The sequence below is a fragment of the Phocoena sinus genome, chromosome 17, assembly GCF_008692025.1.
Source record: "Phocoena sinus isolate mPhoSin1 chromosome 17, mPhoSin1.pri, whole genome shotgun sequence".
NCBI lineage: Eukaryota > Metazoa > Chordata > Mammalia > Artiodactyla > Phocoenidae > Phocoena > Phocoena sinus.
Genome location: NC_045779.1, coordinates 5,254,018 through 5,326,106, shown reverse-complemented (window position 1 = coordinate 5,326,106; position 72,089 = coordinate 5,254,018). Strand labels below are relative to the sequence as shown.

The following is a 72,089-nucleotide window of genomic DNA, read 5'->3' as shown; positions in this document are numbered from 1 at the left end:
ACCTGTATAATTGAACCACTTTCCTGTACAGCAGTAATTAACACGACATTGTAAATCAACAGTAGATTATGCTTCCTTACAATGAAGTACAGTAATGACTGCTCAATTCTTAGAATTCCTGTCCTCATATTTTTCCTGAAGGAGAGCGTACAAAATACAAAAATGAGGAATAATGATGCATTTTTAATAAAACAACAAATAGATCTCTCTCCTAATTTGACTACTTAAAATTATAAATTGGATATTATATGTAATCACAAGAGAAAACGTATACTGCTTGGTGTTAGTTTCGTCATAGTTTATGACAAAATTTCATTGTCAGTTACTCACTTGGCATTTTGCCCTGACCAATTAAAGCCATCACTTCGTTAAAGAATATACTGTTAAAGAAACAAATGATAAGGGCAGGGTGGTCATTTTTCTGGTGTTTATTCTTGATTAAATCTACTAGTTTTACTGAATGAGCCACTTAAAATGACCAAAGGAGAGAGACAGTATTTATTTTACCAACTACTGGTAGATCATTTGAGTTTTAAAAGATACTCATTAAAAGGTGTATCTGGTGCGTGCGCATGTGTGTGCTCGTAGGTGGGTGTGCGTGTGTGTACGTGTGTTTGCATGTGTGTGTATACACAACTTGGGGGTAGTGTCTGATTAGTGGTTGCACTTCTAAATATAGGAAGCTCTCCTGGGACCCTTCTAGTCTCCACAGACAGAGAGATTGCTTACCACTTGGCCTAAACCAGGAATAAGAATGATTTGCTCTATAGTGGGCAAATGATCTGCAGTAAAGTAAAAATAACAGTATCGACTATTAAGACAGTTGTCATAGGTCGTGCTTTATATTTAGAAGTTAGTTCCTGGACACGTACTAATAGCAGTAATATTAGCTACTCACCCAGGGTGAACATATTTCAATAAACAGCAATGATGATAAGACAGTATCATAGTTATGTACAAGGAATGAATGGGTGAACAGGGCAGCTAAAATCCTGCACTCCTATTTGTTGTAAACTCTCTGAAGATAAGGAAAGGGTCGGTCTCAACTCAGGGCCAAGTCTCAACTCCTACCCAAAACTGAAGTACCAAAACATTTTGGTAGTAGTAGGAGATCGTTGGTTATCTTTAAGGAAATGTTAACTCCTTGCAAGATACAATTCCTTACAAGGTCTGAGAGCACATTCCAGAAGGCTATGATTGTGAGAGGATCTCTTTATGACCAAGACCACCTTAGCTGTCATCACAGCTCTTTCTGTGAAGGTCTGAGCGTGGGCCGTGTCTGGTGGTGGTCAAGCATTCTTGTGGGCTTTACTGAGCACGTAAGTCTCTCACACCATCTTCCTGCACTTGGCAATGAGAAAAGAACACCTCAAATGTCCTCTTCTGTCACAACTCTACTCACTGTTCTACGAACCGCCAAGAGGACGTGTAATTACCCAAGCTTAGCAGATGCTGACTGACGGCAAAAAGGACAGGAGCCCATCTCAGACAATGTTGGCTCAGCAGCTACTCTGCTACCTTATACCAGGAACACTTCAGAATTTTTTTCCCTGTCCTTCTCTTTGTTTGGGTAACCCAGTTTTGCTCTAACTCTTGTAACTTGACCAGAGCCAGGAAGAGAGCTACCGCAAAGACTACAACAGAACAGAAATGTGAGTGTTTCGGTCTTCATCCTAGAAAAAGAGTAACTGCACAGATTCACTTGTTGCCTCTACAGAGAAACGAGTTATTTCACTGCTATGAAATGTGAGTAACCGTAACTAACACAGTATTAACCTGGCTACTACAGAACTGCAGAACTGAAATGCAGAACTGCAGTTTAGGTGTGGTTTGTTATCCAGCAAAAGCTAATTGATAAAAGCAGTAGCATTTTCTTCAAGCAAAATGCTTGAAAGTAAATATACTTCCATATGCTAAATTATATTCTTCATAAACCGCTTAACTTCTCACTAATGTAACTCGTTCATAAATTTTAGTAATAAACTTCCCTGAGACTATAGAATATATATGCATGTTAAATGTGAAGAGGGTAGAAAATTGGGAATTCAGATGAGATACATTTTTGAAAGGCCAACATGATAAGATACATCCAACAAGTTGAAATTTATTAATGTAAAATATGATGTCCTATATCTTTGGCTATATTTACAGCACAGATATAACATGTCTTCTTGTGTCTTGACTGAAGCATTTGAGGATAAACATTTAGGCCAATTTTTCCCCTCAGTGCAGAGGAGATAAGGGAAAAACACAAGGACATGCCAAGGTCACCTTGAGGACACCATTGGATATTATATCAGTGAAAGCTGGCTAACTGGGCAAGGCTGGGAAGGTGAGCAGACTGACAGAGTGGCCCTCTTCCACACAATCCGTAGGGAATCCAGGCTGACGGAACTCTGTCATCCCCAGCATGTGGCACCGTTATCCCTTGCCCCTAACATCCAATTCAGTCCTACATCCCTTGTCTATTTCACTGGGCTAGAGGGGGAAGGAGCGTGAAGGATCTTGTGTAGGAGATACTCATGTAGCTTTGAAATAGCTCAGACAACAGCTTGTACTCGGTTACCTCGCCATCCAACTTTAAGGGAGGCTGGGAACTCTAGTCTGACTATGTGTTAGGAAGAAAGAAACGTGGAACTTGTCAAGTAGTCAGCCTTTCCCACCGCAGCATCTCATAGGTGTGCACACTTGCCCAGCACTCCTTCCCATCCTCATCTTCTGAGGACCCACTGCTTTTCCGGCTCCAATCTTTCACTTTATTTATTTTTTTTTTTGCGGCACGCGGGCCCCTCACCGCTGCGGCCCTCCCACCGCAGAGCACAGGCTCCGGACGCGCAGGCTCAGCGGCCACGGCTCACGGGCCCAGCCGCTCCGCGGCATGTGGGATCCTCCCGGACCGGGGCACGAACCCGCGTCCCCTGCATCGGCAGGCGGACCCTCAACCACTGCGCCACCAAGGAAGCCCCAATCTTTCACTTTGAGTGAGTCACTGCCATTAACGTGCAGGAGGCTGCATTACTCAGATGCAGAGAAAACTGTTGCAGAGAAGAAATTGTTCAGGTCCATTAACTCAGAGAGCTTTATTCAGTACAAATCAATAGTGGATATGACCGCAAACAAGCAAAAAAAAAAATCATTGATATCAACATGACATCCAGAATGAGAGAGATGTGACACTTGTTCTTCACCGATTATCTCAAACATAAAATATTTCATTCAGTTGTTTGTATCACACTTGCAAAAGGATAAGGTGGATCACAGAACAAAGCCATAAGAGAAGAGATAAAAGAACTGGAGTTATTCAGGTAGAAGAGCAAAGAAGGATTAAGGAAGAGGCTATCATTGCCTTTAAATGCATATTTTCAAAAATCAGCTTTTTCTGACTACAAAACTACCAAAGAGAGAAAAGAAACTTCATCCATATTCCCACCACCCCAAGACAAGCACTATTAACATTACTTTTTATATCAATCCTTCTGGACTATTTTCCATGCATAATCTCTTAAGATATTCTTGCATTTTATCTATTTCTCTAACTTTCGCATGCTTTGGTCAATTATATGGGCATAGCGTTTGCCCACGTTTTTAAAAAGTCTTCACAAACACGTTTTCTAAGAACACATACTGTTTCACTGTGAAGATATCTTATAGACACTCACTGCTGAAGACTTAGATTGCTTCCAAGTTTTCACTATTTTAAATATCACCTGGATGTATCTTTGTGTGCAGAAGCCTTTTTCCAATCCATTTAATCAAAGTACTGTCTACAAAGTCTCTTCCTACATATGCTACATTGTTTTTTAATATTTTTCTCCCACTGGTAAATGGGAGGCTAGGAATCCATGTTTCATCACACCTTCTCTAGCATTTGGTATCGTCTAAAAAGTATTTTCCGATGGAGAGAGAAAATTCATATCTTATTTTGTTTAATCTGCCTGGGTCCCTGCATCCCCTCCACAGCTTGATGAATGTTCGTGGGGCTGAGCATATGCTTGTAAACTTCCCCTAAAGAGCTCCCTTGTAACAGAGACTGTGCTGACTTCTTCTACTAACACTCCCTACCTGGTGCCCAGCGTGAGGCAAACACAGCTTGTCTTGGTTGTGGACCCTCCCAAGGTGGAGGAGGTGGGAGACATCCCCACTATGAGATGTACGTGGCCTGAAGTCCATAGACTGTGGAAACCCTGGTAAGGGATACAAAGTCCCCTGCAATTCTAACCCTTGACTCTCAGAGTTGGTAAATCCTTCTGAGCCCTAAGGATAAAAAGGAAGAGAAAAAAGAATTTCCATATCATTCCCAGGCAAACTTTGGAGTGGCTAGAACAGTCTAACCACTTAGACCTGAAGCCTTACGTTATGCAGTGTAACCCAAGGACCTTCTGCGGGAAAACAAGTATGAGTAGAGTGTGACAACACATAGAGAACTGCACTCCTCTGAGTGTATTCTACCCAGTACCTGGAGGAACTGAAGATAGTTCGTTTTAATGATGAAGTACTTAGATCAGTGCAGTTGATGGAGACCCCATATTAGAAAATAGGAGGTGATGAATGCAGGACCCTCAGTTGCTGAAAGAATTTTCTAAACTGACTAATAAAATAATTAGGGGCTCTGGGGAATCGTGTTCACATTATCAACCCGAGGATACTTCTCCAAGGGTTTAGGATAACAAACCTACAGAAATCCAATGGGTTTAGATTATAACATAGAAGGAATCTGTGTCATTCCTTCTATGTTGGGTTTAACACGCAAAGTTTGATCATTTGCAGTTCACTGGGAGCCCATTAACTCTTTAGGGAAGCTGCTTTTTAAGCAGTGACACAGGGATCCAGGCTGAGTTTACCTGAGGCTGTAGCTTCTCAACTGTTGCCAAGCCAATCAACATGGAAGGGAAAGTGGGAGATAGAGGAGGCACAGGGCTCTCTGACATTTAATGGCCAGGATGACATAGTTCACTTCCTCCCATTTCCCGCTTACCAGTATCAGCTCGTGGTACCATCCCAACTGCAAAGGAGACTAGGAAACGGAGGCCGGTCCTGAGTGTGTAATAAGCATTAAATATCTCTGCTGTAACATTTTTATAGGTTAGGAGGAGCGAGAAGAGATACTCTGCCATAAGAAAGTCAAATTTGGTAATGTTAGACTTGGTTACCTAACACCCATATTCTGTGCAACATTAATCCGGGATACAGAAGAAAAGAAGATAGAGCTGTGACCTAGAATTATGACCTTTTGATAGCTGCTCTCTAAGCTCAGTTACATCCATTTATATCTCTTATTGTAAATGACAAATTTTATTGGTTTTCCTAATCTCCTTTATTTTATGTAGAGAGCTTTAACAGTCATTAAGGCTGATTATAAATGTACTTGTTAATGTTTTCAATCCAATTCAAGCATGAAGTGGGGTTTATGATATTTCTACCACAAATCTCATTATTAAGTGATTGTTTCTTCCATCCAACATTCTTGTTTTCGCTGTTAGTTTTAATTAAAAACCCATTTGAACCACAACCATAGCCTGACTAATATAATACATCAAACGCCCTACGCTCCATGAGAAATGCAAGAATCAACTCTCCAGAGAGCCTTATGCTCCTGTCATAACACTGTGCTTTTTATGAGCAGTACTTAAGAAGTCAGGGAGAAGATTCACGGAGCTCATTCATCAATTCACATTGAATCGTATCGCTATAATTTTAGAAGTGTGCATGTGGTTCTTAAAGTGGGTGATGAACTTTCAGTGAAAATTATTTGGGCTACTTTCAAGACAAATTGTGAGTATAAGGCAATGACCCTTAAACAACACCCAACTGGCATGATAATAAATTAATATTATGTCAAGTAAATGATGCAATTAACTATTACTTGCCTTCTTTTCTCTGAGAAACTTTTCTCAAGTGTACTTGAAGAGCTTTTAGTTTGCTCAAATTTAAACAGAAGATTTCAACTCTTCATGAATAAGAGCATGTCTAACAACCTATCTGGGAACAGTTGTGAAGTACTCCATTATTGTTTATATATATTATATGCATGTGTATATAATGCCCCTCGAACTGGAAAGTCACATTTTGGTATCTGTAAGAAAAGCAATAGACTTAATATATTTAACCCAGTTGTAAGTCGCAGGGTCTTTCAAGGTCATGTAGTTGACCCTTCTACTCACTGTGTCATTCCTTCTATGTTGCCACCAGGTAGTGACCTGGCTTCTGCTGGACCGCCTTTAACCAACAGGGGTCCATGATGCCTCTAAGCTACACACTGTTAGAGATAATTGTTGGACAGAAGCTCACCTTCTTTTGAACAAAAACTTATCTTTATATAACTTCTTCCCAACTGATCTTAATTGTACTATAATATACTAGTAATATTATATTACATATATAATATTCTATAGTAATATAATATCTCTCCCCCTGACAGCTATGATGTCTGCCTTTAATCTTCATCTAGTCTGAAACCCGAATATAACTAAATGCCGCAAACATGAACATGAGATGGTCTGGCCACTCCCTCCTAAACAGACTCTCCTCTGCGTTAGTGACCCGCAGCTGGTGATGGGTATACACACCGGTTGGGGTGGAGAGAGGACTCAGGGTTGCCTGAGAGGTGAGGAGGGTTTTTTCCCCCGTGTGGTTCCCTCCCTCCAAGATTTATCCCTGAGGAGAAATGCCCTTTCTTCTGTCCAGGAATGACTGCTGAGTGAATCCCCGTAATTAATGGAGTTGGGGGAAAAGATTTACTTAAAATGTACTCTGCAACTTGTTAACACACTCTTCTAATATGATGCCCAGATTTTAGTACAGAACTCCAGGTGTAGTTTGATCATTACAAAATATAATAAAGCTACTCTCTCACACATTATTTTCTACCTGTAGTAATTTAGCCATGACCTGAGTTTTCTCAGGCCTTACAAACCTATACATATAAATGGTTTCTTATTCATAGTAAAAGTACACTGTACTCAATACTCTGTAATGACCTATATGGGAAAAGAATCTAAAAAAGAGGGAATATGTGTATATGTATAGCTGATTCACTTTGCTGTACAGCAGAAACTAACACAACATTGTAAATCAACTATACTCCAATAAAAATTTTTTAAAAATAAAATGGGGCTTCCCTGGTGGCACAGTGGTTTAGAGTCCACCTGCCGATGCAGGGGACACGGGTTCGTGCCCCGGTCCGGGAGGATCCCACATGCCGCGGAGCGGCTGGGCCCGTGAGCCATGGCCGCTGAGCCTGCACGTCCGGAGCCTGTGCTCCGCAGCGGGAGAGGCCACGGCAGTGAGAGGCCCGCGTACCGCAAAAAAAAACCCTCCAAGACAGTGAGAAAACTTATGTCTCACCTCCTGTTGCATGTGGTCAATGCCCCCTCTTTTTTTCCAGGCACCAGGCATCATGTCATCAACTGACAATCACTGTTGATCTGGCCAGGTCTGGGCCAGGTCTTGAGGATGTTACAAAGGAAGATGAGGTTACAAGCCTTTGAGAACTAACTGTCAGCTGAAAAAAAAAAAAAAACAATGCACAACCTAAAAGTTGAGAGCTACGTTTTACTCACAGGACATTCTGAGGACTTCAAGTCCCTGACACAGCATCTCAGATAACTCTGAAAGACTCCTCAGAAGAGGCAAGGTGGTGGGGGGACGGTGAAGCCAAGAGATATAGGAGTTTTTGCAACAAAGACCAGGTAGTTGGAACATCTAAAGATTACTGTTAATTAAGGAAAACCAGATATCTCAAGTTAAGGAACTTAGCGCTTTTCTGTGTATGAGAGGATGCAAAGTCTGGGCTCACGGAAATTGTTCCTTTGACGTGCACCTCAGCTCTCTGGGGCCAGTGTCCTGTGCTTTCTCAACCTGAGTTTCCGCAGGACTCACCTAGGGAGTGGCTGCAGTCTGATGGCTGCTAGATGGCAGGTATTCTTTCCTTCCTGCGTTCCCTCAGGACTCACCTTTGGGGTGGCTGTAATGTGACGGCTTGATGGCTGCAACATCCTTTGTTTCCGGATATGGCAGGCAACATTTTTCATTCACATAATCATCCCCCAAAATAAAACAAATGGCTATTAAGTTAAAACACATTTAGTCAACAGCAGCCCTATGCCAGCTGGTACAGCCCGATTAGGCTGTCAGACCAGACACAGGAAAGCAGGGCTGAGGAGCTGCCTTTGAGGCCAGAGCCCCTGGAGGGGATTTGGTGGGAGCTGATGTCAACCCCTCCTGAGTCTTCCTCAGCAGCCACAGGACAGTGGCCTAAGGCCAGAGTCTTGGAAAGGGAGAGGGCATGGGCAGCTGACCCTGTCCCACAGGGGAGCCTGGAGAGTGCAAACACAGGGGCCTTCCTGTGTCAGCCAGTTCAGGAGCCAGGGGGGGCCCAGCTGCCCCACCCAGGATTCCCAGTCCACAGAGAAGGGACTTCGTTAGCCAGAAACAGCCCAGGAAGTCGATGTCGGCCAAGCGCCTGTAGCAAGTGGAAGGAAGAAGAGTCAAACGTGCTCTTCACAGTGTTGAGAAATGCAGGTAACGAATGAGAATCCTTGGTGGCCAGAGTGTGTTTCTTTGATTGCGTGAGACTGGATCATGTTGGTGGAGAGTTATGAATATTACGCATAATTAGGAAGACAACGCAGTTCTAAAGTGAGCGGTAAAGGGGAGGCACACCATAGAGAATGGGCTGACGGAGGAGGCTGGAGGGGGATGAGGGTCACCTGTATGGGGCCGGGGGGGCTGCTGGGACTTGGGGCACAGCGGAAGGGAAAGTAGCTTCAGCAACTGAAAGAAACACCCCCTGTAACAATCTCATCCTCTTATTCCACAGAAACAAAACACTGCTTTTCTTTTGCATCTTTGTTTCCTCTAGTCTCAGCCCAGGAGCTCTTTCCCGGACATCGCAGCTCTGGCTGAAGTCACCTTAAGCACTCAGTGAGGATGCCAGAGGAGCCCCTTTCCCAATTCTGGAGTGAGCATTTGTCCCCTCCTTCTATGTGGCCATAGCCTTGCTGTGATTAATGTAGACAGTTGGCTTCACTTTTAAATGATGCCCTAGTTTTTCTTATCCAGGTTCATCTTTGTAGGACGCCAAGTCACAAATCCACCAGATGGGGGGACATTATCACCCGCATGATTGATACTCATTTGCCATGTCCTCCTTCGAAAGGAATACGGGGTGACCCATTCCCCAGTCATCTGCGTTCTAAGTTGGCTAAAGGAAGGGCTGTCTTTTCTCTCTCGATTCTTCTGCGTTTATTTCGACCTTCATAAGTCAGTGGGGAGAATGAGCTAGCAGATTGTGCAAGACAGGAATTGAAGACATTTCTTGCCCTCTTAAAACATTCCACCAGAGCAGTCTTGTTGGGACATGCAGTATGGCATGCCCATGACCATAGCAGAAATGCCGATGTCAGCTCTACCCCCGCCCTACTTTGTCTCGAAAGGATTACATTGGCATGATACGCACCATCTGTTTCTTGACTTGGCCTGTTGGTCCTTCCTTCCTTCTCCCCTCCCTCCCTCCTTCCTTTCTCGCAAAAAATCAGTTTTATAATGTATAATTTATATACCATAAAATTCATTAATTTTAAGAGTTTGATTTGCTGAATTTTAACAAATGTATAGAATCAGGTAACCACTCCCACAATTAGAGAACACTTCTGTCACCTAGGGGTCTCTTGCAGTCAACTTCCTCCTGCTAACCCGCCCCCTGGATGTGGGCAGTATAAAAAGAGCATGGCGCCATAAGGTCCCCTAGGGGCTTCCTATTCTTTATCTACAGTAATCGCATTTTGCCGGTCATTTCCTAATTGGTATCCCGGAGAATCAGGAATCCTGAAAATCTGTCTACCTTTCGCCCACTTCTTCAGAGGCACCCGCTGAACCCACCACTTTCATTGACTAGCCCCATGTGTATCAGAGATAAGTTTGCTCCATGTTTCCAAAGGTATGTCGCTCTAACTGACATCACTTCAGAGGCTGAAAGAGAGCAGTCTGAGCTTAAAGAGAAAGAGTTGCACATCTGAAATTAAATCAAGTAGACTCTACCTCCTCCCTTGCTTGCTATTACCCTTTGACCTGATTTGGATAAGGTTTTATATCTGAGAGATGGTTACCCCTATTCTACTAACCTACGGGAAGAGGAACAGATAAGAGTTGAGAACAAGGCCCAGGGAAGAATCGGGGGACAGGCAACGGCCGTGTAAATGTTGGCATGGGGAGGTGAACAAAACACGTAATAAATTCTTTGTTGAGTATGCGTTAAGCGCAGTGCTGGGTTCTGGGACACCAACCCAGAATAGGCTGTGGGTCTTGCCCACAAGGAGCTTACAGTCCGGGAAGGGAGGCAGCCAGGTCACCAGGCAGTGATGATACGACGAAATGCACGAAATGACAGAGGCACCCCGTTTGCTATAGGAGCAAGTGCACAGAGCATGAAGTCCAGGGACGCCTCCTGGGCACCGTGTTAGCTAAGACCAGGCTTGAAGAACATGCAGAGGATAAAACCCAAGAATTTGTTTTTCAGGGCTGTTCATGGTAGTAAGCGACTCATAGTGTAGAAATTGGAAAATATTTAAAATTAAGTTGTATCATTCAGAACCGCTCAAGAAGTGAGAAAAAATTTTAAGTACGATCTGAATCAGATTATATGCAAATCTAAAGTGATTTAATTTAAATTCTAAAAGACATGGCGGGTGGGGCAGAAGGAGATCGTGCCCTGTAATGGAGCAGGCACTGCGGTAGGGGCTGAGAAGCCAGGCTCTGCATTTGAGGGGCCGATGGTTTTGCTGCCTTCCCAAGGAGGGAAGAACTTGTAACTTTGTACTGACGTATGAGGATGTTAAAATGTTACTTGAGGGACTGTAGTAGATGGGTCATGATGGCTATAGCTGTCCATGGCCCTCTGCAAAGGGAGGCATCGGGCCATTGTTCTTCAAGTAACTATGGCTTTTATCAAGTGTGGGGATGTCAAATGAAAATAATCTTGCTACCTTGGCTAAAATGACTCAACTAGCGCCAAGTACACCCACGTAGAGGCATTACAGAACTACACCATGAGAAATAACTTGGCATGAAACACTGCTAGTATGAGTGACTCCTTCAGGCTGGTGTGAACGTGAGGCAGGCAAGAAAAAGTGGATCACTGGAGCTGCCTTTGTATTCTACAGGACTGTGAGTCATCCTTGAAGTACTCTGTGATCCGCTGAATATGCCAGTTTCAGAAGTACTGAGACACAGAATGACTCTAAGTTGCTGCAAGGGTCCTGGGGTTCCTCATGACTGCAGATATTCTTACATAAACCCTTATCACCGAGAGCAACCTGGGTGTGTCTCACCTTTTCTAACTACAAAAGCCTTGAGGACAGGCAGGGTGAATGGGGCTCTAGGGTAAAGACAGATGAGCGAGAGACTTAGTTCTGCTAATACGATAGGTGATTCTGGAAGACACTTTGTAGCAGAATATAGTATCATTAGTAAGTTCGCGCTGCAGAAAAATGCCTTTTCTATTTGCTTTGGGATTTAGATGAAGAAATCAAGTTGTGAAAATTGGCTTTATGACTTAATTGACGATGTGGGGATATCGACTGTCAAAAGAGGGGAAGGGTCTGAGATTTCACCCTACTGGCAGTTAGTAAGTTAGCCTGCCAGTTTCATGGAAGCTGGCGGAGAACACGAGACTCCTGGCTCAGAGACAAAACAATTGCGGCGTTCAGAGTGTCAGCATTCCCACTTGTTTCTCAAGCCCCAATTCCCACGGGGTGACACTTAGAGGGTCAAGACTCCTGCACGCATGCATAGTGGCTTGCCTAACAGGAGAGGAAGTTTGAACTTAGGGACCCTGAATCTTTTATAATTGGTAGTAAGCGTGCCTGCCATTATTTTTGTAGAGGAAACAAATAATAATGTACAGGAAACAAATGTGTCCTTCTCCCTGGAGGGAGATTCCATCTCTGTCTTTCCAAGCTCTTTGCTGTACAATCATCCTTGCAGAGATAAATCCTTGAAAAGGGAGTCAGTGCCTCTGCTGGAAAGACAAACAGAAAACACAGAGACTCACAGAGAACGGTTTCCCAACAGTGACCCATGAATAGAATCATGAAATTGATTCAGAGGGTTTAAAATCACAGAAGGACACTTCAGGTCATAGGGTAAGCACTGTTTAGTGAAGCTCTCTTTTGTTATAGCTATAAAGTGAAAAAAAATTTTTTTAACTTTTTTTTCATTGGCAAAAAGTTTGAGACACATAGGCTAAGACATTAAATTATAGAGTTCTTACATTCTGGGTGACATGACTTGGCTTGAATTATACTAAATCTGTGCAACAGCAATGTGTGTTACATTGGAGTTCTTCTGTAATATAAATTTTGAACACAGTTCCATAGACTATATATTCTAATCATATTTGATAAACACATTCAAATACTATCTTTTGCAAATCAGAACCTTCCAGATACTAAATATTTTTTTAACTAGATGGGTTGGTTTTTTGTTTTAGAGTTTTTTGATGTGGACCATTTTTAAAGTCTTTATTGAATTTCTTACAATATTGCTTCCTTTTATGTTTTGCGTTTTTGGCCACGAGGCAGGTGGGATCTTAGCTTCCCGACTAGGGATCGAACCCACACCCCCTGCATTGGAAGGTGAAGTCTTAAGCACTGGACCGCCAGGGGAGTCCCAACTAAATGGAGTTTTAAGAAGATAACTTTACCTTATTTCGGTTTTGGGTTGATAATGGGCAAAATGTGTAGTATGAGCTCAGACTACCTACAGAAGAAAATATAACGTTGGACATTTTACGTTATGAACTGAACCGATGCTTTGCCAGCACTGGATTTAATAAAGAACACACACAAAAATTAACAAATATCTGACTTCTCAACAGCTCCAAAGCTAATATTTATTTCAGCTTACTTGTATCCTTGTGAAACGGATGTTTTGAAAAGACAAAATGAATGTTGGGTCTTTAATGTATCTGCTAAATTCAATATTCGAAAAAAAACACTTTACACGATAGACGAAATTTTGTTAAAAATCCAGTTTCATAAATATTTACTGAGTTCATGCATGCAAAAGATCTGAGTTAGGTCAACAGATATAAAGATATGTAAGATACCTACCTGGCTTCAGGTTGATCATATGGACTATAATTTCAAAAGGTAGAAATCATACCCAGTTTTCTATTGTACATACGTACAACATTGCCGCTATTTTAAATAAGTTTTAACTATTATTATTGCTAAGATCAGGGCTGCAGTAAGGGTTATAATGCTAACATATTACTTTATACGAAGTGAAAAACTTACTCATTTAGTTGAGTATTTCTAAATCTTGGGGGAAATCAGTTTTAAGAATGGACATAAATCATGTTTCAGAAACTGACCATCCACAATCTTAACATATGCAAGACACTGTCCCAAGAATAGTATGATTTACCAAAGAGAGAACTTTAGTGGCAGAAGCAAACACCATATCACTGGATCTACTAGAAAACAGAATTATTGATTTTATAGGATTGAATCATTTAAAGGAAGAATATATAAATAATACTCTTTTTGGAAGTTTAATACTTAAACGTGAAGAAATGCCATCAGTTTGTTGTTTTGTTTTGCTTTCTCAGAAAAGTAGTAAAACCACTGTTACCTAGAGTTCACCTGGCCTGAACTTTTAAGTAATTTAATTGTCCCCATAAAATGCACTTTTATACAAAAAAAGAAAAATACAAGGAAACTAACTGGCGGAGACTTACCACAAACACGCTAAGTTTCTCCAAGGTAAATGTGGGGGTCAGGAGTCATTCAGACAAACCAAAATATGCCCATCATTTAAGACGTTAATAATGTTTCATAAACGGGTCTGACTTATTTCACACACAATGCAGAGCAGAAGGCGAGGTGGTACTTGTAGGAAGAAGGTAGTAACAACACCCAGGCGTTCAGGAGAGCTCCTTGTCTGACGTCCTCAGGACTGTAGCAACTCGGTTAACTGAGAAAACTCAAAGTGGGGAATTATAGAACAGATTAGATATCTTAGGCGCTTAGAAGATGTAAATATATCATCATTTGTTGATCTTTTAGTATAAGGCAGGGCTTTCTTTCCTGGCCCTTGTTGCAATGTCAACTATATGGGTGATGCATCGTCCACAGGATGACCAGATTGGTTTCTTTAAGTCCAGCAATCTGATTTCCGCATCAGTTTGAACTTCCACAATTCTTGTTCTTCACAATCAGTTTTTGCTCCAACACCTAATTTGATGGAAATTTTTGTTTTTGGTGACTCGCCTTAATCAAGATATTTAACGCTTTCAGCTTTATATTTATACTCATGTTTGATTCTCTTATATTGTATTTAATTTACGTGTAATTATAATAATAACCACAATGGCAAAATGGGGTTGAAATAAACAAAACTAACTCTTACGGTATATATAAAGTTTTACTAGTGGGAGTGAAAGGGGGCAGGTGCCCCAAAAGCACATACCCTTACTAGGTGTGAGCACATAGAGAGGAGTATGTGTGAAGCCAGTTAAGTGGAAGGTGGTTAAAGAAGTTTCTGCTCTAAGTCAATGCTCGTTGCCATCAGCACTTATACAGAAGAAATATTAGTTAGTCCTCATAGTTTTCGACTCCTAGAGAAAAGATTATTTTTGAAAGATCAGTTTGCCTCAGTTCACAAACCTATTATCTTACATTTACTTTCATATAATTTTCATTAGTATGTATGCAGTTTTTCAAGCTTCTAGCAACCTGTTACCGAAACCACAAGTTTCTTTCAATCAAATTCCTATGAAGTTTCAACAGAGGAATGGCTAAAGAAGATGTGGTACAGGGCTTCCCTGGTGGCGCAGTGGTTGAGAGTCTGCGTGCTAATGCAGGGGACATGGGTTCGTGCCCCGGTCCGGGAGGATCCCACGTGCCGCGGAGCGGCTGGGCCCGTGAGCCATGGCTGCTGAGCCTGTGCGTCTGGAGAGACCACAGCAGTAAGAGGCCCGCGTACCGCAAAAAAAAAAAAAAAAAAAAAAAAAAAAAAAAAAAAAAGAAGATGTGGTACATATATATAATGGAATATTACTCAGCCATAAAAAAGAATGAAATAATGCCATTTGCAGCAACATGGATGGACCTAGAGATTACCATACTAAGTGAAGAAAGCCAGACAGAGAATGACAAATACCATATGATACCGCTTAATTGTGGAATCTAAAAAAAAAGATACAAATGAAGTTATTTACAAAACAGAAGAGACTCAACAGACACAGAAAACAAACTTAAGGTTACCAAAGGGGAAAAGGGAGGGGGGGATAAATTAGGAGTTTGGGATTAGCAGATACAAACTACTATATATAAAATAGATAATAAGGACCTACTGTATAGCACAGGGAACTCTACTCAATACTCTGTAATGACCTATATGGGAAAAGAATCTAAAAAAGAGTGGATATAATGTATGTGTATAACTGATTCACTTTGCTGTACACCGGAAACTAACACAACATTGTAGATCAACTATACTCCAATAAAAATGTTTTTTTAAATTCCTATGAAGGTTCTAAGACAATATCGCCGTCCCGCATGTAAATTGTTCTTCTTGTCATAAAGTTTCTCTTAAGGATTACATGCTGTCTTTTATCAATATCTATTAGCTATTATCAGTTGTTACCTGAATACTAAAGCACTTGGAACTACGATCTTTAAACTCACTTTCACTCTTTGCATGTGCCTTGTCATCTTCTCTCTCAAGTCTTAATCCCTTTCCTGCAGTATAAATGCCTCAGAACTTTTAACATCTCTCTCTGTGTCTCACGAAGGCTTTGTATAGTGCCGCAGTGAGCATAGGCCGGTATTCCTTTCCACTAGCCTTGGAATATACTATTGATTATTTTCACAAACCTCAGCCAGACTTTCCAATAATGCTTTTAATATTTTCATAACTACTATGCAACTCACATCTTTTGCTGATCTCATGGTGCAGTTTGAGGTGATTCGGTTGAGCTGAATGAAGCCTTCACTTCAACCCCGGTTTTTATATTTATCCCTAGATTTGGGAACCATAATTACCCTGTGTGACCTTCACTTTCAGATTTCTTTGGAAAGCAGCATTGCTTCGTTGTGAAGTTGCTCCCCAAAGCTGACAAAGACAGTGCCAGTTCCTTACGATTCGGTGCCGTCCACACTCCAGGAACTGTTCCTACATTGATTTGTATTTGTACGTGACTTTGTGCTGTGATTATAAGCGAGGAAACCAAGCAATCAGTAGTCTTTGTTTATTTTATCTGTATAACCACAAGCAAATTCTACAGGTGCTCTGAACTCAAAGGAAGTGGTAAGAGTCAGCCGTCTCTAACAACTTGCTCAGCAATGGATGTTCATAATCCATTCTGTATACCTAAAGTTTTTAAGGTCGTTAATATTAAAGCTCATTTAAAACCAATGACATTTGGCTGTGAACAGTAAAACCGGCTGCATTTTAAGTTGATTTTGTGTAAATATTCTAACACTTAAAATGATACTGCTCACCTTAATATTCACTTTCAAGATGGAGGATAAACTTACGCTTATTATAATACTTCTTAAAATTTAGTAAGCACTCATATTATTGCTAAAATCAGTGGCATAGTAGAAGGCAGTTACTTTTGTTAAATGCTTCTGCAAGTACATTTGAAGGGCCTACATTGACCCAGAGATTACATACTCTAGATTGACGGGCCACCCTGAGACAACCTTTATATTGCAGGCCATTCCTCTGCCCCCTCAGCCTCTGCAAGGTACTGTATGGGTAAGGTGGATGTGGCAGTGAGGCAAGCCCGGAGTGTTTTCTCACATCGTGAGAGCCCAGAATCGAGGTAAGTTCTTCACCTGCCTACAGGATGGTTTATTCTGGGGGGTGAAGGTAAAGGGAAAAATCTATGCAGACAGACAGATATAAATGCATAAACGTTTAGACTGGGGTGCCGAAAGAATACAAAGCCAAGTAAAACTCCTCCCATCCCCGCCCAACTCCCGCTCCGCCTGGAAGAGCGCCGAGACGCGATTTAAAGCTGCAGGCTCTGCCTACACAAGCGCCGACGACGGAAAAAAAGCATAAGTTTCTCTTAAAATGGATTGCAACGTCCTCCGTTCCTCAATAATCAGAGTGACGGGACGTCTAGACTGGCCCTATGGCTCCATTTCAGATATACGCTGTCGTTCAAAGAGAGATTTAATTTAAATTTCCACACGGCACTCAGCATCCTTCCGTGCCCGGGAAGTAGCTCCGCCATATCCCGGAGTGACCTGAAAACCCAACCAAACACAGCCGTCCGACCGGAATAACTGCGGCGCCGCCGACCAACACGACCCGGAGGTACCGGCCGGCCGCCCCGCCTCCGGTCGCCCCGCCCAGGGGGTTGGGGCTGGCTCACCCCGCCCCTCACCAGCGCCCCGCCCCCTTGCGTAACCCGGATACACACCCACGCTCCCCTTTCACCTCACGGCAGTTGGCTAACGTGTAAGCCAGGCGCGCGGGCCGGCTGAGTAACTGGGAGCGCGCCGCCCCGGGAATCGGGCGTGCGGAAAGGCGGCGAGGGGATTCTTGGCGCGGCTCGGCCTTTCCCGGGAGCGAGCGATGGGGCGCGCGGGCGCCGGGGAGCGGGCGCCGGTGTAGTCCGCGCGCTGCCCGACCCGGGAGCGCGGGCAGGCCTGTGAGGGCTGCCGCCCCGAGGGCCCGGCCTCCCGCCATGGCCCCCATGGGCATCCGCCTGTCCCCGCTGGGGGTGGCCGTGTTCTGCCTGCTGGGGCTCGGCGTGCTCTACCACCTCTACTCGGGCTTCCTGGCCGGCCGCTTCAGCCTTTTCGGCCTGGGCGGCGAGCCGAGCGGCGGGGCGGCGGGGCCCGCGGCCTCGGCCGACGGGGGCACGGTGGATCTGCGCGAGATGCTGGCCGTGTCGGTGCTGGCGGCCGTGCGCGGCGGCGACGAAGTGCGGCGCGTCCGCGAGAGCAACGTCCTCCACGAGAAGTCCAAGGGGAAGACGCGCGAGGGGGCCGACGACAAGATGACCAGCGGGGACGTGCTGTCCAACCGCAAGATGTTCTACCTGCTCAAGACCGCCTTCCCCAACGTGCAGGTGGGCGTCGCGAGCCGGCGCTGGGGCGGAGGGCGGAGCGGGGGCCTGGGCGCGGGTCCCGGCGCGTCGACTCCTGCAGCAGCCCCAGGCGTTCCGGCGCTGGCTCCGATTTTGCAGATCCGGAGACGGAGACGCCAAGGTTTAGGTGCTCAAGGTCATAACAGAGAGTTCTTGGAAGAGCTGGGTGAGGTCGCGGGGCGTCCGACTCGGGGCGCGTGACCTTCTGGCCCCTCCCCAGGTGTGCGCGCCCGCTTGGCACCTGGGATCTGGAGCTTTGGCTTCTGGGTGGGCCCTGCTCTCCAAAGGCAGAGAAAGTTAACTTCGCTCCCTGCCGCAGGCCCTTTTGTCGAATGAAAGGGTTGGACTAGCACCCCCAAGGCCCTCTAGCCTCCTTTCTTCTAATTGCTGGAAGGGTCGTGACTATAAAATACATGTTTTCTGGCGGACCTGCCAGGAACCAGCTGAAGGCCACGGCAGACGTCTTGCTGCAGAGCTCTGGGTGTGCAGGACATTTGTGGCTGGTGCGCCCACGATTTACTTTAGCTGTGGTCTCATCAGGACGCTCTTCCTGGCATATATTTGGGGGGCCCTTCAAGGAAGTGTTTCGAAGTATATTTCCCAGCAACTTCAGCCTTCTATCCCTTATTTACTCCAAAGAGTAAGGATTGAAGAACGTTTCTGGGGAAGGAATGGACATTTTCTTAGGGAGATCCAGACACTTTGGATTTGTTATTAATACTTTAAACTTCATCATTTCAGCGCAGCTGCTGTTGAATGAATAAAGCTTTTGAAAATGTGTTACAATCCAGAGGAAGAGCTCCCATAGTGTGGCGGTACTTCCTAAGTTTTAGCTCACCTAACAGTAGATTTTGGCGACGGGGAAGAAAAATTGTTTCCAGTGGAATTTTATTGATTAGATAAACAGTGAAACGTAAACCCCAGCTTCTTTGGAAGGTATCTGACCTTTTACTGTTGTTCTTGTAAGACTTAGGAGTATTGTCATTGTAGAGTTACATATCTTGTTGAACCCTCTCTCCAGTCTGTTGTATTACTGCTTTTTCTTTTTTTTTTTGGTCTTTTTTTCTTACTTTTTTTTTTTTTTTTTTTGTCTTTTTAAAAATTTTTTTGCGGTGGGAAGGAACTCTGGCTCTCCTATCACGAGCTGCTGGATACCTGATGTAATTGACATGATCGTTCTCAAACAAAACATAGAACACTTCAGGTTTTTCTTTTGCCCTACTGCGCTTTATCATCACAAATAATACTTATCTTGTGTTGGCTTCTGGATGTAAGATGTGCTTGTAAAATTTCTTTTTCACTTCTCCGAAGCACATGGTGTTCCCTGAGAGTTTGTGGAAAAAAACGGGAATTTCAGAGAAGTTGATATATGCTAGTTATAAACAATAGTGATAGTAACCACTTATTGAGTGTATTTTAGGTGTCCAGATCCTGGCTACATAGGACTTGGCTTGATCCTCACAGCAACTTCAAGAAGTAAATTTTATTTTCCCACTTTCCACGTGGGAGACCTGAGACTCATGAAACTCCTCTCCACAGTTTATATGAACTACCTTTAGGAGGCTACTTAAAACTTGTAGTATGATTTTCTGGGGAAAATTTAAAATTGTAGAAGCTTAAAGGCAATAATAGTGAAACATAGCAGAGAGTTGACTTTTTAAAAAAGGCCAGTACAAAAATATTCTCAAATATTGGATGTGTATATCCATATGTACATGTGTGTTCAAATGTGAACTGCACCCCACTGCACATCTATCAAAACTTTTGCCTTGGGTAACTTCCACAGGATTCTGCATTTGTTTTCTCCCTTCTTAACAAACGCTGGGGGAATAGCTGCCAAGGGTGATGAGCTGCATTTTGTTAAAACACAAAAACTAAGCTTTTTACAGATGTTGAAGTCTGCTTTTATGTAAAATAACTTTTTGTTTTCTTGTGACTGAATGTTTGCATGTACGTCTTCTGCGTGTCTTTTTGTGTTCGTTGTTGGATGGTGATTAGTGGAATAGAGGAGGTTATGTTCACTTACACAATGTCACAGTAGGATGGTGTCATGATGAGCTGTCTCCTTTTGTCAGTAAGTTGTTAGACTAGAGGCCAGATGTTACTGCCAGCTAGGTAGTGACTCAGCCCTACATTCTTTCCTGTCTCCTTCCCTTCCTCCAACACCTAGAAGTACAGTCTTAAATGTCTAGTTGTTTTTGAAGCTGCACCTGAAATGTTTTGGTGAGGATCTTAAGTCGAATCCCACTCAGTTTATGTCCCCATGGAAAACTAGCATTGAGAAACCACAGATCCTCTCCTTTTATCCTGGTGCCCTAAGCAAATGGAGAGAGGTCCCTTTCTCCCATGACTTCCCTGTCTGGAGTCAGAGGCTTGAGCGCACCTCTCTTAATTGTTCACTCCTTAGTAAGAGGATATTGCAGGTGTCCCTCACTCTCAACTGGACAATTTTGTCCCCAGGGGACAGTTGGCAATGTCTGGAGATTTTTGGTTGTCACAACTGGGGGCAGAATGCTATTGGCATCTAGTAGGTAGAGGATAAACATCCCATAATGCACAGGACAGTCCCCCTTAATGAAGAATTATCTGGCCTAATTTTTCAATTGGTGCCGAGGTTGAGAAGCCCTGCTCTAAAGCAGTGCATGTTGGACTTCAATGGTGTTCCAGTGGTTGAGACTCCCCTCTTCCGGCGCTTCTACTGCAGGGAACCCAGCTTTGACCCCAGGTGGTGAACTAATATCCCACATGCTGCCCGGCATGGCCAAAAAAAAAAAAAAGGTGCATATGCTGTCCTAAGAAAACTCAAGTTTGGCCTAGGATCTCTGGATTCCCTTTTGCCTTCGGTCTTTCTCACGTTTGGGATCTTGGGAGAGGTCTCAGGGCAGCCTTTCTCCTCTTCCTAAACACATCGGCAATGCTTGATTTCATGGTGTGAAAATAATAGTGACTGCAGCCATTTGTATGCCACTGTCTCATTGTGTGCTTGTGGGTAATGATGAAAATGGAGGCTGAGGATAGTTTTCTGGAGTGGATTTGCACTACAGAACACATTTAGATTTATAGTTGTGGTTTAATGTACAGGGAACTCTCTTTTTAAGGGGCTCCCGTCCTCAATTTGTTACAAGTTTTTGACAGTGATTTATTTGAAGATAAAGCATGATACTTCAAGCTGGTAGGAGTCTTGGGTCTGTGCCTTTCTTGACCCTCAGGGATGAGAGACTCTTCTCTCTCAACAGGAGTACTCACCGGAAAAGTTTGAGAAGCGCTAATATAGTGCAAAGAACACTCGCCTTAGCGTCTTGTCCTGTCACCAGGCTAGGTGATCCTGGCCAGTCATTTAACTTTCTTTGGGCTACAGTTTCCTCTTCTATAAAATTGAGATAACTAGTAATTTGATAATTAGTACAGACATAAGCATCACAGACAGAGAAAAACCAAGTTCAAAGGAGCAGGCGGTATAGAGGTGGTAGTGTAGTAAATTCAAGTAGCCTGATGAACTTGAAACAGATGCACATGGAAGACTTACTGTGGAAGAAACTAGGAAGGTAGGCAGGGGCTAGATCCTATGCTAATCTCAAAGAAGTTTGAACCTGATCTTTAGTTTAATCCTAGAGTACTAAAAGAAGGCCAGACTTACCTGACTTTTCTTGAAGCCTACATGATGCCATACTTTGTTTGGGCTTTGGGCATTGAGAGGTGAGTGAGACCAGTTAGGAGACTGTTTAACTAGACTTTGTGAGAGATGAGGACCCAAACTCAGGCAATGGGAAAGCTATACTCAGCTTGTTTTACCAACCAACATTTATTTAGTCCTCGGTAAGTGGCAAGCCCCGAATTAAGCTTTTTCTTACCATTATTAATTTACTCTTGACAACAACGTAGGAGATTAAGTGCTATTACCTCCATTTTGCAGGTAAATAAATTGAGGCTTGGAGGGGTAAATAATTTGGCAAAGGTTACACAGGTAGAAAATCATCTTAGGCTCACAGAGATTCACTTAATGGTCTGGGAATTATCTCAGGTCTGTATAATTTTGTATATAAGGCAGCATAGGAGTAGCAAATAAAGTGTACTCTTAACTACGGTTTTTTAAAGGTTGGAAGAGCTCATGGCGTAGATGCTTAGAGAATGGTTTGGAGGGGGTAGACCAGTTAGGAGGCTTTCTCAAGTGAGAGATGATGCATTTTGAATTGGGGGGTCATGGTTGTAGAGAGGAGGATATATGTGGAAGGATATGAGAGAATTTCTAGGGATGTGTGTCAAAAATGACTTCTGTTTCTGGCTTTCACAGTTGGCGTTTTGCTGGTGGTGAAGGGCAGTGGAGGATGACAAGTGCAATAGGGCACATTACGAATGCCGTCTTAGGCTTGTTAAGTTAGAGGTGCCTTTGCAAGGTCCAAGGGGACTTGTTAAAGTGGTAGTTGAATATATGGGTCTTAAGCTCTGAAGAGACATTTGAATTAGAAATATAAATTTGTGAGTCATCAATGTTGTAATATTAATTGAAACCAGTTTTGGACAGGGGTGCTTCGGGAGAGAATATAGTGTGAAAGGGAAGATCAGGGCCTAGGACCAAGAATAACGAAAACTGAAAATCATCATTTAGTAAGAAGACTAGCAGCCAGCTTTTATGAAGTGCTTACTCTGTGTTAAGCCCTGTACTGTTTGTTGGTTTTGCCTATTGTATGTCATTGATCCACCCGAAGAACCCTATAGGGAGGTGTATGTATCACCCACTTTTAGCAATAAGGTAACTGCAGCGCAGAAAGATTAAGTGACTAGCCTAGGTAAGTCACATACCCAGTAAAATGAGGAGCTAGAATGTAACTCAGGCAATCTGATGTAGAACACATACTCTTTGTAATGGCTCTGTGTGCAGGTCATTGGTAAATTTTGTGGGAGTTCTCTTGGTGTCTTGATGAGAAGGAAGCAAAATTTTAAAAGATGGGAAGTAAGGAAAAGGAGACATTAAGTAAGACAAGTCTTTCAAGAAATTGGGCTCTAAGGAGCTTGGCTAGGGTATTATGTGGGACTAAGAGAAGGTTCTGCGGATTTTTTGATTCATGTGTTTGTTTTTAAAGTGTGAGACACCAGAGCATGTTTATTTATAGGGGTATATTTGAGAGGTAATAGCTGGCAGTAAAAGGCTTCTGTAGGTAAAAGGAGAAGAAGACAGCTAGAGAGCTATATATATCCATTTAGAAAATAGTTATCGAATGCCTACTGAAAGCACAGTGTGAAGCATTATATCTAAAAACTTATTAGGATACAGTGATTTAGGGAGAAATGCAGTAAATGCTACCTTCTTAAGGCATTAACCAAAAGTTTCGTTGACCCCAGAGTAACTGAACTGTCATATGAATGGCACTAATTGTATTTTAGGGTCTTGATTCCTTATTCTTCAATTCCTTGGTGAGGACTGAGACAGATAGGCAGTAGTGATGAGAGCAGATTGAGTGGAAGGTCTTACAGGGAAGAAATGAAACTGCATCGATGAAGAATAACGTTGTCAATCAAGAAGTATTTATGTAGCACCTACTGTGCCAGGCCCTGGTTTGGGCACTGGGGATAGAGCTATAGTAATGAAGGAAACTGTGTCCTTGAGCTCACAGAACTTACGTACTCGTGAGTCAAGATAGATAGTAAACATATGAACACATACGTCAGATACTAATGAGGGCTTTGAAGAGAATAAGATTGTGTGGGGAGAGGGGTGGGGTGGGGTGGGGCCCTGCTCTGGCCATGGTGGTCAGGGAAGGCCACTCTGGGGCCCTGTTTAGGGGCTGAGAACTGAATGACGAGAAGCAGGCAGACCATCATGCAGAGGTTTGGGGAGAGTGTAGATGAACAGAAGAGTACAGGTGCAAAGGCCCTGAGGCCAGAGGATCAGACGAGGGCAAGTGAGTCTGGAGTGTAGTAAATAAGGGCGCAAATAGAGAAAGGTTACTGGAGCCAGATCATCCCAGACTTAACCTTGTAGGTGATGGTAAGAAGTCTGGATTTTATCTCAATGTAATGAATGAGAAACCATTGGAAGGTTTTAAGCAGGGAGTGACATGATGTGATTTAGGAAGATGTCAGGTTGCTGGGTTGAGAAGTGAAGCTTCAGAAAGGCAGTAATTGATCTCTTTTGTTCACTATTATATTCCCTTGCCCAAAGCAGTTTAGAATATGTAGTCATTAAATTGTTGTTGAATGAATGAATGAATCAGTGAATGCACGATTGGAGGCAGAGCAATCAAAGGCTATTTTTGGAATCCAAGTGAGAGACAGAGGGTGGTTCAAACTAGGATATATTTCTTGGTATACATAGTGACAGATATTTAGAATCGAGAGCTAGAATTTCCAGGGCTTACTGGCTGGTGGAATGTGGAAAATAATTGAGGAAGACTTACTGGTTTTGACTGTAACAACTGTTGGTAAGGCTGTTTACAATGGTGGGAGTGTTTATTAAATTTGTAGGTGTGACATGGTAGTAGCAGGTAACAAATAGCTGTTGTGCAAAAACAGATCAGGTAATTGTGCTGATGTTCTTATTCTCTTACTCTGTTTGTTTCTCCCTTACCTGACTCTCAGTGAAAATCTTTTCAAATAAAGTTCTGTAACTTGTTAGCACATACTCAGTTGAAAGAATATGAAGAAGCTGATGAACTCCAAGCAAAAATCTTAATCATTAAGGCACAATGATAGGGCTTTCCTGGTGGTCCAGTGGTTAAGAATCCACCTTCCAAGGCATGGGACGTGGGTTCGATCCCTGGTCAGGGACTAAGATCCCACATGCCACAGAGAAACTAAGCCCACGCGCTGCAGCTACCGAGCCTGCACGCCACAGCTAGAGAAGCCCGTGTGCTGCAACTACAGAGCCCGTGTGTTCTGGAGCCCGCGCGCCACAACTAGAGAGAAACCCATGCATAGCAACAAAGAGCCCATGTGCCGCAATGAAAGATCCTGTGTGCCACAACTAGGACCCAACACAGCCAAAAATAAATTAATTAATTAAAAAAAAAAGGCACAGTCGTTGCCACTCAGACTTGGCACTACCGTTTTTGTAAAACTGGAGTGATCAAGACCCAGGAACTGCTTCTCTTTTCTTGGTGTCACATCCATTATTTGTTTTAAGTTTATTCTGGTTTTTGCATGTTCTTACTGCTGCATTCATTCATTGAGGTGGCCTAGCATTGTCATTAAGAGTGTGGGCTCTATACGCAAAATACTTTAGAGTGATATTTGCAAGATGGTAGTATAGGAATTCTCTATTGTCATTCCCTTATAGAACATTGATTTTGGCAGTCACCCACGGACAAGAGTTTCTTTGTGGGAGTCTGGGAGTCCAGCAGAGAAGTTTCAGCACATTACTGAGACAAAAAAAATCCAAAAATAGATGCATTGAAGAAGGCAAAAGGAACATTTTCACTTTTCTTACGTTGCCCCTCTGTCAAGGTAACACAGCTCAGTGCCAGGAGAGAGAGACCCCTTCAGCCTGTGATTTCACCCACAGGAGTGTGTGAGTGAGTGCCTGGCTTTTCTAGCCATGCAAGACGCTGGCCAAAAGGCCTACTTTTTTTTCACCTCACCTAGATCACTGAGGTGATCTGCACGTCTGAGGGGTGGGGAGAAACTGTGGGAGCACCTAAGTCAGGACTCAGCTCATCAAACGGATGCTACTAACCTCTTTGCAGATGCCGTCAGGAGGCCTGCCCATAAGCCACTGGGGACTCCTTACCTGCAAACCCCCCCAAGTGGCCTGTGAACACCCCCAACAATACATGCCTCACCCACACCACCCATCCGCTTTGGCCTGATTTTGGCATATGCTCCCACAGACCATGAGATTAAGCCTTTGCAGATGGCTAGTGAACAAATGCAGAAAGTCACCATGACTCTGGGATGGGGAAAAGGCTCACAGACTTGAGCATTTCAGGACACCACCCTAGAGAAAACAAATGAGAGGCTCTCGGCACTTGGCCTGGCTTTAGGGGATTGAGATAAAGCAAACTGTAACAAGGGATGAAGAAGGTCAATCTGTAATGATAAAAGGGTCATTTCATTAGGAGGATATAACAGTTGTAAATTCCTGTGCACACAACATCGGAGCATCTGAATATATTAAGCAAATATAGATCTGAAGCTAGAAAGAGAGCAATGCACAATAGTAGGGACTTCAGTACCCCACTTTCAGTTACAGATCATCCAGACAGATCATCAAGAAAGAAATAATAGACTTGCGCCATAGATTGAATGGACCTATCATACATATACAGAACATTTCATCAGCAGCAGAATAATACACATGCTTCTCAAACTCACATGGGATAGTCTCCAGGATAGATCACATATTAGGCCAGAAAACAAGCCTTAACAAATTGAAGAATATTGAAATCATATCAAGCATCTTTTGTGACCACAATGATGTAAAACTAGAAGTCAGTAACAGAAGGAAAGCTGGAAAATTTACGAATATGTGAAAACTAAACAACACTCAGAAAAAGTCAAAAGGGGAATGAAAAAAAATACCTTGAAGTAAACAAAAATGGAAGCACAACATACCAAAGCTTACGGGATGCAGCAAAAGCAGTTCCAAGGGGGAAATTTATACAAAAAAAAGAAAAAAGCCTACATTAAGAAAAAAGAAAAATCTCAAACAACCTAACTCACACCTCAAGGAACTAGGAAAAGAAGAACAAACTAAGCCCAACATTAGCAGCAGGAAGGAAATAATAAAGATCAGAGCAGAAATAAGAGACTAGAAAAGCAATAGAAAATATGAACTGAGATCTGGTTTTTTGAAAAGGTAAAATTGACAAACCTTTAGCGAGACTAAGATAAGAGAATACTCGAATACATAAAATCAGTAATGAAAGCATAGACATTACACCTGATACTGCAAAATACAAAGGATCATAACAGACTACTATGAACAGTTATATGCCAACAAATTGGATAACCTAGAAGAAATGGATAAATACCTTAAAACAAAAACCTACCAAGACTGAACTAGGAAAAAATAGAATATCTGAACAGATCTGTAATTAGTAAGATTAAATCATTAGTCAAAAATCTCCCAACAAAGAAAATCCAAGGACCAGATGACTTCTTCAGTGAATTCAACCAAACATTTAATGAAGAATTAATTGAAGTCCTTCCCAAATGCTTCCAAAAAATTGAAGAAGTAGCAACACTCCCAAACTCTCTTTATGAAACCAGCATTACCCTGATACCAAAGTCATACAAAGACACTACAAGAAAAGAGCATTACAGGCCAACATCCCTGATGAATATACATGTAAAAATTCTCAACAAAATACTAGCAAACTGAATTCAACAGCACATTTAAAGGATTAAACACCATGATCAAGTAGAATTTACCCCTGGGATGTAAGGACAGTTTAACATATGCAAATCAGTCAAGGTGATATACCACTTGAACAGAATGAAAGATAAAAATCGTATGATTCAACATACTTCCATGATAAAAACGCTCAACAAATTAAGTATAGGAGGACTATACCTCAACATAATAAAGGCCATGTATGACAGGACCACAGCTAATGTACTCAGTGGTGAAAAGCTTTTAGTTTTCCCTCTAAGATCAGAAACAAGACAAAGATGCTCACTTTTACGACATCCATTCAGCATAGTACTGGAAGTCCTGGCCAGAGCAGTTAGGTAAGTAGAACAAATAAAATGCATCCAAATCAGAAAGGAAGAAGTAAAATTGTCTCTGCAGATGAGCCATTCTAACATATAGAACACCCTTAAGACTCCACCAAAATACTTTTGAAGTAATAAACAAATTCAGTAAAGTTGCAGGCTACAAAATTAACATGCAAAAATCAGTTATATTTCTGTACACTAACAACAGTGAACTATCTGAAAGAGAAATTAACAGTCCCATTTACAATAACATCAAAAACAATAAAATATGAATAAATTTAACCAAGGCAGTGAAAGACCTGTATACTGAAAACTGAAAGACATTGATGAAAGAAATTGAAGAAGATACAAATAAATGGAAAGAGATTGCTTGTTCTTGGATTGGGAAAATTAATATTGTTAAAATATCTGTACTCCCCAAAGCAATCTTCAGATTCAGTGCAATCCTTATGAAAATTCCAATGGCATTTTTCAGAGAACTAGAACAAACAATCCTAAAATTCATACGGAACCACAAAAGACCTGAGTAGCCAAGCAAGAACAAAGCTGGAGGCATCACACTTTCTGATTTCAAATTATATTACAAAGCTATAGTAATCAAAACAATATGATAGTGGCATAAAACATACACATAGACCAATGGAATTTAATATAGAGTTCAGAAATAATCCAGTGCATATACGTCCAGCTAATCTTTGACAAGGTGCCAAGAACACACCATGGGAAAAGATAGACTCTTCAATAAATGGTGCTGGGAATGCTGGTTATCCATATGCAAAAGAATGAAACTGAACCTTTAGCTTACACCACGCAACAAAAATTAACTCAAAATACACTAAGGATTTAAGTGTGACACCTAAAACCTAAAATTCCTTAGCATGGTCTTAGCAATGATTTTTTTTGGAAAAGGCACCAAAAAGCAGGGAAAACAAAAGCAAAGATAAACAAGTGGGACAACATCAAACTAAAAAGCTTTTTGCACAGGAAAGGAGACAGTCAAGTAAATGAAAAGGCAACCTATGGAATGGCAGAAAGTATTTGCAAACCACATATATGATAAGGGGTTAATGTCTAAAACATGTAAGGAAGTCACTCAGCTCAGTAGCAAAAAATAAATAATTCAATTAAAAAATGGGCAAAGGACCCAAATAGACATTTTTCCAAAGAAGACATGTAATTAGCCATCTGATATATGAAAAGGTGCTCAACATCACTAATCATTAGGAAAATACAAATCAAAACCACAATGAGATATGAATTCACACCTGTTAGGATTGCTTTTATCAAATAGACAAGAGATAAGTGTTGGCAAGGATGTGGAGAAAAGGGAGCTCTTACCTTTCATACTGTCGGTGGGAATGTAAATTGGTACAGCCATTATGGAAAACAGTGTGGAGGTTCTTCAAAAAAAATTTAAAATAGAACTGCTATATGATCCAGCAGTCTCATTTCTGGATATATATCTGAATGAAATGAAATCAGTATCTGGAGGAAATATCTGTACTCGCAAGTGCATTGTAACAATATTCGTCATAGTTAAGATACGGAAACAACAGATAGATACGTGTCCATCTATGCATGAATGAATGAAGAAAATGTGATGCACACACACACCTAAAGTGGAATACTATTCAACTTTCAAAAAGAAGGACGTCTTCCCATTTGGGACAACACAGATGAACCTGGAGGGAACTCTGCTAAGTGAAATAAACCAGACAGAGAAAGTAAAATATTGTATCACATTTATATGTAACCGCAATGAGAAGCCCATGCACCGCAATGAAGAGTAGCCCCTGCTTGCCACAACTAGAGAAAGTCCGTGCACAGCAATGAAGACCCAACGCAGCCAAATTTAAATAAATAAATAAATTTATTTTTTAATAAAGCAACTTTCGGGCTTCCCTGGTGGCGCAGTGGTTGAGAGTCCGCCTGCCGATGCAGGGGACACAGGTTCATGCCCCGGTCCGGGAAGATTCCACATGCCGCGGAGCAGCTAGGCCCGTGAGCCATGGCCAATGAGCCTGCGCATCCAGAGCCTGTGCTCCGCAACGGGAGAGGCCACAGCAGTGAGAGGCCCGCATACCGCAAAAAAAAAAAAAAAAAAGCAACTTTCAATTATAACTAAGATGAATAAGTTCTGAGGATCTAATGTGCAGCAAGGTGACTGTGGTTTATATTACTGAATTATATACATGAAATTTGCTTCAAGAGTAGATCTTAAGTGTTTTCACCACAAAAGAAAAAAGTGAATACGTGATGTGGTAGATACGTCCATTTACTTAATTGTGGTACTTACTCCACAATGTATGTGTATATCATCTCATCACGTTGTACACTTTAAATACATTCAGCTTTGTCAGTTATACGTCAGTGAAGCTGGGGGGAAAAGCCAAAATATGTCAAGGAAAGTCACCCCACCATGATATTTATATATGTATATATATACACACACATACATATATATATATCATGATATATCATATATATATATTTTTTCCTTTTCCCCAAAATGGATTGTTCTCTTTTCAAGAAGGGGTTAAAAAAAGTGTAGGGATTTTGATTGAAGTTGCTTTAAATCTGCAGTTTACAGATGAGAGAATTGACATCTTTATCATTGTTTTTAAGTCATATTGTTTTTAAGGCATAATTTTAAGTCCATTGTCACTTTTCTCTTTCTGACTCTTATAGTTACTTGTGTTCAGTGTTCCATAATATTGTCAGTCCATTTTCACACTTTTAGATCTTTTATTTTTCCTAAATATTATCAACTTTTAAATAGCTTATTTCCTTGATGTTTAGTTTCTTTTTATATTTCTCTATGTTTAGATTCTCTGTCCTGCTTACACAACAAGCTAATTTCGAATATTAGATTGGAAAGCACTGGAAGACAATGTCGCTGGAATTTCTTACATATTTTCATTTTTCATTGGCATTCCTTGAAATAAAAATATTTATCTACTTTCAATTTATGGGATTTTGTCTGAATTGTTTTTCTCTATTCTGTTTTTTCCAGGTAGTGATTTTTTTCTAACTTTAAAACTTTTTTAACTGTCAATTATTTTTAATGCAGATAAATACTGAGGAACACGTGGATGCAACTGATCAGGAGGTTATCTTATGGGATCGTAAGATTCCTGAGGACATCCTAAAGGAAATAGCCACTCCTCAGGAAGTGCCAGCAGAGAGTGTTACAGTCTGGATTGACCCACTTGATGCTACACAGGAATATACTGGTAATTTTAAATTAAAGTTGATCTCAGACTTCATGTTGCCATTATGTACCGGAGAACCAGAACAAGGGCAGGTGGTGTATTCCTGGTGGTAAGTACTTTACCAACCTGACACAACTTTTCCAATTAGATTTTAAGATGGAGAGTTGGATTAAAGCACTGTGGAATGCAACTTCTGGAGTGGATCAATTATTCTCAACCTTTTTTTTTCCCTCAAATCACTGTATTATGGCATCCTCCTCTCACTGTGTCACTGATTCTTTAGTGAAGGGAAGTTTCTAGCAGTCACAGCAACAAAATAGTTCCTATCGGACCCCAGTTTATTGAAGTGTTGATTTACATATTGATTTATTTATTGAGGTGCTCGTTATTGAGGTATTTATTTATATAGCCAGAATACAATATTCACTTGTGATTTTTGGAATTTAGGCTTTATTCCATATACATCTGTTCTTGGAATTCAAGATAGTAAATCCTAGGCACCCAGGGAGCAAGTAAACAGCAAAACAGAATTACTTCTCCCACCTCCTATTGCTGTTCTTTTCACCTAGTCCTAGCTCCTGTTTCACTTCTGTGGATCTTCTCTCAGTCCTTATTTCTTGCACAGAGATATATAATTTTCTGTGTTTGCTTTGTTCTCTTGGTACATAAAAGTTGATTGCTTATATATCTGTTCTTCTAAACGGTACGTTCTCTGAACATGGAGGCTTCTGCTTTTTCACCTTTGCAGTCTAGCGCTTAAGTACGGAACTTGGCCCAAAACAGACACTCAGTAGAGAACTATTTGGAGAACAGGGAGAAGACACTAGGTGTGTATATCTGATAGTAACTGAAATTATAAAACAATATTTTGCAGAAATAGTAGAAATATGGACTATTGAGGGGTTGGTTTGTAAAGAGTTTTTCCTAGAGTGCAATTGATTTGATGATATAATAATGATGATATTTAGTGAGCACATCCCTTGCACAGGGACTATTCTAAGTGCTTTTTAAAATTCTAAATGCTTTAAAAATTGAATTTTTAAATTCAATCCTAAAATTATTTTAATAATAATTTTTATTATTGGATTTTTTTTTTTTTCTTGTAGAGGATCTTCGAAAGTATGTTACTACTATGGTGTGTGTGGCTGTAAATGGTAAACCTGTGCTAGGAGTAATACATAAGCCATTTTCTGAATATACAGGTAAGAAATATGCTAGAGCTTCCAAGAGTTAACGTTATTAAACCATTTGTCTGTAGTATTTACTGTCCTGTTGGAATCTCAGCTGTAGCTCAGTAATTGTTAAAGTCAGTCCCCTACCCTACCTCACCCCCTCCCTGGATACAGTGAGGATTTTATTGTTGGTACTAATAATATATGGCAAAGCAGAGCTTTCTAAACCTTGTTTAGAGAACAGAAACTGTGTTAAATGAAGATGAACGATTCTTAGTGTGTCGGGGAATACAACTGGGCATGGACTCCCCAGCAGCTGAGCTCCCCTCTGCTTCTGTCATTGCTGTTGCTGGGGTTAAGGTCCAGGGCTCTTACACATTGGATTCTGTGTACGTTCTGAGATCCACCGTGAAGTGGACTTAGCCCAACCTGTTGTCATATCAGGAAATGAGCTTGATATTGCGGTGGTTGAGGGCAGTGCCAGTCTCAGCATTACAGTTGGGTTGTATCACTGTGAAAGTCTTAATAATCAGGCCACTCCCTCTGTAGGTCTGGACGCCCTTCCGAGCTCCTTTAGACCCTTGCTTCCCCACCTTCTTGATGCAGTAATGTTTGTTAGCTTCCTGCAGGTGACAGGTCAGATCCATGACAGTCGTGTTGGGAGGGGGAATATGGAAGGCCATGCCAAAGAGCTTGCCATTCAGCTCAGGAATGACCTTGCCCAAAGCCTTGTCAGAGCTAATGAATCCTGGGATGACATTTTGGGATCTGCACTTTGCCAGAGAGGCTAGTCATGGTCTTCCAGATATCAGTGATGGTGTGCACTCTGGGTTACAAGTCCACGATGACACCATGAATTTTCAGGGTGGTGAAGTGGAGGGAAACAATTAGTGGTATAAGCAGTATTGCTGACAGTCTGAAGGGAATCCTCATACTTTTAATTGGTAACTCCCGTCAAAAACTTGAGGCTAGGATTATGGCCCTTTTGACTCCAGTGTTCTCTAAGATGATGAAGTTCTTTTTTTTTTTTTTTTTTTTTTTTTTTTTTGTGGTACGCGGGCCTCTCACTGTTGTGGCCTCTCCCGTTGCGGAGCACAGGCTCCGGACACGCAGGCTCAGCGGCCATGGCTCACGGGCCCAGCTGCTCCGCGGCATGTGGGATCTTCCCGGACCAGGGCATGAACCCATGTCCCCTGCATCGGCAGGCGGACTCTCAACCACTGCGCCACCAGGGAAGCCCGATGATGAAGTTCTTGATGGGGACAGTATCTACTTTGCTAGTATTGAAAGCAGCCCTGATGACCAGTTATAGTAGGCTGAATAATGTCTCCTTCAAATTCACATCCATCCCTATATTAGTTTTCTAGAGCTGCCATTAAAAATCCCATAAACAGTGTGTCTTTAAAGAGCAGATATATAGTCTGTCATAGGTTTGGAGGCTAGAAGTCCAAAATCAAGGTGTGGGCAGAGCCATGCTCTCTGAAACCTACAGGGAATAATCCTTCCATATCTTTCTCTTAGCTTCTGGTAGTTTGCTAGCAATCCCCGGTGTTTCTTGGTGTAAATCCAGTCTCTGCCTCTGTCATCGGTGTGTGTTGTGTCTCCCTGTGTGTCTGTGTCTGTGTGTCTTTTCTTATGAAGACACCAGTCATGGTAGATTAAGAGCCTACCCTACTCCAGCATGACTTCATCTTAACTAATTACATCTGCTAGTAACTTATGATCCTGTTTTCAAATAGAGGCAGGTTCTGATGTGCTGGGGGTCAGGACTTCAGCGTGTCTTTCGGGGGAAAACAGTTCATCTCATAACGACCCAGAACTTCAGAATGTGACCTTTCTTGGAAATAAGGTCCTGGCAGATATAATTAAGGTAAATATCAACATGAGCTCATCCTGCATTAGGGTGGGCCCTGAAGCCAATGAGAGCATCCTTAGAAGAAACAGAGAGCGCGCAGACATACCAGGGGTAAGACGATGTGTTAGGAGGCAGGGCCTGGAGTGATGCATGCAAGCCGGGGGACACCAACGACTGCTGGCAGCCATAAGAAGCTAGGAGAAAGGCACAGAACAGACTCTCCCTTCGAGCTTCCAGAAGGAACAAACCCTGCCAACTTCGGGATTTTGGACTTGCTGGCCTCCAGACTGTGAGAAAATAAATTTCTCTCATTGTAAGCCACCAAGTTTGTGGTAATGTGTTATGGTAGCCCTAGGAAACTAACACATTGGGCATCCGTATAGTTTTATCGTTTACTCCAGCCTCATCCATCGTGTCTCATTGGTGTGGCTGACACTGCATAAAAATGCTGTCTGTCAAGTGGAGAGAAATAGAGACAAAGTTAATTTTTTATTACTGTAGATTATTTGCTTTGCAGAATAACCTTGTACCCGAATTCTAGCTGCTCTGAGATAGGCTAAACATATATATGAGGATTGGCTCTGCATTTCAAAACGAAATCTGCTTTGTGTTATCTGACCTTTTAACTCCTTTTCATAATTCAGGTAGTTTTTTTTCAATTGGATGAGCTACAAAAGCTTCATGCCATTACTGTGGTAGTGTGCCTTAAGATTAATTATATAATTGCTTAATGGTTTATGGATTGCTTTCACATATTTCATTTAATCCTTACCACATTCGTTATTATACAGGTTAGACTTCTAGTTGAAGCTGTGTAGTAATCTGCACCAAAATGCAGGAGATTGAACCAAACAGTTGATTTCTCTCTTCTCCAGCAGCCTGTATGTAAGCAGACCATGGCAGCTCCCTGGTACCAAATTCTCACTCAAATTCTCTTGCTGTTTTGCTGTACTAAAGTTAGTTGCCCTCATCTGCATGACTGAGAATGGCTTACTGCTTCATCCACTTTCCGGCAGTGGAGAGGGCTAGAAGGCAGACGCGGAAGATGTTTCCCACTAAGGGTTTGACCTGTAAGTTGTACACATCACTTCAGCTCACATCCATTGATCAAAACATAGCTGGAATCCAGCCACAAGGGAGGTGAAGAAATGTAGTCTTTATTTTCAGTGGCTATCCAAGCTGAAATTCAGGGGCTCTGTCCCTCAGGGAACACAGGGAGAGTGGATATTGGAGTGTAATGTAGCAGTACTGCTACACTTTGTCCAGCTCCTGAGGGTGGGACACGGTTACTACTAGCATCGCACTTACAGGTGAGAAAATGAGACTCAGAAATTTGATATGTTCCTCAAGATCATCCAGCTAAAGCAGAGGAGTCAACCCTGGAATTTCATACAATGGTGTATCACACCGCTTTCGGAATAATAACTCCATGAGTCCTAATGTGTGTAGTGTTTACAAGTTTATGTTCTCTCATTTGAACCTTTCGATAATTCTGGGGGACAAAGAAAAATGTTGTCTTTCTTGTAGATGAGAAAAGGGCCTTAGGCAGCTCTCATCGAGAAAACCATACAGTTTAAAATGTTACTGTAAGAGCCATCCACTCCTTATTAGTATCTTACATTTGTTTAGTATTTTCACAGTTAGTGAAGTGTATTGACATAAATTCATTTCAGTCTCAAAGTAACTCTGGAAAGAATATAAAATAGGAAATAGGTGACTTTCTTTTAATAACAAAGAGAAAACAGGCGCATAAAGGTTGTGAACAGGGCTTAAGTCTTTGAGATCCTCTCATTCTTCTGACAGCGTCCCTCATGCCTGTTTCGGTCAGTTAGGACTGCCTTTAGCTGCGTAGAAAATAAATCGTCTTTGCAGTGGTTAGACAAGTAAGGGCTTTATTTTTCTCACCTGATTAAGAGGGCCACAGGGTAGGAGTGATTCGGTGGCTTCTGATCCTCTTAAATGCCTGACTCTCTTTCTGCTCTTTCTTCTTAGAAGGTGGCATTTTGTTTGCATGCTCACAAAAATGGGCGATTCCAGTTACCATGGCTCTATTCTAGGCAGGAAGAAAGGGCAAAGAAGAGGGACAAAAGATCTATCTTAGATATTCTATTTGGAAAGACTGACTTTGAAGCCCTCCGCTTCATCTCATTGGCCAAATGTCACGTGGCACGCTTAGCTGCCAACAGAGCCTGCTGCCCAAAGAGAATTCAAAGTGGGATAGAGAAAATGCAGAGAAAGTTGATATCAGAGAGGCCGATAGGTCCTGGTCTCCACATCTGTTCATGTTAGGAGGGAGAATGGCGATTATAAAACCTCCATTTTTAAAAACCTTTATTCCATCAGAATATACAATATGCTCCCCTCATAGGCTTAGGAACATAAGGTGCTTGCTAGTCAGCAAACATTCCAAAAGAATCAATATGCCCTTAATTAGGTGTGGGTTGACCTTCCATTCCTGGATCTAAGGTTTGTTTGGCTTGTGCCCTCTTTGGGACTATTGTTTTCACATCCAGACTGTATATTGATGTTGGCAGAGTACAAACTGTCAAGTATTGTGTATTTACCAGAATTTAGCTACACTTGACTATAATGGGAGCTAGATATTATAGTTGCTGGCAACAGAACAAAGCTGATCAAAATTCTTCTCAGACTTAATTAGAATTAATTCACTGAGTGAAATACTTAAAAACAAGAGATACTAGAATAGTACATATTTTAATGAAGTAATATATAAGTAGGTGTAGTATATCCGCTCAGTGGAAATTTGTAGCTATTAAAAATAAGTGATAATGTCTGCCGTATGTGTAGAAAAGTACCAACCACTTTCTATTTCCTACTGGACTTTTTGTTCGCATGTCTTATAGACTAAACATATTCTGTTGGCTGCTTTTAGCTTATCACTGCTACCTTATCATCAACACCAATCTTTTATATTTATTTAAGCACCTACTGTATTTTTTTAGGGGCTTGAAATAATTTTGTCCATATAAATGTTATGACTGAATGTCTTGAGTTTATGTGATCTGAAATATATATTTTTAATATTAAATTAGTAATTCTTATCTAAAATTACTCTTGTACTATCTACTGAGATATAGTCTTTATTCTCTTACACAATACTGACCTCTAGAGATACAGCATTGTAAGTTCACTTCTTAATAAAAAACTTTTTGATCATCTCTAAAAAGAATTTATAGGATTTTTTTGCTTCTCATTTCTTATTTTACTTTTATTATGACTAATTCAAAAACCCAATTATAATGAATTTTCATGTACTCCATCCAGATTTAACAGTTGATAACATTTTTATATATTTGCTTTTATTTATTCATTTATTTATTTATTTGCCTATGTACTTTAGAGAAATTTACAAGGATCATGACATTTTACCCCTATATATTTCAATATGCATCTCTAAAAAGAACATGTTTCTAAACAAGAACAGTACTATTAATATAATAATAAAGTTAAGAATTATTCCATAATTGATCCAATAGTCACATTTCCCCCAATTGTTCCTAAATTGGATTTTACAACCTGTTACCTCAGACCAAAATCCAGTCAAGGACAAGCATTTCTTTTGGTTGTTAGGTTGCTATGTTAAATTCTTCTAATGTAGATCCTAGAACAGCCCCCCAGTCCCCTTTATCTCCAGACATTGACTTGTTGAGGAGGTCAGGTCCCTTGTCATAGAATGTCCTGCCTCTTGGATTCTTCTGATAATTTTCCCAGGCTGTTGTTTAACTTGTTTATTTTTCATCTTCTTTTTCTTATAAAGTGTAACAGATCTGGAGGCTTGATTGGATTAAGGTTAAATATTTTTCTCAAGAACACATTTTAGGTACTCTTCATGTACTTCCTACTGCATCACATTATGTTACATATGTGTCATCTCACCATTAATGATGTTAATAAGATGGTTAAGGTGTTCATGACCAGACTTCTCAGTTATAAAATTACAGTGATTCTCTTGGTATCAGCAGGTAATCTAGAGAGAGATTTTGGCATCATTTGAAATCAGGATTCCATTAAACCTTCCATATAATAGTTTTAAGATCTATTTAAGATGTAAAATGGGATTTTCAATTCTGTTGTTTTTTTCTACATATGTCAGCTGAAGTTCTGTAGAGAAAGTTCTCCATCAACTTGGGGTTATTTATTTACCGTAAAACATGGTTTCTACTCAAAGACACCTTTACCAATTTTCCTTTACCAATTTTCAAGTTAAGGTTAGGGTAAAAACCACTTCTGGTGCAAACAGATGTTATTCTGGGGCAAGAGTAGGCATTCTCTCTCTCTCTTTAATATCCTTATCTCCTGGATTTTTATATATTCAATGTGATTCAAACTACAGTTATTATTTTTTAAGTTTAATTTGTTCTTCTGTTGTTGCATTTTTTAGTAACACTTTAATATATACTTTTCTCTTTAAATACCACTATATAGTCATCTTCTTCAAGTATTACCTATTGGTAATTCTCTCCTAGCAGCAGCAATTAAATTAGCTTAGTTTAGCCTTCTTGACCAACTGTCCCATGTTAGTCAATCATATTTTTTTGATGTTTATCCTTCTACTCCACTATTCAAATCTTCAGATTTAAATGGTGTCCTTCAACTCTCAGTAATCAACTATGAGGTAACATTTCTACACCTTTTTCCTACCTTTGTCTTTCTCTTGAATCCACAGTTACACTTATTCAGTGCTTACCAGCAGTACTTCCGCTGAGAGTCCCTCAGTCAGCCTTTGGTTGGGTAAAGCCTGTCCTCTAATAGATTACTTAAGAAGAGCTAGCTCATGAATGCCCAATTACCTGAATTCTTATGGGAAAAGCTTTCTCTATAGCGTTGATACTTGGAAAGACCACTTGGCTAGTTATAAAATATATGTATTTTAAAACTGTATTTGTTTCCTAGGGCAGTTATAACAAATTGGGTGACTTAAAACAATAGAACTATATTCTCCTATTTCTGGAGGCCAGAAGTCTGATGTCGAGTGGTTGACAGTGTCACGCTCAAGAGAAGACTCCTTCCGTGCCTCTTCCAGCTTCTGGTGGCTCCAGGCATTCCTTGGCCTGCCTTGGTTTGTAGACACTTCCCTCCAATTCATGTCTTCTTCACATTCTGTCTCTGTATTTCTGCATTTCCTCTTCTTATAAGGATACCAGTCATTAAATTTAGGGTCCACTCTAATCCATTATGACCTCAGCTTTACTTCTGCAAAGACCCTATTTCCAAATGAGGTCACTTTCTGAAGGCTCAGGATAGACCTGAACTTTGGTAGGACGTTATTCAACCCACTATACACCGTTTTTTCTTGGTTAAATGGTGTAAACTCTTGAACTGGTGTGACATCCGTGTAGGCGTGTGTTGAATCTTGACAAAAAGGCTTATAATCTGATTTTCTTTTCTTTGTAAGTAGCTTGGTCTTTTTGCCTGGTATGCCAAAGAACATTATCTTTAGAGTCTCATAAAAGAACTATGACCTATCCCAGCTTCAGAGTTGGCATTCTGGGCAGTTGTCTCCATATTATGTCTCAATGTGGACATTTAGGTTCTCTTTATTTCAAGGACATTTTCTTGAATCATAACTTTAAAGATTAGTTCTGTTTCACTTTGTTTTTCTGTTTCATGGACTCCTAATGTATGTATGCTGACTCTTCTTTCATTGGTTTCCATATGGATCACTTTTACTCTGGTCCCTTTTATGTGTTTACTTGTCTCATTTATTTTTTGTTTTTCTTATTGCTTTCTATGCTTTTGGGCAATTCTGTTGTCCCTTGTGTATCCTGTGATTTAGTACTAAGCCTTTAATGATTTTGTCCTTTTGTTTGTTTGTTTTTTGCGGTACGTGGGCCTCTCACTGTTGTGGCCTCTCCCGTTGCGGAGCACAGGCTCCGGACGCGCAGGCTCAGCGGCCATGGCTCACGGGCCCAGCCACTCAGTGTCATGTGGGATCCTCCCAGACCGGGGCACAAACCCGTGTCCCCTGCATTGGCAGGCAGACTCTCAACCACTGTGCCACCAGAGAAGCCCTGTCCTTTTTTTTTTTCTTCAGTTTATTTCCTGTGTTATATGAGTTCCCAATTCATATCTTCCTATTGTTTATTTATCTCTTCTGATTTGTTCTTTTCTATTTGTTCCATAGCATTCTTTTTATTTTTTTTTTGTTGCTTGTTTATTTTTAACTGTGTTGCAGTGTTGCATTACAGCCTTAACTCTGCTTTGTAGAAATTTTCAAGTAGCCTGAAATGTTTTAATCGTCATTCCTTATGTTTTCTTCTTTTTCAATAGACATTGCAGTTCTATATTTCTTATTTCTATTTGATCCAGTTTCTGTGGAATTGGGGGAAGGGTGGTAGCAGGACAGAGGTTTGGGTAATTCTTGGTTTACGAGCTTTCTTTAATGTTAGTGTGAGGAAGGCATTGTCTTTATTAGTAGGCCTCTTTTTTTTCTGTTTTCACATTTTTTCTTTCTTGGTTGACCCTTTCTTTTTTCAATAGGGCCCTTACCTTCAACCCCTTCCTTCTTTTTAGTCCTCTTTGCCGTCTTCCAAATTGTCTCTCTTAGAGAAACGTCCTAAAAGATGTACTTCATCCAGTGTGCTCTTGAGACTTCACTCTTGTTTCCGTGTCTTCTCCCAGCCTCCTTTACCCACTGCTTTGTTGCCAAGTCTCAGGCCTCCTTTCAGTAGTTCTCATTTTAGATGGGACCTTTCCTTCTGGGGAGAGATTCTGACTATTGCTATCTGAGTTTGCCACCGCTTCCATGAAGCTCCTGCCATATTCCCTATACAGGGTCAGCTGCGGTACTTACTCTGCTGATCTTTGGTATTTACTCCCCTTCTTTCTGATAAATTTGTGTTTATAGCTATCCTCTGTCTCCTACTTATTCTTTAGGTATTAGTTAACTCTGTTTTTGTTCTCTTTGTTGCTGTGTGTGGTTTTGGAAAGACGTGTGAGAAGAATCTGAGAGACTGCCATCAGCTTGGGGAACTCAGAAACCTAGACTCCGTTCATTTTTAAAATTTTTTTCTGCAGCCAGGAGTAAGTGGTAACGTAACTGCCTACATTGCTAGCTGTGGTGGACTATATTTTATCTCACAGTGAGTGACTACTAGAATAGTAATCTCATTGAGATATTTATGAGGAAGTTTGTCTTCTTGTATAGTTTGGTAGTCAGTAAAGAAAACTTCGAAACCAAGAAGAACATTTCAAGCCATCTCTGCAATCTCCTCACCTTAAAAATTTCTGGTCTACTTTGAAATCTAGTGCTTCTTCTTTTTATACTCTCTGATGTAGCAGGTATGTAAACCTAACTCACTTACCTCTTTGACTGTTTTATATTTATAAAGCTCATTAGGAAATTGAGCCAATATACAAATAATTGAAACCGTGAATATATCAGACGAAAAGGCAGTATAGAAGAAAAGTCGTTTTTAAATTTTGAATTATGTCGTAGGTTGCCGCAGGTTGTGTTGCCCAGGAATCAGACTTTGGGGTGGAGATTAGAGGGCAGGATGTTTACTAGAGTGCTCTTGGGATCAGATTTGTGGAAGGGAGGGAAGGAGGTAGGAGAAGTTGAGTTGCAGCATGGTCCCAGTGAAGACTCGGCAGCTCCCCTACAGGGAGCTCTGGAGCCTGGGCTTTCTTAAGCCAAGGAGTTAATAGTCACTGTTTCTGGTTGGGCAGGATTGCATAGCCTCTTTTAGTTTTGTTTTAATATGTGACTATTGTAAAAAAAGAATAAACATATTACTCTTGTACTCAGAAAATGAAAGCTTCCTGTTTTGGAAAAAAGTATGAGTAATTCTTTGGAAGAAGTTTTTTTTCAGTCACTCTTGACACTTTGAGTTCTGGTTTTAAAAGCTTCAGTGCCATTACTGGCTGTTACATTTTCTTTCCAGCTTGGGCGATGGTAGACCATGGGTCAAATGTGAAAGCCCGCGCTTCTTACAACGAGAAGACCCCGAGGATCGTTGTGTCTCGCTCACATTCAGGAATGGTCAAGCAGGTTGCTCTTCAGACTTTCGGAAACCAGACCACAATCATCCCGGCGGGTGGTGCTGGTATGTTCCTACTCCCCTGCGGTGCCTGTGCAGTGTTCCCTGTGAGGCCAAGGCCATGTCAGGAGGCAAATTCGGTTGTCCCATCCTTGGGAAGAAAGTGAGAATGGACAGTGGGCTTTCAAGACAGGCATGGTCTCCTACTTGGTGATCTCGAGAGTGGGATTCAGTCACACGTGCCTCCTTGGTAGAGAGAGTCTCACAATAGAAACAGTCTCACAATGGTGATTTCTGTTCCTAGAATACTACAAAAGCCATGTTTCTGACATTGATGGTTGTTATATATATGATCTGATTGTGAAATAATTGTGCTACTAGTTTAACTGTAAGAATAGCAAGGAGAGGAAGAAAGATCCAGCACATCACAACGCTTTATTTAGCAGCAGGGTGCCAGGAATCATCAGAAGTGTTACTAGAATGGCCAACCCCTTGGTCACTGTTAACACCCCTGAACTCCTCAGCTTTGGTGTCTGGGAGGAGCCACAGAGCCTAGTGCCCATCCAGCTTAATGCAGATTCTGTATTATTGCATTCCCTATGTTCTAGCTCAGGGTCAGCTGACTTTTTCTGAAAGGCCCGATAGTAAATATTTTAGTCTTTGTGAGTCACATGATCTCTTTTGCATACTATTATTTGATTTTTTTTTTTAACCGCACTTTAAAAATACCAAAAAAAACCATCTATAGCTTGAGGGCTGCACAAAAGCAGGCCATGGCCCAGACTTAGCTCCTGGGTCATTTGCCCGCCTTGTTTTGAGTGTTGTTTAATATGGCAGAAGTGTTGTAATTCAAACAAATAGCAAATTATAGTCGGAAACATTTGTGTTTGAAAACCTTTTCAGCAAAGTAATAAAGGGAAAAGTAGTGCTTTTAACCTTTAAGCCTAATAGTTTTAGTTTACTGCTGACCTATACGTGTCTTTCTTAACATGGCTTTATTGTTTTCTTACAGACTCTCAGTTTGGTTAGGAAAGGTGATATCCAAAATGCCCAGTAGGAATGGGATAAACTAGATTTTAGACCCAGTTTCTTCTGGGTTTGTTTTATTTTATTATTTTATTTTTAAAATTCTGCCTCATTACAAAAAACACTTAAGATAGTAGCATTATCTCGTGCTTTCTTCTTTCAAATCCAGCCTTCCTGGAGACTCAAGGGAAACCTGTGGTTGTTTAGCTTTAGTGTAACAGTCCGTAGGAGACGGTCCATGTGAAGGTATCACCCCGTGGAAGACAAGCACAAAGTGGATTTAAATTTTAAAAATTATAGGCATATATTTGTTTATATTTGAGAACAGCTTAATAAATTACTTTGCAGTATTGTTTTTTGGCTCATTTGGGTTTAATGTCTGCACTATTACTTAAAAAAAAAACCTTTTTAAAATAAGTTTAGACTTAGCAGTGGCAAAGATAGTACAGAGATCTCCTGCACACCCTGTGCTGTTATTTTAACAATGTACTCAAAACAGTAAGCTCCTTTCTTCAAATCTTTCAGACAATAACCTAAATTCTGTGTTTATCTTGTAGGTTATAAAGTTTTAGCACTCTTGGATGTGCCTGATAAGAGTCAAGAGAAAGCTGATCTATATATCCATGTGACATATATAAAAAAGTGGGATATATGTGCTGGCAACGCCATCTTAAAAGCCCTTGGGGGGCATATGACTACCCTGAGTGGGGAAGAAATCAGTTACACGGGTTCCGACGGCATTGAAGGAGGGCTCCTCGCCAGCATCAGAATGAACCACCAAGCTCTGGTCAGAAAACTCCCCAGTCTAGAGAAGACAGGACATAAATAAGCCACGCTGGTTACAGGTCACCGCTCCTCCAGAGCTGAACGGTCAGCCTGGAACGCTGGAGGCTTCAAAGCATTGGTGGAGACTGCATGGTTAAGGCCATCCCGTACTTTTTAAAGTATTTATGAAGCATCAGAGACTTATTTTCCCTGTAATAGGATGCAAGATCAGGGAGAATGGGTTGCTTCCTGTCTCAAGTATTGTCTTTATTTTTGAGACTATTTTCGTACAGTTGTCATACACAAGGCGCATATATATATATTTGTGAATTAAAATCTATAGTCGAGTCTACATTGTTATGAGTCACCATTTTCACACAATATCATGAATCTTCACTGTTTGTTAGTACTTTCGTATAGAATTGGGCTGAAGAAAGGATTGATTTTGTGTAGATGTTTAATATTACTTTACAATTATATCTCATTGAAAATAAAATAATTGGGGGTTTTTACCCCTAGTTCAGATGGAAAGCACAAGAAGCTACAAATTCATTAATATGCAACAAATTCTCTATCACTTACTGAATATATTTCTTATGGATTAAAATAGAAAAAGCTTAAATTGTTTTTTTTCTTTGAAATTTTAATAACAGGTTCACCAGCCAGTAGCGAGTATAGATATATGATGGTTGCGTTGTAACTGTAATTTCTGTGTGTATGTGTTTTGTTTTTATAAAGAAAAGTGTGTTTGTACCTATGGGTTCAACATTTCTGCCATCTTGCTGGTAGTTTTCATTTGCCCTGTGGACGGTGCATGGTTCCATCCTTTCCCTCTTGACCAGCATTAGTCTTTAACTTGTAAGGTTTGGATTAAGGTTTCAGGGTTAGCATTAGAATTTGGTATATTTTCTCATTAGGGATAAAATATGCTGTATAAGGCATTAGAAAAATATAAATGATCCTCTTATTAACTGAAAGTTATTTGACATTACGTGAATTGAGCTAGCTTTTATTATTTTCAAAAGCCTTGTTATAGTACTTTTTAAAAAATTTGCCAGGTTTGTATATAGAGATTCTCTCATTATCAAGAATAAGTTAAGGTTGCTTTTGCCGTGGTTAGTTTTACCATTAATAAATGGATCTAACCTAACCAAACTAAGTATTAACTTTTGAGATACTTTGTATCTTCCCTTCAGATTAAAAAAATGAAGATTGGAGTTACTTTTTGTTGAATTTTTTTCCTATTCAAGAGAGCAGAATCTGGTTGGAAGAAAGGCTGTGACATGTTCACTGTGTCACTGCAATTTGAGCCTTGCTTTGTAGGATACCTTCCATTGGGATGTCTGATTTCCCTCAATGTGATAGCTGGAAATTTCAGGTAAACAGTAGCATTATTTCACGTGACTTTGCTATAGTTTTATTCCATAACACTGATAAGGAGAGGGATTTCTTATGGTTTCATGGTTTCTTTTCTTTATATCTTTCTTCCTTTCTCTCTCTCTTTCTCTCTCTCTTTTTCTCTTTAGATTTTTTAACCCTAAATCAACTTTCCATTTATTTTCCTATCTTGGACGTAAAGTTGACCAGAAGATGGGCATCCTCACTTGGTGGAATGTGCTTACAACATTAGGTTTGCAAATTACACTGTCCAAGGTCCTTATTCCTCACTGGGGAATTGGACCTAGTGTGATACACACATTACCACCCGGTCTCTAGCAACTGGTCACCAATCTGGTAGGGTAATGGGCCTTGATAGGTAGGGTTTTGTTCATGAAAATTCATTCAAAGTTTTGGTAGTTGGAACGCTTGATATTTAAACAGGACTTAGGAATTCTGAGCAGAATATTAGAGACTGCATCTTTTTTTGCAACGAGATGAGGAAATCCTTTTTCTCAGGAGGGATGGCAAAGGCATATGCTGTTTCCAGAGTCCTGTAGTACAAACATTTGTTTTTATTGTAATGTGTCAAACTTAGGGAAAAGGGACTAGCATATTAGGAAACGGGACTAGTTCATATGAGCAAGCATGGTGCTTTGGTTTTATTTTTAATTTTGTTAAACCACATGTAGATAATGACTTTGTGAAGGGCTTTGTTGTGTGCAAAAATTAAGATAGTGGCCGACAGTTAAATGCATTATGTTTGTGATTTGTTGGGTATAGTATAGTACTAATGATTTTTAAGTGCTTTTATAAAAATTTCATTTTAAAACATTTTGTTTCTAAAAGTCAGTATACATTATAGAACTAATGTAAGTACAAAGAACAGTATTTATATTTATTTATGTAAGAAATTATTGTGCCAGGACATACCAGTAAAACACCCTCATGAATAAGTGAGACAGATAATATCTCCCAAGAGTGACATAAATACAGTTATTTCTAAAATGTTTACTTTTAGTGATCCTCACCTCCCCAGTTCCTTGTCTCCCTTTCCCTCATCTTGACATTGATAACCTCAGGATCCATCAACTGTCCCCTTCCTCAGCCCCTCTTTGTCTCTACCTTGTTCCCTATCACCTTAGCCTGTTGATTAATGTTCTCCTTTTATTTCTGTTTCTCTTTCTTCACCAGTATACTCTTCCCCAGCACTTAATCCCCGAATTGTCTCATAGACCTACATCTCCACGATTGGTTGCTGAAATCTTAGGGCAAAACGGAGACTCTAGTAAAGTTCCGATGGAGAGAGTCGTCCTGGCAGAGTCCTAGCTGAAAATTACTTTTCAAAGACTCCTCAAAAAGTAAAGGAAAATCACCTTCAAAACCACAAAGTAGGGCTTCCCTGGTGGCGCAGTGGTTGAGAGTCCGCCTGCCAATGCAGGGGACACGGGTTCGTGCCCCAGTCAGGGAAGATCCCACATGCCGCAGAGCGGCTGGGCCCGTGCGCCATGGCCGCTGAGCCTGCGCGTCCGGAGCCTGTGCTCCGCAACAGGAGAGGCCACAACAGTGAGAGGCCCGCGTACCAAAAAAAAAAAAAAACCACAAAGTAACTGTCAAGTATAACCCAAGTCCTCTGTCTTTACAGAGCGTTTCTTCTGACCCATCCTTCAAAGAATGAAAATGCAGAAAATACAAGAGTTGGCTGTGGCTCTGCCTGCTGGAGAGAACTTGCTTTCTCTGTTAGTTTTCATATTGTATCCCTATTTCAGTTGAGAGTATCAGAGCCTACAAGATGGGTCATGTTTGTCTTTGTTATTCAATTGTCCCCTTTCCCCAATTTTAGAGTTTTTCTTTGATTCTAAATATTGAATTGTTTATGGCTGTATAATGAAGTAACAAGCATCTTGGTCTGTGTGTTTTAAGTAGTAATTGTGCAAATTCTTCCTGTTTTCTGGGTGCTTCCTTTGAATATTGTGCAAATTGAGTCAGAGGCAGTGGGAGGGGCAGTGACTAAGAAAAGACTAGGGAAGAAGAAAGCCCAGGGGAAGGATAGCCAAGGGAGGATGCCAAGCAAGCATCTGCCCTGTCTCAGATGTTTAATTCAGAAGTTGGATTTTACTCGGGCTTTGAAGGTGACAGCTGTCTCTCATAGCTTAAACATAAGTAAAGAAAGCTGGAGTGCCACCCCCTGTTCCTCAGAAAAGAAAATATCCAGCTTGCCTCTCCTTGATAACAGCTTGAAAATGGCCTTCTGGAGACAAGCTCTGGCAGGTTTAAAACAGGAACTGTTTGGAATCTAGTTGCAACTACTTCTCTTGGCTATGTGTTGGCTGCTTGTGGACAGAAGCCGTGATTTTTCAGTTTAGATCTTGGTTGAATTTAAGGCTTATTTATTTTCAGCATATGCCTACAAAAGTCTGCCTTGTAACTGTTGTGTAAAATAAACCTATGGTTTCATTTTTATCCTTAAAAAGAGTTGTGCCTTAACAACAGGGCATTGTATGTTAATAAGGGAAAACAAAATTCTTTTTAATAGATGGGGAAAACAGGAACTTTTGCCATTAAATTTTAAGTTCTTTTAATGTTTTTAATGTTAGAGTTGGGGGAAATTCATTAAAGTTAAATAAAATTAATATAAAATTATTTTTGCATATACAACTAAAGTGCATTTTTATAAGAACTGGCATCTTGATGTATATAGGTCTGAAATGATACTTCATCCTTTGGTTTTTAATTTGAATTAATAAGACCATGATAGATTTTTTTTTTTTTTAATTTTACCCTTAAACTATTTCAGTGTGCTATTGTATCTGTTCTAGTACTCTGAGTCACTTTGGTTCTAACAACTATTTATGGTATCATGTCAAGAATTTCTTAATGTTAAAAAATACTGTATGTCTGTGACGTAAACCAGAATGGTTCGTAGATCGGGGAGGGTTCGGATTAGCATTTAGTAAGAGGGCAAGAAGAACTGAACTTTGTACTTCAAAAGGAGGTTTTGGTTTTATGAGGTGCTGGTCATAATAAGTTGTTTATTTTTATTTCGTCAAAGCCTGGCAGGTGTTTGCATTCCAATTTACCATTGATAAAGGCTTACAGGGAAGCTTCTTTTTTAAAAATTATTTTTAAAAATGAGTGATGAATTAATTCTGTGGGAAAATGAGATTTATAAATATTAGTTTTCCTTTAAGATAAAATAATATAACCCAAACTTTCAGAAGTTAAGGATGATGAATAATATTACAACTTGTTGTGTATTGTGTTTGTAAGGGTTCCCTAAAGTATTAAAATTCAGGTAATTTGTGTAAATTGCAAAAGCAGAAACTGTGATGTTTGATTAGTAGTATGTTGCATTAGAATTCTTTTTGAGGTGTATGTTATACATATAGTAAACTATTATTCAGACTTGTTCATCCTGTATTTTTTTAAAATAGGAGATACAGCACCCCAAGTCATCTTTAGATCAGCCTGCAAAGGGTTCATCTGTCTCCCCAAATTATCTCTTCTAAGCCCTCTTTGTCGTCTCTGTCAAGTTGGAAATGTGTATAGACTTTAATTTGTGTGTAAAATATGGACTTCAATTTCCATCGTGCCCTTGCATCCACCCTTGGCAGTAGCCAAAACTATCTTTATAGTCTAACGGGAGAGACTGTGTTCTGCCCTGATGAACTGTGGTGCTGCCAGTGGGTTTTTTTCCTCTTTTGATGGTTTTACTTAAGCTACTAAATGGATATACACAAGCAGTTGAGCTTACACTAACACTATGAAATGGTATTTCCCGTCTATGTCCCTGCCTCTTCAAACTTAGATGTGGTGTTTTTGGTTTTTTTTTAATCATTTTCACTTCCTAGTCAATCTCTTATAATGGGCTAATGATGACAGGGATTAAAATAAAACTAAATACCTTTGAATACCCCTTCCCCTCTCACACACTGAAAGCTATGGAGGAACTAGACCATTTCCTGTTGCCAAGACATGCTTAGACACCAGAGTTTTCTTTGCTTGGCATGCTATCCCCTGCCTCACCCACACCACCTAATTTAAGAGGGTCCCGACTTAAGCCTCTACTGAGAAGTAAAGGTAAACTCTCCTTTCAGGTTTTTGAGCAGGCTTTTTGGCATCTCACCTGTAGCCCTCACTTCTACGCGTGCTGTTGTAAACTTCTTAAGGACAGGGATGACGTCTTGGTGATTTTTGTACTTCCACCTCAGCCTCGGCAGCTACCCCCGTGTCTGGAACAAATTAGGTGCTTAATGTCTGTCGAACTAAATGGAATAAAGGGTTTCTACTAGCGTCAGCGTTTCTCGTGCCTCAGTTGTGTAAGCTGGTTGTTTGTTTTCCTCTGCAAATATTTCTGTCTTATCACCCACACACCCTAAATTATTTTTTAAAGTTTTGTTTTCTTTCCTTCAGATACTACCCCATGGCCAGATAGCTCTAGAAAATGTGGTTGCCTCCGATGAAATGATCATACCAAACCCTGCCCCTGGATATACTTTGCCAAACTGAAATTTGAGTTTTCTGAATAAATTGGTCATGTCTGAAAGATGGTGTGCTGCATCTACTTTTTTTCCTTTTTTAAAAATATTTTTGCTGCGATTAAATATGCATAACAAATTTACCATTTCAACCATTTTTAAGTGTACAATTGGGTGGCATTTACATTCACAGTGTTGTGCAAATATCACCACTATCCATTTGAAGAACCCGTTCAGGCCAAACAGAAACCCTGTGCCCTTTGGACAGTCACTCCCCATTCCCCACTCCTGGTAACAACTATACTGCTGTCTGTCTCTGAATGCTTCTGCTTTTTAAAAATTTTTTAACAGCTTTATTGGAGTATAATTGCTTTACAATGATGTGTTAGTTTCTGCTTTATAACAAAGTGAATCAGATATACATATATCCCCATATCCCCTCCCTCTTGCATCTCCCTCCCACCCTCCCTGTCCCACCCCTCTAGGTGGTCACAGAGCACTGAGCTGATCTCCCTGTGCTATGCAGCTGCTTCCCACTAGCTACCTATTTTACATTTGGTAGTGTATATATGTCCATGCCACTCTCTCACTTCGTCCCAGCTTACCCTTCCCCCTCCCCATATCCTCAAGTCCATTCTCTATGTCTGCATCTTTATTCCTGTCCTGACCCTAGGTTCTTCAGAACCTTTTTTTTTTTTTAGATTCCATATATATGTGTTAGCATACTGTATTTGCTTTTCTCATTCTGACTTCACTTTGTGTGACAGGCTCTAGGTCCATCCACCTCACTACAAATAACTCAATTTCGTTTCTTTTTATGGCTGAGTAATATTCCATTGTATATATGTGCCACATCTTCTTTATCCATTCATCTATTGATGGACAGTTAGGTTGCTTCCATGTCCTGGCAATTGTAAATAGAGCTGCAATGAACATTGTGTTACATGACTTTTTGAATTATGGTTTTCTCAGGGTATATGCCCAGTAGTGGGATTGCTGGGTTGTATGGTAGTTCTATTTTAGTTTAAGGAACCTCCATACTGTTCTCTGATAGTGGTTGTATCAATCTACATTCCCACCAACAGTGCAAGAGGGTTCCCTTTTCTCCACACCCTCTCCAGCATTTATTGTTTGTAGATTTTTTGATGATGGCCATTCTGACTGGTGTGAGGTGATACCTCACTGCAGTTTTGATTTGCATTTCTCTAATGGTTAGTGATGTTGAGCATCCTTTCATGTGTTTGCTGGCAATCTGTTTATCTTCTCTGGAGAAATGTCTATTTAGGTCTTCTGCCCATTTTTGGATTGGGTTGTTTGTTATTCTGATACTGAGCTGCATGAGCTGCTTGTAAATTTTGGAGATTAATCCTTTGTCAGTTGCAAATATTTTCTCCCATTCTGAGGGTTGTCTTTTTGTCTTGTTTATGGTTTCCTTTGCTGTGCAAAAGCTTTTAAGTTTCATTAGGTCCCATTTGTTTATTTTTGGTTTTATTTCCATTTCTCTAGGAGGTGGGTCAAAAAGGATCTTACTGTGATTTATGTCATAGAGTGGTCTGCCTATGTTTTCCTCTAAAAGTTTTATAGCGTCTGGCCTTACATTTAGGTCTTTAAGCCATTTTTAGTTTATTTTTGTGTATGGTGTTACGGAATGTTCTAATTTCATTCTTTTACATGTAGCTGTCCAGTTTTCTGAGCACCACTTATTGAAGAGGCTGTCTTTTCTCCATTGTATATTCTTGCCTCCTTTGTCAAAAATAAAGTGACCATATGTGCATGGGTTTATCTCTGGGCTTTCTGTCCTGTTCCATTGATCTATATTTCTGTTTTTGTGCCAGTACCATACTGTCTTGATTACTGTAGCTTTGTAGTATAGTCTGAAGTCCAGGAGCCTGATTCCTCCAGCTCCATTTTTCTTTCTTAGGATTACTTTGGCTATTCGGGGTCTTTTGTGTTTCCACACAAATTGTGAAATTTTTTGTTCTAGTTCTGTGAAAAATGCCATTGGTGGTTTAATAGGGATTGCACTGAATCTGTAGATTGCTTTGGGTACTATAGTCATTTTCATAAGTTTGATTCTTCCAATCCAAGAACATGGTATATCTCTCCATCTGTTTGTATCATCTTTAATTTCTTTCATCAGTGTCTTATAGTTTTCTACATACAGGTCTGTTGTCTCCTTAGGTAGGTTTATTCCTTGGTATTTTATTCTTTTTGTTGCAATGGTAAATGGGAGTGTTTCCTTAATTTCTCTTTCAGATTTTTCATCATTAGTGTATAGGAATGCAAGAGATCTCTGCATTAATTTTTTATGCTGCTACTTTACCAAATTCATTGATTAGCTCTAGTAGTTTTCTGGTAGCATCTTTAGGATTATCTGTGTATAGTATCATGACATCCGCAAACAGTGACAGCTTTACTACTTCTTTTCCGATTTGGATTCGTTTTACTGCTTTTTCTTCTCTGATTGCTGTGGCTAAAACTTCCAAAACTATGTTGAATAATAGTGGTGAGAGTGCAGAACCTTGTCCCGTTCCTGATCTTAGAGAAAATGGTTTCAGTTTTTCACCATTGAGAACAATGTTGGCTGTGGGTTTGTCATATATAGCCTTTATTATGTTGAGGTAAACTTCCTCTATGCCTACTTTCCAGAGGGTTTTTATCCTAAATGGGTGCTGAATTTTGTCGAAGCGTTTTCTGCATCTACTAAAATGATCATATGGTTTTTCTCCTTCAGTTTGTTAATATGGTGTATCACATTGATTGATTTGCATATATTGAAGAATCCTTGCATTCCTGGGATAAACCCCACTTGATCGTGGTGTATGATCCTTTTAATGTGCTGTTGGATTCTGTTTGCTAGTATTTTGTTGAGAATTTTTGCATGTATGTTCATCAGTGATATTGGCCTATAGTTTTCTTTCTTTGTGATATCTTTGTCTGGTTTCGGTATCAGGGTGATGATGGCCTCATTGAATGAGTTTGGGAGTGTTCCTCCCTCTGCTCTATTTTGGAAGAGTTTCAGAAGGATAGGTGTTAGCTCTTCTCTAAATGTTTGATAGAATTTGCCTGTGAAGCCATCTGGTCCTGAGCTTTTGTTTGTTGGAAGATTTTTAATCACAGTCTCAATTTCACTGCTTGTGATTGGTCTGTTTATATTTCCTATTTCTTCCTGGTTCAGTTTTGGAAGGTTGTGCTTTTCTAAGAATTTGTCCATTTCTTCCAGGTTGTCCATTTTATTGGCATATAGTTGCTTGTAGTAATCTCTCATGATCCTTTGTATTTCTGCAGTGTCAGTCATTATTTCTACTTTTTCATTTCTAATTCTATTGATTTGAGTCTTCCCCCTTTTTTCTTGATGAATTTAGCTAATGATTTATCAATTTTGTTTATCTTCTCAAAGAACCATCTTTTAGTTTTATTGATCTTTGCTATTGTGTCCTTCATTTCTTTTTCATTTATTTCTGATCTGATCTTTATGTTTTCTTTCCTTCTGCTAACTTTGGGGTTTTTTTGTTCTTCTTTCTCTAATTGCTTTAGGTGTAAGGTTGGGTTGTTTATTTGAGATGTTTCTTGTTTCTTGAGGTAGGATTGTATTGCTATAAACTTCCCTCTTAGAACTGCTTTTGCTGCATCCCATAGGTTTTGGGTCGCGTGTTGTCATTGTCATTTGTTGCCATTGTCAGTTTCTAGGTATTTTTTGATTTCCTCTTTTATTTCTTCCGTGATCTCTTGGTTATTTAGTAGTGTATTGTTTAGCTTCCATGTGCTTGTATTTTTTACAGATTTTTTTCCTGTAATTGATTTCTAGTCTCATAGCGTTGTGGTCAGGAAAGATACTTGATAGATTGCAATTTCTTAAATATACCAAGGCTTGATTTGTGACCCAAGATATGATCTATCCTGGAGAATGTCCATGAGCACTTGAGAAGAATGTATATTCTGTTGTTTCTGGATGGAATGTCCTGTAAATATCAATTAAGTCCATCTTGTTTAATGTATCATTTAAAGCTTGTGTTTCCTTATTTATTTTCATTTTGGATGATCTGTCCATGGGTGAAAGTGGGGTGTTAAAGTCCCCTACTATGATTGTGTTACTGTCAGTTTCCCCTTTTATGGCTGTAAGCATTTGCCTTATGTATTGAGGTGCTTCTGTGTTGGGTGCATAAATATTTACAATTGTTATATCCTCTTCTTGGATCGATCCCTTGATCATTATGTAGTGTCCTTCTTTGTCTCTTGTAATAGTCTTTATTTTAAAGTCTGTCTTGTCTGATATGAGAATTGCTCCTCCAGCTTTCTTTTGATTTCCATTTGCATGAAATATCTTTTTCCATCCCCTCACTTTCAGTGTGTATGTGTCCCTAGATCTGAAGTGGGTCTCTTGTAGACAGCATATATATGGGTCTTGTTTTTGTATCCTTTCAGCCAGTGTATTTCTTTTGTTGGAGCATTTAATTCATTTACGTTTAATGTAGTTATCAATATGTATGTTCCTATTACCATTTTCTTAATTGTTTTGGGTTTGTTATTGTAGGTCTTTTCCTTCTCTTGTGTTTCCTGCCTAGAGAAGTTCCTTTAGGATTTCATATAAAGCTGGCTTGGTGGTGCTGAATTCTCTTAGCTTTTGCTTGTCTGTAAAGGTTTTAATTTCTCCGTCAAATCTGAATGAGATCCTTGCTGGGTAGAGTAATCTTGGTTGTAGGTTTTTCCCTTTCATCACTTTAAATATGTCCTGCCACTCCCTTCTGGCTTGCAGAGTTTCTGCTGAAAGATCAGCTGTTAACCTTATTGGGATTCCCTTGTATGTCATTTGTTGTTTTTCCCTTGCTGCTTTTAATATTTTTTCTTTGTATTTAATTTTTGATAGTTTGATTAATGTGTCTTGGCATGTTTCTCCTTGGATTTATCCTGTATGGGACTCTCTACGCATCCTGGACTTGATTGACTATTTCCTTTCCCATATTAGGGAAGTTTTCAACTATAATCTCTTTAAATATTTTCTCAGTCTCTTTTTCTCCTCTTCTTCTGGGACCCCTATAATTCGACTGTTGGTGCCTTTAATATTGTCCCAGAAGTCTCTGAGGCTGTCCTCAATTCTTTTCATTCTTTTTTCTTTATTCTGCTCTGTGGTAGTTATTTCCACTATTTTATCTTCCAGGTCACTTATCCGTTCTTCTGCCTCAGTTATTCTGCTATTGATTCCTTCCAGAGAATTTTTACTTTGATTTATTGTGTTGTTCATTATTGTTTGTTTGCTCTTTAGTTCTTCTTGGTCCTTGTTAAATGTTTCTTGCATTTTGTCCATTCTATTTCCAAGATTAAGATCATCTTTACTATCATTACTCTGAATTCTTTTTCAGGTAGACTGCCTATTTCCTCTTCATTTGTTTGGTCTGGTGGGTTTTTATCTTGCTCCTTCATCTGCTGTGTGTTTCTCTGTCTCCTCCTTTTGCTTAACTTTCTGTGTTTGGGGTCTCCTTTTCACAGGTTGCAGGTCTGTAGTTCCCATTGTTTTTGATGTGTGCCCCCAGTGGGTAAGGTTGGTTCAGTGGGTTGTGTAGGCTTCCTGGTGGAGAGGACTGGTGCCTGTGTTCTGGTGGATGAGGCTGGATCTTGTCTTTCTGGTGGGCAGGACCACGTCCGGTGGTGTGTTTTGGGGTGTCTGTGAGCTTATTATGATTTTAGAGAGACTCTCTGCTAATGGGTGCTGTTGTGTTCCTGTCTTGCTAGTTGTTTGGTATAGGGTGTCCAGCACTGTAGCTTGCTGGTCATTGAGCGGAGCTGGGTCTTAGCATTGAGATGGAGATCTCTGGGAGAGCTTTCGCCGTTTGATATTACATGGAGCCAGGAGATCTCTGGTGGACCAATGTCCTAAACTCAGCTCTCCCACCTCAGAGGTGCAGGCCTGACATCTGGCCAGAGCACCGAGACCCTGTCAGCCACATGGCTCTTGAAGGAAAATCACGAAGGTTGCCTTGGAGGCTTTTGAAGAGGGGAGCACAGGATGAAACCTAAACAACCCCACAGAAGCACCCTTATGACATTTTGCCGGAGTGGCCTCTGGACCTTGCTGTTCCGGGAGGCCCCGAGGCCACAGCAGAAATGAGAGTGCAGGCCTGTCTAAGCAGGCCCCAGGGCGGCCCAGAACAAACTCATTCTAGTTCCTCCTTCCACTTGCTTCCCTCTCCTACACGCCGGCCTAACAGACGCCAGCTTCAGCTGGACCACGCCCAACCGGAAATGGTTCAAGAAGCCCCCCTGAATGCTTCTGTTCTAGACCTCTTTAATTTTATGGGACTCTGTCTTCTCTCTCACCATTTACACAAAAGTCATCTGTTTAGGTGTACGTAACAAACATACCTCTAGCAAAACTATCAATTGAATATTCGATTGTTTTAAGTAAGATGGAGGGAGGCTAGAAAAAGAAAGAAGAAGAGACCAAAATTGTAGAAAAGTAGTAATAGGAAAAGTATGATGAGAAAGATACTCAGGGTGTTTGTTTCCCTCAAGCCTTGTAGATGACAAAAAGATGTTATCCACCCCCTTTGAGATGTTCTCATTTTTAATCTGGTTTCTTCTGAGTGTGAATAAAGCAGGCTTCAGGAGCACAGGCCCTTTCATTCTATCCCTGGCAAACTGCTTGACTGTCCTTACTGACAGCTGCTTTATGTTCCCTTATTTTAATTTCTTTAGCTACACCCTTAAAATATTCTACACTTGAAAAATGCTTTTTTTTTCTGAAAAGCATGATTTTTCTCTGAAAAGCATGATTTTTCTGAAATTTTGCTTGTTAAAGTTCCTGAGGATTTCTTGAAAAAGTACTTGTCAGATTTGCAGATCAGCATTTCCCGTTTGACAAAGCCGAGTGTACAAATGGCAGAGTCAGGGGGATGTCTGGGCTTGCTCTCGATCTGGTGAGCCCTGTCCCAGCTATGAATTTCTAGGCGGTAGATGTTCTGGAATTCTCTACCACTCCTTCCACACCCACATGGGCTCTCTAGGCTACAATTGTATATACGAGGCAGAAAATACCTGCTTGAATGCTAACAGGGGCAGGTGGCTTCTGGACACCTAGAATTCTGAGATCCATGATTTTGCATTGTCTGAGACCTTTGCTGTATTGGCTCATATTAGATATTCCATAAATATACCTTAGTAATTGCATTTCTTATTATAAGTAGTTGGCTCAGGCAAGGGCAGTGAAGACGGGTGTACTTTGTTTATCTAGCACCACCCCTCTTTTTGCGGGGGGCGTGTTAAATCACTGGAGAGATGAAATTTAAATCCTTGGCAACTACTTCAAATCCAAGACATCTAGTCAAAAAATACCAGGAATTTTCACAGCGGCTCGTAACCTTCATAGTACATTTTCATTTCATGGAATGTTACTGATCACCTCTGGTATTTTTGTTGCTGTGCCTGTTGCCAAACTGAGGTTCAGCTGCTTGCCACTCAAAAGCCAGTATTTCAAGAGCCAAGTGTCAGTAAAAAGGAAAGTCACTTTAATCAGAAAAGCTGGCAATCTGAGGGGAAGGCGGACTTGTGTTCTGAGACCAACTCCGAAGGTTCTACTCAGCCATGAGAATTTTTAAAGGGAAAAATGGGGGGAAGAATCTCAGTGAATCACTGAGGCAGGAGGTTGGATTCTGCATCATTCTCCACGGCCTGCAGACTGGCTGACTCTCTCCAGATTTTATCTTGTCCGTGATCTGCCTGCAGGATTGCTAAGGGGGCCGCTGCGGGTAGAGAGCTGGTCATTTTTTACCTGCTTAATTCTTCATTCTTACTTCTTTTTAGCTAGGAAAATAATCAACAGGTTAGGCAAGGTATGGTGTAGCGTTCAGGAAAGCGTAAATCGGAATTAGTTTCAATTCTTAGTGATCTCATTCCTATAAGTAGGTTTTTAAGGTTAGAGGGGGCAGAAATGGGAAAACAAGAAAGGGACAAAAGAGCTGCTTTCATGCCTATCATATATCCTGACATGAAAAGGAGCTGTTCTGTTCCTGGAAAACCAGCGTAAAGCAGTAGCACCATCTCCTATCACCCTCTTCTCCTCCCAAAGTAGGAGAGAGGCCTTAGAGTCAAGCATCTTGCATTGGAAGGGGCTTTGTCATGGGTTCTATGAAAACAAGTGGTACCTGAGAAAGTCAAGATCAAGGAAGGTAAGGTGATGAAAAGAGATCAAAGAGCACAGCAGATATTCAGCCGTCGTTTGAGGAAGGTAAGTTGGATGCATCACGTACAAAGGCAGGGAATCAGATTGTGTCTGGGAAGAGGGTTAGATAACTTAGATTGTATGGCATCTTTACATTTCTTGTTTCAACCTCACTGGAAGCCCAGAAGGGGAAGGCAGATATTCCAGTTTACAGGTGGTCTTCCTTAGGTGGCCAACATCTACCTCCCAAACTGCCTGTCAGGATCGAATTCTGCGTGGTTGATCTGCTCTTGCTAGAAAATGTCTTTTTCCCCTTTTGGTTTCAGCGACCGCGTTTTCTTCCGGTTTCCCTTCTGCCTCCTTGCGTACTTTTCATTTCTTTCCTGGGTCCCCTGCTGCTAGCCGTCGCTTCAACATTTACTTCCAGAGGTTCCATTCTTGAGCTTTTATTCATCGTACTCAGAATATTCTCCCAGGGCTATTTTCCACTATTACCTATGTGGCAATGACCCCTAATTCGTATCTCCCAGTTTGAATTTCTTCAAGACTCTGGACCCATATTTCAAAATGCCTATCTTTAACTGAAATTCATCATATTCAAACCTATATGTAGCATGTTTTTCTCCTCTGACTGTTTTAAGATGTCCTCTCTATCATGGAATTGCATTCCTTTGATGGTGATGTACCTTGGTGTGGTCTTTCTGTTTATCCTGTTTGAGGTATAATGACCTTTGAAATATGTGATTGGATACTTTTGGAAAACGTATGCTCATTATGTCTTCAAATAATATTCAGCCCTCCCATCTCTCCTTCTGCGATTGCAGTTACTTTTATGTTAGATTGTTTAATATTGCCCAGGGACCACAGAGATTCTGTTCATTTTTTTGGCCACACCGTGCAGCATGTGGGATTTTAGTTCCCCAGCCAGTGATTGAACATGTGCCCCCTGCAGGGGAAGCACGGGGTCTTAACTACTGGACTTAACTACTGCAAAGTCTCTGTTCATTACTTCTTCAGTCTTCTTCCCATTGTGCTTCAATTTCCGCAGTTTTTATTGTCACATCTCCCACTTCACTTCTATCGTCTTTGCAATTATTACACTTGCAAGAGCTATTACTCTTGACACAGCTAATCTATTATTAAGTCTATCCAGGGAATTTTTTATTCTGAGTGATTTTTAGCTCTAAAGTTTCCCCTTGGTTATTTTTTATACTTTCCATCTGTCTCCTCATTTTATTCATGTTTTATTTTTGAACATATTTATAATGTCTGTTTTAAACTCCTATCTGATAATTCCAACAACACTGTCATTTCTGGGTCTTTTCCATTGGTTTATATTTTCTTCTAATTATAAGTATTATTTTCATCATTCTTTGCATGTTTTAGTACCTTTTGATTTCAAGAAAATAAATATCTTGAGCAATGAAAGAATGTTTTCAACACAATTTTAAATTAGTGTAAGAGCGTACCCATTTCCTGGAAGACATAATATTTACTCTAATTTATTTTTAGTTATCTTGTTGAATATCAATATTTTATCATTTGGTTGTTGAAAAACTCAGAAAATTTTGAGACAATAAAGCATGGTCTACAGATACAGTAGTCTCTTCATTGTCTTTTTTCTTTTATCACTATGAATGATCAAGAGAGTTATAATGAATTAACATTGATGATTATTGTTTTGAGAATTACTATGTACTTTTGAGATTACGCATATGTAGTCTACTCAAAGTTTCAGCATTACTATGATGTACACGATTTGAACTACGTAGTCACTGGAGCGTAAGAAATTTTATATTCTAGTCTTTTGTTTCCTGAAGATGAACCTCCCCTCTATAATTTGCATGAAGTTGAGTGGTATACTGAATTTAAAAGCTATTTATATGGTAATAAACAGAATAACAGTCAAGTTTGTGCCTGAGCTCCATTACTTGTGAAGGCAATAAAAAGTGTTTTCAGCCAGAAAAGAATACATTTATTTTTGCCCAGAAAGAGCACCAGTTTTCATCTTCAGTTCACTCAGAGACAATGTTTAATAACTCCAGCAGTTTGTTGAGTATCAAAGTCCTGAAAAAAAATCTCCAAGCAAGTCAAGAAGGTTGAAGTTCTACTTCTTGAGAGGAAAGCCTCGGGCTTAAAAGGAGAAAGAGATTAGTAAAGGCTGGAATGCACTGGATGCAAGAGAAGATGTTTAAGGCAGCAAATAACTAACGTAAGGGCTTCCCTGGTGGCACAGCTGTTGAGAGTCCGCCTGTCGATGCAGGGGACGCGGGTTCGCGCCCCGGTCCGGGAAGATCCCACGTGCCGCGGAGCGGCTGGGCCCGTGAGCCATGGCCGCTGGGCCTGCGCGTCCGGAGCCTGTGCTCCGCAACGGGAGAGGCCACAACAGTGAGAGGCCCGCGTACCGCCAAAAAAAAAAAAAACTAACATAAAAGTCAACAAAAAAATTTAAGACATTGTGACTTCCGGGCAGCAAGACGAAAAGTAGCCGACGCCAACCCCTTGCTACACAGCAGTGTGCCAGGGCCTTTCCCTTCTGGGAGGGAAGCTGCTTCCTGTCCCTCCCCTTGTGAGCACTGGATCTGCTCTCAAATGCTCACACGATGTAGATATGCAGCAATACCTAGGAGTGATTCAGTCTGGGACTGCTTGAAAATAACAACTCTCGGAAGACTACCTCCTACCCTATGAAACGAGAACTTCACAAGCTTTAGGTGACGTATGCTAATCATGGACAACAGCCACAAGTGCCGTTAGGAGGGGCTCTAATTGTAAATTATTATCCCATCTCTGAAAGAACTGTTAAAACAACAACAACACTTTGTGGCAGGTACAGCAGCCCAGAGAGATTTTTCTTCTTTGGGGAGGCAGTGTGGTGCAGTGGTGAGCCCAGGTCCAGGAATCAGATGACCTCATTCTCATCTAGTTGAGTGCCTTTGGACAAATGACTTATCCTCTATGTGCCTCCATTTTCTTATCTGCAAAATGAGAATAATGATAATATTTCCCCATAAGGCTAATCACAAGAAATAAAGTCCCTGATTAAGATTAGCTATTAGCTTAGCTAATAGCGAATCAATTAGCTATTAAGATTTCACTTTCTGAACCTGTGATCTTCTGTTTCTCTTGGAGGGTTCTCTTTGTGACCTTCCCTTCTTTAGAATCCGTGTTCAGCATCATATTGTCACAGAAGGGGAGGTTTTATTTCCTTGCCTTTTGGGGAGCAAAGATCCTTTCTCACTGGGTACAAGTTGGCTGCCCACTTGCAAGAGATATGGATGCTCTTATGCTTTCTGTACAGGGGGATTAAACACCCTTCCCGTCTTCTGAAGCCCCAGGTTTATTTAATCATTTCACACAAATCATCATAGAAGCCACACACATTTGAGAAAAGCACTGAGTGATTACTTATACAAAATCCTAATCTACATACCTAATTGAAGAGGTTGTCAGGAATTGTTTGTAGGTAGAATTACCTGTGTTCCTGTTTGCTCAGAGCAATCCTTGTTAATGCCTGTTGTCTGGGCATCTCATTCTGTCAAGTGTTTGTCCCAGGATTTTATTTTTTATACGTATGTATAAAAAATATGTATATATGTATGTATATGCTTATGTATGTCTATATATCAGTATATATAAAATAAGAAATTTGTTTTTATATATGCTTAGAAATAAAAATTTAAAAACAAAATAATAAAATAAGGAACTTATGATAGGGATTTGACCTTACGTAACCATGAGAGTTGGTTAAACAGTCTCTCTAAAGTCTTTGTGCTGACGCCGAGTAACAGGGTCCAAGTCACAGCATCAAAATCTGAAAACTCACAAGAGCATCCTTAGCATAAACCTTTATTTAAAAACACTAGAGGCAAAAGGAGGATTGGAGGCAGCAGTTAAGGAAGAAGAGTGGAATGTTTTCCTAGGCTGCGGCGGGAGGGGTTCAGCAGAGGTGTAACTAGTCTGGGAGACAGTTGATCAAGGACGGTTCTCTAAGAGGGACGGGATTGTTCTGGATGGATGGCTACCATTCCAGCAATTTGGGTTTTATCTGGTGAGGACCAGCTGTGGGGCAAGGACATGCAGGGGCTGCATGAAAACCTCTCAGTCCTTGTCTCCCCTGAAAAGACACCCGCTCACTGAGGGCGAGGATGCATCTCCTCTTGTTTCTGTTTGAGTGACCAGCGTGGTGCCTGATGCAGAAGCGGGGCTCTGTGAAGGTGTGTTGCCCTAAGATAACCTGAAGAGAGACAAGGAGGGTGCTGGAGAACAGAGGAAACAATTGAAGAGGAAGGTCACCAAGAAGCAGGAGTGTCTGTAGTAGGATGAGACGGACGTGACTTCAGAAAGGAGAAGATGTCTTTCTTTTCTCTGCGACAGGGCGGCAGAGAAGAATTCACGTCAGAATAAAAGTATCTAGTGTAAAGCATAAAGAAAACTTCCTTGGCATTTCTATTTCTTTTTTTTTTTTTTGCTGTACGCGGGCCTCTCACTGTCGTGGCCTCTCCCGTTGTGGAGCACAGGCTCCGGATGCGCAGGCTCAGCAGCCATGGCTCACAGGCCCAACCGCTCGGCGGCATGTGGGATCTTCCCGGAGCGGAGCACGAACCCGCGTCTCCTGCATCGGCAGGCAGACTCTCAACCACTGCGCCACCAGGGAAGCCCATTTCTATTTCTTGTGGAAGTGGGTGTAGAGTGAAAGGGTTTAGCGACGACCATAACGATGCTATTTGAAAAGCTGGGAAGAAGGGTGTCTTTGGGAGGATATAGCAGAGACCACCTGCAGAAGCCCCGATTTTTGTTTGGGAAAGTCATGCTAAAGGAGATTTTTTCTATGTATATTCCTATCCTGTAAGGAGCTGTTGGTACCTAGACGTGCCGAATTATGGCTCGCTGTCATAATGTCCAAGGCCATCATCACAGAGGTCAGAGAATATCAATAATATTGGTACAACCATTATGGAGAACAGTATGCAGGTTCCTTTAAAAACTAAATACAGAGCTACCACATGATCCAGCAATCCCACTCCTGGGCATATATCTGGATAAAACCATAATTCAAAAAGATACATGCACCCCAATGTTCATTGCAGCACTATTTACAATAGTCAGGATTGGAAGCAACCTAAAAGTCCATTGACAGATGAATGGATAAAGAAGATGTGGTACGTATATACAATGGAATAATACTCAGCCATAAAAAGTAACAAAACTGGGTCATTTGTAGAGACATGGATGGATCTAGATACTGTCATACAGAGTGAAGTAAGTCAGAAAGAGAAAAACAAATATCCTATGATATTGCTAATATGTGGAATCTAAAAAAATGGTACAACTGAACTTATTTATAAAACAGAAATAGAGCCGCAGATGTAGAAAACAAACTTATGGTTACAGGAGGGAAAATGGAGGAGGGATAAATTGGGAGATTGAAACTGACATATATACACTACTATATATAAACTAGATAACTAATAAGGACCTACTCTATAGCACAGGGAACTCTACTCAATACTCTGTAATGACCTGTATGGGAATAGAATCTAAAAGAGTGGATATACGTGTACGTATAACTGATTCATTTTACTGTACACCTGAAACTAGCACAACATTGTAAATCAACTATATTCCAATGTAAAAAAAAAAAAAGCCACACATTTCCCTGTAAAAAAAATAATAATATGGAAAAGTTGGCTTAGAATTTGCGATCAAGAATCAATGTACAAAAGCGTAAACATTTATAACTGAGCTCCACTTAGGACATCTTTTTCTGGTTGATGGAGAAAATAGTTAAACTTGTGAGAAACTGAATCTACAAAGGAACAGTGGCCAGATCACGCTTGAAACTAGAAACTGTGACCCACATCCTGCAGCAACTGGACCAGGAGTCAGCCCTTCATCTACAATCAACAGCCCAGGACACCAGTGTCTATAAGTCAGACTTGCAGGACGCCAGACCCTCATCTCTAGTGACAATCAGGAAACTAGAAAATAAGCTGCAACCATCAGCCCCGAATGCCCAGGACTTTAATAACTGACAGCTTCCCTAATGTTCGTGCCCTCTTCCAACTTAGGATGAGCCAGAGAAGGTCCAATATGCTCTGCTAACCAATCACTAGAAGACCCAGCTTCTAGTCAGCCTGCCTACAGCTTCCCCAGGCCAACAGCCTCCGATCAGGGCACCCCCGCCTGGAGCCTTCCCCTTTGCACTCTAAAACTCACCTGCTGCTCAGCTTGACTTTGAGTCGCTGCCCAAACACAAGTGGTGGTGGCCAGAAGAAATAGCGTTTGCTTTGCTCTTTTCATTTGGTTTGTCTTCTCTTATTTCCCTACTTGCCAGCACAACACAGTACTGTCACTTCTGATACAGGACTGCGGCAGGTTAGGGTCCGTACGCGGTCACGCGCAAGACATCTCCCCTTCTCTCGTGCCTTTGGCTGTTCGCTGAGGTGGTCCAGGTTCCCAGAAGTTTCCCTTACCGTCTGGGCATTGGAGATGGGCATCTGGTCTGAGTACCATTCTCTGCCACAATCTGGTCTCTGCTGAGGTACCTCATGCCACGGTCTTTGGGTGATGGCCTTTGTTCTTGCTGCATCTGTACCTGAAGTGGCCTGATCCCCCCCGACGACCCCTACCGGTGGACTCTGGCTGTCAGAGTCTACATGCTCTGCACTCCCCTCTTCTGACCATGTCTTTGGGTTCACCAGCCTTCTGAGTACTTCTGTGTCCCCGTGGAGGCTTGTGGGACTCTCAGCATCTTTCCCCTCACCTTGCTGGTGTGCAAGGGACTCTGGGAGGCTGTGCTTGGGCCCATTCATCTATACAGATATTTGTTTTGATCCCTTACTGCCCAGAGCTCTGGATCACTTCCTCCGTTCCTCTGCCATGAACACTTCCTCTGTTTATGGTTTCACCTTCACGGTAGAAGCAGAAACTCTTGTTCCAAGTTTTGTTTTGTTTTGCTTGGTGTTTTTTTTTTTTGTTCGTTTTTTGTTTGTCGCCAACAGGACACTGATAAGTGGCTTAGACTCTGCGGAGCTCACAAGTGGCTCCAGGCTGGAGACCAGCGGTGTGAAGCAGGCAGTACGGGCTGCATAGTTAATAGAGAATGACGATGAAACACCCAGTTTGCAGGGTCAGCAGTGGCAAAGCTCGGAAAGGTAGCGTTTGATGTAACGTGAGATTCTCTGCCCTTCCTGAGATTCCAGGAGCTCTCTGTTCTCCTCTGATCATTTCTTTTTAGGTTGAAGCTAGCTAAGCTGCGTTCATTTATTCACAGCTAAGGACCCTATCAGATACTTCTGCAACCGTTGTTAATCTGTCATTCAGGACCCCGTGGCCCCAACAAGTGGGCCAGATCAGACATGAATTGCTAAGGGGCACATCCTGAGAAGGAAGACACCTTGGGCAAAGCATATAAGTTCAAGGAGAAACAGTTCCATGATGGTAAGAGGTGACCCAAGCACAATTCTGTTGGACTGGAGCAAGTAATAACAGTCGACAACCAGAGCTGATTTGGAGAACGTGTATGCTTTCCTCAGATCCTCAGAAATATCCATTGGGTTTTTTTACAGGCACACAGGGTGGGGCTGCAGCTGTGCTATCTGAGTATGAAAGTACAGGATGGAGCTCCCTGATCTAAAACCCTTGAGGAGTTTCAGGCCCCAGGAGCCACTATATTGAGTATTGCTTTGTGCCCGGCACTATTCTAAGTACCAGGCATTATCCATCTCATGTAATCTTCTCTGCAGCCTTCAGAAGTACACCCTCACTGTATAGATATGAACATTGAGGCTTAGCGATATTAAGGTCAAAGTCACATAACTGGTAAGTCTGGAACCATGACACAGAAATGGAGGAAAAGGGAGGGCGGCAGAGATATCAAAGCTCCTGCTTTGAAAGACAACCCATGTTGCACTTTTCCAGCTAAGAATATCTCTTTTCATTACAAAGAGGAATATGTCAATTAAATAAAGGCTCTAATAGGGCTGCAAAGCAGACCCCACCACTCATCTGAAAGGAAGGTGATGTAGGAGAGAACGGGACTTTGCTCCGTTAGTCAGTGGCCACAGAACATGCTATTTCCTGAAAAGCTGTTTTTCCTTCCAGTCTTAGGGACTAGTGATCACCCAGCTGTGTCCACCTCTGTTCATAAACAACTCCCAAAGCCAAACCTCATCCTTGGTAGCCTGTAGCAATGTTGCTGAGTGAGACTGGATGGGTTTTTTGGTGTTTTTTTGAAATCTTAACATCTTTTTTTGGAGTATAATTGCTTTACAATGGTGTGTTAGTTTCTGCTGTATAACAAAGTGAATCAGCTCTACATATACAAATATCACCATATCCCCTCCCTCTTGCATCTCCCTCCCACCCTCCCTATCCCACCCCTCTAGGTGGTCACAAAGCACCGAGCTGATCTCCCTGTGCTATGCGGCTGCTTCCCACTAGCTGTCTGTTTTACACTTGGTAGTGAATATATGCCCATGCTACTCTCTCACTTCGTCCCATCTTACCCTCCCTTAACTTCACTTTGTATGACAGACTCTAGGTCCATCCACCTCACTACAGATAACTCAATTTCGTTTCCTTTTATGGCTGGGTAGTATTCCGTTGTATATATGTGACTGGATGGGTTTCAGGGCACCTGCAGTATTATTTGATTTTGCTGATGCTCTGCAAGTTCTCTTATCCCCTCAGATAAAAGCCATGTAGAAAGAGGAGGTAGGGATTTGTCTGTGGCAAGCGCTTCTCTGGCCTCATAAGTTTGCTGTTTTAGGGCAGTGGTTGCCAAGCAGGGCATCAGGATCGGCTGGGAACCTAGGTTTGCGTCAGAAGCAGTGGTGCTGGAGTGGTCCAGCCATCTGTGTTTCATGCCAATGCCTGCTCACACCTGAGAAGCATCGGTTTGGAGTCCAGGTTAAATATAAACCCCAAGGTCATCTTCTTTTCTCTTTAATATGACAGCTTCATTGAGCTACTATTTACATGCCATACAGACTGCCCATTTAGAGTACATAATGCAGTGGATTCTAGTATATCCACATAGCCGTACAACCATCGATACCATCGCCTTTAAAACATTACCATCACCCCCAAAAGAAACCCTCTAGTGGCTCCTCCCCCATTTTCCCTTCAACCCCCAGCTCTCTCAGCTCGAGGCAATGGCACTGGTTTTTTAATCTCTGTAGATTTGCCTATTCTGAACATTTCATACAAATGAGATCATACAATTCGCAGTCTTTTGTGATTAGCTTTTTTTCACTTAGCATAATGTTTTCAAGATCCAGCCATGCTGTGGACGTGTCAGTAATTCATTCCTTCTTATGACTGAATAATATTCCGTTGTATGGATGCACCACATTTTCATCATCCTTTCCTCAGCTGATGCATATTTGGGTTTTAATTTGGTTTTATATTAAAACTCTGTAGTGCAATCTCTTCCTCTCCTCATGGAAAAATATCTACATGTGACGATTTTGTAGGTACACACATCAGTATTCTGAGTTAATATCTCAGTACCGAGTGGACCACAAGTATTTATGAAGGTTCTCACTGCACAGCTTTCTCCCCTGACGGATTCAGAGTTTGTAAGGCTATTCTTAGCGCTACTATCACTGCCACCAAAACAGAAATGAATTGAATGCGTGGGATTTAATCTGATGCTTGTTTTCCACAGTGGAGTTTCCACTGTGACCATCAGCAGGGGTAGCCCCATGGGTGCTGGGGGCTGGTGTCCAGCTGGTACTCAGCTCTGGGTCCTGAGCCAGTCTCACGTATGGAGAGCTTGCATGTCACCTTTCCGGGACTTGGGATTCCTGATCTTTCACGACACACTGGAAGTTCTTCAGACATTGTGGCCCCAAATGTTTGACTCAAATAGTGCAATAAGATCATGCCCGACTCCCCTGTTCAGTAGCGTGTCAACAAGGGGATTTGAAGACTATGGGCAGGAGATGTATGTGCCTTACAGGTGGACAGGGAATTCTGAACTAAGACATATACACTTGAAGGGGATGCCAGATGTCAGGGAGAAAATATTCAGAGGACTTTCCTCTCTCAGCAATGCATGGCTGCCATGTGAAACTGATACGAAGCCAGGTGACTAGTCTCTCCACAGGTTGACATTATCCACAAAAAAGGCCACAAAGGTGTCTCTCCAACTGAAAAAAATATGAATTCCTAAGCAACAGATAATAAAGGATGCCTCCAAGAATTTATTGGTTATGGACATGAAACTCAATGTAATGTGTTTTTGCACTTTGGAGATTTATGTTCTTAGAAACAGCTGATACAGAAGTCCAAGACGTTAAATAAGCAAATTCATAATTGGATTCTTTTTAAAATAAATTTATTTATTTATTTTAGGCCGCATCGGGTCTTCGTTGCTGCACATGGGCTTTCTCTAGTTTCAGAGCACGGACTCTAGGCACATGGGCTTCAGTAGTTGTGGCACGTGGGATTAGTAGTTGTGGCGCACGGGCTTAGTTGCTCCGCGGCATGTGGGATCTTCCCGGACCAGGGCTCGAATTCGTGTCCCCTGCATTGGTAGATGTATTCTTAACCACTGCACCACCAGGGAAGTCCTCTTACCTTCTTTTTCTTTTTTGAATTTTTGAATTTTATTTAATTTATTTTCTTATACTGCAGGTTCTTATTAGTTATTCATTTTATACATATTAGTGTATATATGTCAATCCCAATCTCCAATTCATCACACCACCACCACCCTTCATAATTGGATTTTTTTAAATGCTTTTTATTTGTTCATATAAATAAATAATGGAGAACTCTATTCTACATCCTAATTAAAATATTGGGATGTAGACCATTATTTTTAAAAAGACTTCTAGGATTTGAGTATTTTGAAAGCACAGAACCATTTTTAAAAGTCTCAGCTGCTTAATAATGGCAAGGACTACTTTCTTCCTCCCTTTTAAGTCTTTTGGGTGGCTCTTATCAAGAATATCATTTCAGAGTTTGCAAAGTGCTTCAACATGGATTCAAGTTTTCCTGAAAGAGGGGTGATCCTGTGACTACGTGACATTTCAGAGGTCACATCTGATCTTTTATTTTTTGCCACTTGCACAAATATGAATTTGTCTTGCTGGAACAGTGTGAAGCTTGGAGCAAATGGAGAGGAAACATGATTCACAGTGAATTCACTGGTGGAGTCCAGTACGTCACGTGGCCTCCGTCTACTCTCTAGAACTTCTGGGCCTTCCTCCCAGCCAGTGCTGCTTGCCCGCCAATCATGCCTTGGGGATTAACATGAGAACATCAGGAAACAATGGATCACATCTTGTTGAACAGAGAGCAGAGTGGTTTCTTTCCCAAACCAGATTTCCGATTGTGAAACAAGATTTCCACAGCTCTGACAGGAGATCTTCCCAGATATGTCCTAGGTCACGTCTTATTTCACAGTAGGAATGCAAAGAGCTCACATCTGAAAGTTTTTTCTGTTTGCAGTGAATTCAGTTCTCTAGCTGGATTAAGATCTTTGGTTACATCCAATCTCCAACTGGCAGAGGACCAGACCTAATTTTTCAAAGAGAACATTGTCATGGAAAATGTTTTCAATAGTGGATATAGTTTTTCCCAAAGCTGCTCTTGGTAGGTAAGCAGTGGAGTGCCATGGGACAGGAGGACAAAGGATCTTTCTCCAATACACTTTTTATTCTCTGGGGAAGAGATAAAACATTCTTCAAACAGTTGTTTTGGACCGCAAGCCAAATAGTCTTGGAAACCTCAGAGGATTAAATACATCAACAAGAGGAAACACTGAAAATGGGAAGGTCTGTCAGACAACAAAAGGATACCGCACTAAGAGCAAGAGGTGAATTTCCAGTAGTGACAGTTCACCGTCAGCCCCGGACTCCTGGAGAGTGGCAGGGTGGATGTACTAAACCAGTGGTCTGTGTTTAATGCAAAAGTTCAAGAATAGTTGACCATCGAGGCGAGTCAGAGACAGGAGTTAGGAATCTCCAGAGAGAAGGGTGACGAGTATGAAAGTTCACCCCCAGAACTCAGGGACAGCAGTGCGTGCAGTTGAATACCCCTCCACTTATTAGCTGCGTGATTTGGGGCAAGGTACCAAACATGGGGTTGTCGTGAGGATGAAATGAGCTAAAATATGGGAGGATCTTAGAACAGTCACACGGCCCCTAAGGATGCACGTCTCCTCTCTGAGCCCCTGTTTATGGGAGGATCTTAGAACAGTCACACGGCCCCTAAGGATGCACGTCTCCTCTCTGAGCCCCTGTTTATGTTTGTCTGATCTGAAGGCTTTTACTCCGTGCTGTATTTATTAGACAGGACTCTCTTGCTTTCTAGAGACAGAAATTAACTCAAATTCACCTAAACAGAAAATAATTCATTGGTTCAAGGGCCCAAGGAAGAAGGTTAGGGCTGAGAAGTTCAGCTGTTGAAATGATGTGGTCATCTATCTCTCTCTCTCTCTCTATCTCTCGCTCAATCCCTCCCTCTCCCCTTCACCCCCTCTTCCTCTCTGCTGGTGTGCTATTTCCTTCTCTCCTTTGATAGATCTTCTTTCTCCACAAAATGGGGAGCTCAGACCCACATTCTTCCAGCAGTGCCCACATGCATGGAACAATCTTCCACACTTACCTTACAGAAAGTCCTGGAAAGAAATGTGATTGCTTTGGTTGGGTCATATGTCCTCACCTGTCCCAGACTCTCCTGTCCAAGGCGCAAGGCAGGATCTGTGAAGAAAAGAAGCAAGGAGGTTGGGCAGAGGAAACCATAGCTACTAAAATCCAGTCAATAAGGACTTCCCTGGAGGTCCAGTGGTTAAGACTCTGCACCTCCACTGCAGGGGGCCTGGGTTCGATCCCTGGTGGGGGAACTAAGATCGACCAAAAAAAAAAAAAAAAAAAAAAATCCAATCAACAAGATTTATCTGCGAGAATGGGGTGAGGGGACCCATCCCAGGTCAGTGCCCGGCTGTCAAGGGTGCTGACAACTGTCTTGTTCTCGGGTTTCTCACTGTTCTCTCCTGATCGGGGGCCCGGGTCTCAACAAGATGGAGCTCGGCAGCCACAGGCACCTCCTCCGTTGCCTGAAGCCCAGCCGGCCACTCTTCCCTGCACCTTGCTCTTCTCGGGGGTGTTGGGTCGGGAAGGGGCAGGGGGGCCACAGATTGGACTGCACCCTGTTTTGTTGCTTAAAACTCATATCCCTATCTAGTTCCCTGATCCTTCTTCTTCTGTAGACTTCCAGGAGTCTGGTAGTGTGAGGGGCAGATGGCCTGCTCCCTGCTGGGGGTCCTTGGTATTTGAAAAGCTTCTGTGGACTTCCCTAGTGGCCTGGGAAGAGTCTGCCTGCCAATGCAGGGGACACGGGTTCGAGCCCTGGTCCGGGAAGATCCCATATGCTGCGGAGCAGCTAAGCCTATGTGCCACACCTACTGAGCCTGCGCTCTAGAGCTCGCTAGCCACAACTACTGAGCCCACGAGCCACAACTACTGAGCCCGCATGCCACAACTACTGAAGCCTGTGCGCCTAGAATCCGTGCTGCACAGCAAGAGAAGCCACTGCAATGAGAAGCCCACGCACTGCAACGAAGAGTAGCCCCTGCTCGCTGCAACTAGAGAAAGCCCGCACACAGCAACAAAGACCCAAAAACAGCCAAAAATAAAAATAAATAAATTTTAAAAATAAAAAAATAAAAAGCTTCTGTGCTTTCAGAGTACTAACATTTAGAAATGATTTTTTTTAAAATGATCTAATCCTAAGAATTCTCTATTATAATGAGCAAGTAAAAAGCATTTTTAAAAACCTGGTGACGAATTTGTTTATTTAACATCCTTGACTTCTGCGTCAGCTATTTTTAGGATCATAAAATTGTTTCACATCTAGGACCAAAAATTCCAGGGAGGTTCCCCTTATCCTCTGTTGCTTAGAAATGAGTATCTTGTTCAGTTTCCTGGCCTCAGTCATCACAGGCCAACCTGAACCCACAGCCCTGGCTGGTCTGAGTCTCTGCCCTGTCTTCTCTGGTTAAAGTGAGTAAAATTACACCTACATTAGTTGGCTTTGGCTGCTGTAACAAAGTACCACAGACTGGGTGTCTTCATAACAGAAATGTACTGTCTCCCAGTTCTGGAGCAGAGTTCCAAAACCAATGTGTCATCAGGGTTGCTTTCTCCCGAGGGCTGTGAAAAGGACTCTATTCTATGGTTCTCCCTAGTTTCTGGTGTTTTCTGGCAAACTTCGGCTTTCCTTGGCTTGTAGCACATCACTGATCTTTGCCTTTATCTCCAAATGGTGTTC

The 72,089-nt window shown here is 41.2% G+C and overlaps 1 protein-coding gene across 2 annotated transcripts; it reads left to right on the top strand.

Annotated features, from left to right (window-relative positions):
* The first annotated feature begins 17,452 nt into the window (after nucleotides 1–17,452).
* On the top strand, nucleotides 17,453–49,716 carry BPNT2 (3'(2'), 5'-bisphosphate nucleotidase 2). Of its 2 annotated transcripts, none has more exons than XM_032609837.1 (5): nucleotides 17,453–18,091; nucleotides 30,834–30,996; nucleotides 32,082–32,177; nucleotides 41,907–42,068; nucleotides 43,586–49,467. In XM_032609837.1, exons 1-5 carry the CDS (start codon nucleotides 17,705–17,707, stop codon nucleotides 43,855–43,857), a joined length of 1,080 nt encoding a protein of 359 aa, XP_032465728.1. In that variant the 5' UTR covers nucleotides 17,453–17,704; the 3' UTR covers nucleotides 43,858–49,467. The 2 variants fall into 2 exon arrangements, with proteins under 2 accessions (XP_032465728.1, XP_032465727.1); XM_032609836.1 differs by having other exon boundaries at nucleotides 17,475–18,091; nucleotides 30,819–30,996; nucleotides 43,586–49,716.
* Nucleotides 49,717–72,089: the final 22,373 nt, after the last annotated feature.

Coding starts and splice junctions, on each gene's coding strand:
- BPNT2 (XM_032609836.1), top strand. CDS start 17,705: ATGGCCCCCATGGGCATCCGCCTGTCCCCGCTGGGGGTGGCCGTGTTC. Junction 18,092..30,818: donor CCGCCTTCCCCAACGTGCAG/GTGGGCGTCGCG, acceptor TTTAACTGTCAA/TTATTTTTAATGCAGATAAA. Junction 30,997..32,081: donor TGCTACACAGGAATATACTG/GTAATTTTAAAT, acceptor TTTTTCTTGTAG/AGGATCTTCGAAAGTATGTT.